Below are 68077 nucleotides of genomic sequence, written 5' to 3'. Positions count from 1 at the left end.
TCCCGTCACACACATACACACACATTTCTCCAACTTAATCTCTTTCTTAATGTTTCTTGTTTCACTTTCTCCCACTCTGACTTCCTCTAATTTTCATATTCCCTTTAGCTGCTTTAGAAAAACAATGTTGTTTCACCTTTAATATTGTTGGGTTTTTTCATCTCTGCCAGAAGAAAATATGTCACACAAAATTCAAATCAACGTGTGAAGATGGTAAAGGTGCCACAGAGACTTACGCATAGTCTAAACTCTGTATGTGTAATTAATATACAGTCAAAAAATATATTTACTAATCCCCTGTGTTTAAGCATTCATACATTTTCTTTCAAGATCCAGTTTTGTCACATGGTGTATTAGTTATTAGCCTCCTTGGTACTGTTTTTAACACAATACTAATATATCTGAAGTACAGAAATGTATAGTTTCTTAAAAATCAATAGAGGACAGGCTTTGAAGCAGACAGGTCATTCATAAGGCGTTGATAGATGATGAGACTGTTGTGACAAATTGTTAACTGTTTCTCATGCTTCAATGTTATTAAGCAACAGATGATCACATTACCATTTTGTATGAATAAATGAAATACAGACAAGGCCGGTCCATCGTATATTTCATTACCCACCAAGAGGCATGAACAAAACACATATCTAAAGAAAGAGTAACCTCAGAGCTAAAAAGAATGGAAGCTGAAAATAACAGTGGCACCTTAAACTAAAGTAGTGTCTTAAGTAATATTCCAGCAACCCCCCCCCCCCCCCCCCCCCCCCCCCCCCAATTTGCCCAATTGTTTAAGGTTTTGTCTCCATTCATTAGGCTATCATCCTTATACTCTATGTGGCTGAGTTATCCCAAATGTAAGACGTCTCAATGAGGTTTTTATGTTGTTGTAAGTTTTCATATGTCAAAATATCCTGCAGACATTGCTCTGGCTTATCCATATGGCCTCCATCTGCCCTGGAAAGTGATTCACACGCTGACCAGGCCTGTGAGCACAGCGGCACCGGTCCCTTTGTGAACATGTGTTGCAGCGGCTGAGTCTGCCAACCTGCCTGGGGGCAATTAGGGAGCAGGGCCCTGTGGTCAGAGGCCCCCTGGGAAGCCCTGATTGATTGGAGTCTCATCTTCCTAACGGGCTGGCATCCTGCCACCAAACCATGGAGCACAACAGAGGATTGGGAGGGGTAACAGAGAGAAAGAGTTAGCTTGTACATGACAGGGAGAGAGCCGGAGGGGGAGAGCGACAGAGAGAGAGAGAGAGCGGATAAACACAAGTGTTAGCAGGAAAGAAAGAATGTCTCTGCCCATGTATGTCAGATGATAACGATTATACCGTTGTAATCTAGGACTGCTCTTTTCGTCTTTGTCAGGTTAAAAAAAAAAGAAAAGGTGGACACTGTGTGGGAATAAGTGTGCAGGTCAACATGAAAGCACTGCAGTGAGTAACTGACAAGGAAGTTTCTACCAAACTATATTTATTTTCAGTAGCTTCATTCTTTCATGAACATGGACACCACTTATCAGAACAGAATCAAAAAGAAATAAGATGATATGACTAAGACAGACAAAACTATGACATGCAAGACAATATCCTGTACATTTTCACATGAAAACAAACTAAACCTGTCCTAGTGCAACTTTGTCCATTTGTTTTAACCTTTGGCTTATTATTGGCCCAAAATCACATTTGCTTTGAAACCTAAAGAAGCTTTCAATGTGCAAGGTAACCTTTGTTTCTTATGTGGTGTGAGGTGCAGGTATGGTTTAATACAGTCTAAACATCTTTAACCAACACAGTTAAAACACTATGTGATGAACAGCTGCACTGTTTTCCCTTACTGAGCAGTAGACCAACACATTTTAATATGACTTAAGGTTGTTGCTGCTGTTTGATGTCAAAATTAAATGAAATATCACAACTAGACCATTTACATTTACACAGATGAATCCACTAAATCCCATTCACTTTAAATGAAAGAAGATTTTTCTCACCGTCTTGTTGCTGAACCACATTATAAACATTTGATAGAATATATCATTTTAAATTCTTTAATGAGATGGGACCAGCAACTCCTGAAATAGTTCAATGGTCTTGCTTTTTGCGTTAGCTCTACTGCCCATATACATGTAGCATTATACTATGTTTAGGTTGAACCTTTTCGATATTTAAGACAAACAGAACTTTGCTGTTTGACAGATGGTAAAGTATCGGTACTGTGTTTCTAATGATTAAAGCAGCTATGATGCAGGGTTCCTCCTATTTCATTGATGAAAAACAAAAAAAAACACCACAGCAAAATGGTTACAAGGGCCTATTTAGTGCAGCCTGAGACCGTTTCCCTTCAGTTTCAGACAAAGAGGATGCACTTGGATCAATTGTGCTGAACAAAGACTACACTATGTGGGGTGACGCATCACACAGGGCTCTTTCTGCTGCGCTGCACGTACACGCAGCCACCCAGCACCGAGCTGCCAACAGGTTTTCGCCTCCAACAGCCACTCAAGCAAAAAGAGGGTTACTCCACTGACCAGTCGGTCTTTCAGTCTTTCATACTTGCTCAATTCATCTCTTTTCCTCCCTTCTCTCCATCTTTAAAGCATCGTAGCACAAACAAATATTGTATTTGTGCAGGATTATTTTTGGTATATTCTCGCCACTGGTCCACAAAGGTGCCACCACACATCTGACTCTAACATCATTTCCCCAAAAATATTTATTTTAAAGTTTGTGACCACCACAATAGAGATTCACATCTTGTCTCGGTGGTCCTCTATTGTCACTTTTATCAAGTTAAACCACAGTACCTAAACTATGCTCAAATATCTAAATATTAAGCTGGAGATGAATGCAAAACCTGCTACAGAGCTATGTTTAGTCCGAGACATTGACTTGTGTCTTCATGCCTAAATTTCATGTTTGACCAAGACCCGACCTTCATTCACAAAATTAGGACTCTGATCCACTCACCCATGAACATTGACAATTAGATTAATTAGTACAAATACAAAATCAGTGAAAAAATATGAAACGTAAAGAATGGACAATTAATATGACAAAAGAAAAATGGTTTTAAGGTCCCAAAATAGGGAGCTTTTTTTTTTAAGATAGGAGGATGTTGTCATTGAGACAGATTTTACGCATTAAAATATTATTTTGTCCTAACTTGTGTGTATTCAGACCTTGTTTATAAATAATACCCTCTGCGTATCAGTGGATACTTTAAAAAAAACTGTGCATTTTGCATGTAAATGGCATCTATTCAGTTGAATAGAAAGACCGTGAGGACCTTGTTTGTGAATTCATTATAGACAGAGGAGGTTTATGGGGATAGAACTGCGTTTACAATAGTTCCCAGGGCAGCTGATAACTCATACTTGGCAGTTCAAAATTACCATATTGACCGTCCTACAGTTTTCACTTGCCAATTTAATGTCTTTGAGGTTAGGGAAAAAAAAAAAAAAATGTCCACAAATGTCTTCTTTCACAATTCAAAATCCACGTCTCTTGATGTGTAGGTAACAGCTGTTTTTTGTTTTTTAAGCTCAGTGTCAGTTCACGCAGCTCTAATAAATCCAGTTCAATGTCTCCTTTTCCCAATGCCACTTAAAATGAACCGCCAAGTTTCATAGTCACATGGGTTGCCAGGTCTTGTCCATGGACTGGATGTGTTCCTTGGCCTTCATTCTCAGTGCAGCAATACTCGAGCTTCGCTGGTCTACGTCCTCCAGAGGATATTTATCAGGGTATGAACACTGGTATGGAGGGGGAGCCATGCTTTGCATTCCCTGAGCCATAGATGGGTGAGGGTGAGAGTGAGGATGAGAAGCATGAGGAGCAGAGTTGAGGAAACTGTGGCTTGGGTAGCTGGGCTGAAGGCCTTGAGCTGGACCCATGAAGCCTGGGATACTGTGCACAGGTGTAGCACTGGACAGTGGAGAGGTCAGCCAGGGGTCCAAGGGGAGAGAACTGGTCATCTGAGCCATGCTGTTGTGTACCGGTGGTGGACGGTTGAAGGAGAGCATGGGTGAGTCGTGGAGCTTCATGGTGCTGCCATCCATTTTTTCCTGCCGACGCCACTTGGCTCTACGGTTCTGAAACCAGACCTGCAGAAAAACAACAACACGTTAATAATTAGGAAAAGAGCTGTAATCTCTTTACACCTATCCAGGGTATAAGTCTTCTTCACTCAGCTGGGACTGACTGCAGCACCAAGGTGGGGTCCTGAAAACCACGAGGCTGTGTTGAAGATGGTGGAATGGGCTGAGATGTAAAGGGAATGAACATCTACCATTCTGGATCAAAACACCTCTTTGAGCCTGCTACTTCACTACTATTACCAATATACGTGCTGAAGTGAAAGAATATAACCTTAGGCTTCAAATAATGTGTTAATTCTTTATATGGTCCAGTCAAATAAAGCCGTTTTGGAAGTGGGAATAAGTCACAGGCTCCAACTGAGCCAGGGTTTTGTTTGGCTGCACTAAAATTGAATCTCCCCGTTTCAAACGTTGCTGCTTCTCAGCAGTTTAAAAAATGCAACACAGTCATAAGTTTGGCCTTTCTGTTTCTCTGAAGGTGAGAACCTGTTTGAGATGATATGCCGCTGTCCTTGCAGCACCCCCTGCATCGAGAACCGTCGTCACACTTTGAACAACGCAGATGCTTTCCTAACTCTCCGGTACAATCTCCTTACCTGAATACTGTCTTGGTCTGTTTCCAAATCAAGTCAGTGGCCAAAGGCTTTGGCTTGATTTGGAACACTTAACTCTTAAGGCTATCTGCAGTGTGAAGGCAAAGTGAACAGTTGTAGTTTCAATACTGAGGAAACAAGTACTGAAAAAAAAAAGCACAAATCTAAACGGCATTTGAATCCAATACGCTAATTGTGTAATCGACCTTAGGTGCAATAGTTTATTATAATACAAGACAATTGTAATATCAGTAATGCAGAACACAATGAAATTACTGTTTGACATCAGTCAAATTCAGATTCAAAACCACACATCAAACCAACGAACTGCAAACTAATCTATGAGTAAATGTGTCACAAAAGTGTCAAAGCAATAATTTACTTGAGCACACGTGAATGAGACAAGCCAAAAAATTCAGCAAGAGGTGGATTGTTTGATGTTTTACATGAACAAAGTTGAAATTGCTTCATTATGTCCCGTTTTTTCCTTTAAAGCATTGTGTTTAAGCCTACAAACTCCAGTGGAGCTGTACAAAGCCAGTTCACAAGTTAGGCTTATTAAAGGGAAGTGTTGCTGTCTTGTATTGAGCCGTTGTTCGGATTACATGCAGTTACATGCATATCTTACAGTTTAACACATTGAAAAATGTAACAAAAACGACTAAACATGTTGAGGCGTCTCCTGGTTCGCCGTCAAAAGTGTAAATATCATTAAGTTGACTTGTGTTGTTTTGCCGTACCTGAACCCGGACCTCAGGGAGGTTCACCTTCATCGCCAGCTCCTCCCGGCTGTACACGTCTGGGTAGTGGGACTTCTCAAAGGCACGCTCCAGCTCATGCAGCTGGTAAGTGGTGAAGGTGGTGCGGTTGCGTCTGTGCTTCTTTTTGGGCTGATCGTCCTTGCACGGCTCCGGAGACTTGCCCTCGTCACTATCAACACTCTTTCTCAGCTCACTCAGCTCCTCATCACACTTGTTTGTGAATAATACAGAATCTGTGCGGGACAAAGCAAACATTGCTTGTTTCACACATTTCATATTCTATTTTGAAAAAATTTGTTAAAAACAACTTTTTTGACCAACAGTTGTTGAAATAAGTCATTTGGTTTTCTCTTCCGGCGGAACAGACATTAGTTTGACACCTGCAACAATAGACTACTGTAGGTCAGTGAAGCAAGCAATCCCCTGAACCTCAATGAAGCTAAGAAACATTCCTAATAGGATTTAGAACAGTTGATTCCAATGTTTATCTTCTCCAATGGTCTACTGTCTTTAGAAAGATGTCTGGTAGCAAAAGTGTTTTTTGGGTTTTTTTTGGACACTGAGTTTTATAATCCCATTGTTATTTCCACAGAATAATGAACACTACGTGAGTGTTGAGTAGGCCACAAAAAGGTTAGAATGAGAGTCAAAGCAAGAGGCTCAAAAATACAAATGTCTGTTATTCTGTCACATTTGGTTCCACCGGTTACTGATTGTGTTCATCAACAGGGTGAGCCTTACATTGTGAGTGTTTGTCCTCATAGTCCATCATGGAAAAATCTATATTTATTCTCCATCCAAATGATCTCGTCGTCACTTTTATTGATATATTTCATTATGTTCCCATCAAAATGGAGATAAAGACATTACTGATGGTGAACAATGAAGTCTTTTAACACTGTGAGGACCAGATTGCCGGCTAAATTAGAATTAGCAGGCCAGTAAGTAATTTGATTAAATAAAGTACAAAGATGACGATCCGGCAATCAGATCAGTTGCTCGCGTGAAGCAGCGACTCCCGAAGAGCCAACGCTGGACTGGAGTCAAAGCTTTGCACAATCAGGTTGTGTTGGGTAAGTTGTCAATCCCAGAATGTAGGTTAACTTGACTTGAAATACTTTGTTCTGACTTCTTACACAAGATTGTATCGACACAATAGAAATGTTCGTTTGGCCTGCTCACCACAACTACTACAAAAAATGTTCAGGGTGTGATGTGTATGATATCACATGGCCTTGACATCACTGGAAGCTGAGGATGTCCCCTTCAAAGTTCAACAGACACATGGAGTAGCTTAACAGAGTATGAAGATGGCTATAGACAACACATCCTCTATAGAGGACACGTCGATGAACTTCAAGAGGTTTAAAGATGTCTATAATGGACAAACACATTTGGATTCATTTGTGGAGTAGTGGTTAGCACTCTTGGTGAGATTGCAGAATGCTCAAGCATGACATGGACTTTGGGGGTTTTCTGATTGGTGTTTTTCAACAAATTCTGGGAAAAAAAACAAAAATAACTCCAGGCTCTATGATATGCATTTGTGCCTTGTCCTATTTTGTTGACAGTTTAGTGTTGAGCTGCATAGAACATACATTTTAAAGCTTTCACAGGTATATGTTGAAGATAAAAGTGCAAAGACCGCAGTAAGATCACACATAATCAACGTTTTAGGAAAGGAGGCTTAACAAGGAATTAAAACTTGCTCTAAATTTCTGAAAAGCTGAGCATTCAAGCAACAGTAAGAGGACATAAGATAAATGTATCCTGGAGTTTTGACTTTGAGTCATCAGTGCATTGTAGTTTTTAATTCCAGTTGCTTTAAGGTTCAAACTGATTTAGATGTTATATTGTTGATTTTAAATGTCAAGAATGAATATTTCCTCCTGATGACAGTGGATGTGAAAGTTGAGCCACATTGAAGGGATCTACAAGTAACTCAGACATTCATTGAAGCCACTTATTGTATATATCTAAACAATGATTCATTACTGTTAAAGAGATGGCTTTATGTGAATAAAAATGGGGTTACTGTTGTTTCTCTCTCTCTCTCTCTCTGACAAACGGGGGCAGATTCAAAGCAGGATCTGGGGGGTTCATTTATCCACCTCTCATTAAGCAGCTATGACAAAGGCCAGGCTCTGACAAAGGCAGAGGTCAGGTCTGGTTCAGTGACCAGCTCCTTCCCTGTCAGCCCATCGCTGCCACTGGTCTGAAGCCTCCCTACTGTTTATCAGCCAGTAGAACATCTCAGCACAGAGAAGAGGGGGCCGGCCGACACCGAACACAGAGGGGCTGCTCATTCAGGAGGAACTGGGATAACTTCACAGGATAGATAAATATAAAAGAATGATGTCACTGGATTTGGTGCCTGTTAACCAAACAAAACTGAACTGCACTTGAATTATTTGGAATAATTGATTTTGAGGTGATTAAATCCCTCTTCATTTTGTGGCAATAGCGTTTCTTTTTTTTTTTTTATTCTCCAGAAAATCACAAAATCACCTGCCTGATCCTGCATGTGAAAATAGCTTCAGATTACACACAATACATTTGTTTCTGGCACCAAAAAATAAAAATAACACTCGAATGAACCACTGTACAATCTAACTGTACAATCTAATCTGCACAGAATAGAAGATTAGGGGAATTCCATAAGGAGATGGGATTGGTCTTGGGGATATAAACCCCCTGCACCATCTTGTCCAGTGATTTATCTCTCAATTCAGTCCACACAGTTTAGTTAAGGCAACAGGCCCTGCATCGGGCCAACGGTATAAAACACACCCATTCTCCCTCTGCAAATTATGTTTTCTTTTTTCAATGCACACAATTAACAACATATAACTAATAACGTAATACCAATACAATAAAGTCTAATGAAATACTTTTGTTTGAATATGACTACCTGGCGTTATCAATATTATTTAATGAATCGATGAATGAATCAATCAATAAATCAACCAATCAATCAGTCAAATTCTAGGGGCATGCTGTTCCAACATGTACCAAATTCAACATGTTTTGTTGAATGTTCGTACTTATTTAGTTTCAATTTTAAAACTCCTGTGGGAAAATAACAATAGCAGAACCTACAAAATGGGGTGTATTTTCATTGTCTTCATCTTTGGGCAGTCCAGTGCTTTATCGTGTTCATTTAGTATTTTTTCTGCAAAGCTGAATGTGTGAAAACACTTTACATGTGCACTGTATTTTCCTGCTATTTGATATCCTTTCTGAGGTCATGAAATTTCTTGAAAAACAGCAAAGCGGCACGGTGTAACATTTACGTCATGCCTCTTTTGTCTTATTCCACGTCCACGTTGATTCACTTTAGCAGTATTCTATCTGCCTGAGGTTTCCCCTGTCATTTTGGTTGCTCGCTGCAGACGTCCAGAGTGAGTCTAATGGGCAAATGGTATAAACCTGTTTAATCACATAGAAAATGCCTCTATGTACCACAAAAGACCTCCAGGTATGTTGCGTTAACTATTACTCTATTGCACAACTAAACAGGACTGGGAAATCTGGAAAAGTTGTTGGCACATTGGTAGTGATTAATGTAATACCACGTCACATAATTTCTTTTGACATAAGTTTAAGGACTTTAGTTTTGACTCACTTATGCGGATTATTCCTGGTTGTAATACTTAAAAATAAAAACAATTATTATTGCACACCTGATTTTCTTAGTTTTTTTGTGTGGGATGAGATACTCAGTGCCTGTTGGTGGCTATATAACTTTATGGTCAACAGTAAAATATTTTGAAGATTTATTATGTTTGCACAGATGCATCAATATTTTAATTTTAGTGGACCCACGTCAATTTTATTTCACTCCAAATCTCCGAAAAACTGAAAGCAAGGTTCACTTCAGTCCTGGGGAATCAATATCCTGAAATATCTCATAAGTTTTGAGGCAAAAAAAATAAATTCATATGACTCACAAACTTCATCTTCAATTACAAACTCTGAAGTAATTGATCCTAAAAGCCTTCACCCAGCTATTGGCAAATACCCTGTGGAGCTAAATGAAACACTTGTGAAGGTGATGATATACATTCTTGTCTTTTCCTGCTGTGATGGAGAGCGGGACCACAGGCTTCACTCACCATGATACTGCTGCTGCTGCTGCTGCTCTGCGCTGCCGTTTCTCAGAGTTGAAAGGTGTCCGCTGTAGGATGGGTGTGACAGGGGCTCCTGCTGCTTCACGGATTCTGCCAGGCCATCTATGTTCGCCTTATGGAGTCCCGTGGGGCCAGCTGGACTCAGCAATGGGTCCTGGTCTTTACTAAAGCCTAGGATCACGTCGATGCTGTGGACACGGCCCCCTGCTGCAACGCCCCCACCTTTTCCCATTTCGTGGAAGTTGCTGGGTGAAAGGCAGCTGTCGTCCACCATGCTCATGGTATCCAGTGATAAATGCATTCGAGCTCCTGGGTAATAAGTTGAGCCTGAGGGCAGAGGGAAGACATTCATAAGAAGAACTAAAAGTACAGTGCAGGAGGAGATCAACTGGCAACCTTATATGACTCTGGCCATCTAACCAACTAAACCTGATTATCCTCTTCACAGGTCCAGGGGGTCGAGACTGAAAGCTTCAGTACTTAAAAAGAAAAAAGTCTGCTGAACTGCACTAATGACAGGCAAACGACTTCTTTATTAGTACTTTTCACTTTTTGTTGAAATGTCAGTACTTAAAGCTCCGGGGCGTAGCTTATAGATATGTAGTCATTAAATAATTTTATATAATTATTGGAAAACAAAGACATAATCTCATAACAAGAACAAAACCCAGATTTAACTCTTACATTTTTTTTTTTGGTTTATTTCAACTTTTAGTCTCTTTGAGATAACCTTGTCTTTTACAACGTAAACCTGACCGCAGCGACAGTCATGACAAAATAAAGTGAAACCAACATAAAATATTTAAAGTACCACAACAAAAACTGTGAAATAGTAACAAACAGTTGGATACATAATGCATCATCTTGCAAACAAAATTATTGGTGCAGATGGCATGACAATATAAAAGTCTGAGATTTAAAAATGAGTTTCTGGGGAAAAAAAGAATCGCTCAGGCACCGTGATTGATAAATACATATGTTGGTAAAGTAAATTCACTGAACTGATAGCAGAAGGATAATCTTCACACATTATGTTTTTACCCCAATGACAGTTTCAAAAAGTTAGTCTTCGGTTCAGTTGAATGTAAATATACATATGAATACCAATGCCTACCTCTTGGAAGTCAGTGTTGAAGTGTTGAAGTTACCGATGCCACGGCTCCACCTGTTCCTCTCAGCAGCTTCACTCTGTGCGTCGCCTGCAGCCACTCAGCCAGCTTTGTTTACCTTGCATCTCTCTCAAAATATCTTTTCTGTGTGTGTGTGTGTGTTTGTGCGTGTGTGTGTGTGTGCGTGTGTGTGTGTGCGTGTGTGTGTGTGGGAGAAACTGTCCTGCCAGAAACAGTCCAACAGAGTATAACCGGAATCAACTCACACCGGGTCAAAGAGCGTTCAGCAACTGAGTTCAGACGCCATGTACTCCAGCTCAGCGAGGAGAGTGGGAGAGGAGTGAGGCGGGTAGAGGGAGAGGTGGACAAAGCTGAGGCGGCGTAGGAGGTGAAACGAGGGGATTAGGAGAGGGTTGTTAATTGCAATCCGTCCCCTTTTCGAGAGATTGGCAGCTCTTTTTTTTTTGCTCAAGTAACTGTTTTAAATATCATTTCCATTCACCTACAATGGAGTAGGCCAGGCTAATGAAGCCAGTGCCAGACATTCTTTCATGAATGTATTGTTTTAAAGACAAAGGAATCCCTCGGAGTTTTCACTAAGCACACCACCCAAGCCCCTGCTATGTTGAGCTCCGGGGGGGGGGGGGGGGGGGGACCCAATACAACAACTTAAAATTATGACACACTATTCTTAAAATTCACAAAAATAAATATGTTCAATTAAATGAAAACATTTAGAGACCCAATGAGCCCTTAGCCTTAAATCATTCCCAAATATATGCCAAGTGTATCTTATTGTTCTCAGTGAGAACTTTTCCTGCTACTATGAGGGAGAATCAATAAAGGTTTTCATGTACAGAAAGTCATTTTCTGCACATTTACTTGCGTGCGTGCGTATGTATGTATGAAACCAACTTTTCACAAAGACTATTGACCTGAAATGCATGAACATTTCAAGGATGATTTGTCTTTATCTAAGGATGGTTCCGTAAAAATTTGAGAGCAATTGGTTCAAAGGTCAAGGTCACAAAAATGTCAAACAACATATTTTCATCATAAAGCAGTTAGTGTTTATCCGATTGATGTCAAACAATGTTCAGTTTTCAATTCTCTATCCTCTGATATGCCACATGATGCAGTGACGTCATTACCCTGGTTCGCTGTTGGAGGTCGGGGGGGGGGGGGGGGGGGGGTAATAGTGAGAATACATTTTACCTAAAAGTTTTTTCAAATAAAAGTTCTGACCCGATGTCATTGATTCACACAGTTAGTTGCGTCATGTTATGTGCCTTTATTGTTTCACATATTGTAGCTTTAAACTGTAAAGAGCCTCTTGGTTCATGAAAATTGTGCTACAAATAAAATTTAACATTACTGATCATCACTAGGAATACAGTAGAGTATCTTCATATATGCTAGAATATCAGCTGTGACTTCATTGATCGATAGTGAGTTAATGACACGAGGAATGTCCAGCGACCTTCTTCCAACAGGTTTTCAGAGGCAATGAGCGAGTCGTTCTGTGGATTTCTTTATTCTTCATTCAAAGTACCATCGGTGTGTAATTTGGTCTTTCAATGTGAGTCAGGTGTAGCAGAGCAGCGACAAATTCGTGAAATCTGTGTTACGAGATGTTAACAGTCGTCACCGCTGTTATTAAAGGGCTTGTTTGTTGATTTGTTTGTTTAATGAATTAATACTCTTTGCTGAGGCACTCCAGTGTCCATTGGTTCCCGTAAATTAATGATGACAACAGACTTTGTAGCTGACTATGGCTTTGTGTCACTGAAATCAGCCACGGCTCTAAAGACACTAAAGAGATTTTGCCTGACCTCAAACCTAACAAACAAATAAAAAAGATTAAATTGAAAACAGCGCTCATTAAGACGCATCAATGAAGTATAATAAAGAAAGTGTGCTAGGTGCAAAGGGAGAATGGTGGGAAAGCATAGACAATGATCATATGAAACTTCTATCAGCAATTCTGTGGTCATAGTTACCGTCGTTTTCACCCAGTACAAGGAGGCCACAGACTATGTAAATAAATAAGTAATATACGTGTCTCTAGCCACCATGACTACAAATATTTACAACCTTCAGTCATCCATGTCATCCCCACTAGAAGATGAATATTGTCGTTATGATTATCAGAATATCTAAAGCTGAATTTTTAATAGCCTCGACATAGGAATTACGTGACAAAATAAACTTTTCTTGGCAGGTTACTTGCAGAACTCCATGGATATCACACATGTGACGAATACAAATATTTAATGTGTTTGAGGAAAGCTTTATGAAGACTTGTGGAAGTAATGGGCTGAAGACAGTATGATAGAACAGCTGACAATACTGAGTAAGACTGGTCAAAACCTTAAATACAAGGGTTTTACACTGAATTCACCACTGCGAAGATTTCTTAGCTTGTTTGCATCGACCGCATGTATAATTTTTTTCAGACATTGTTTGAGTGGCCTTGCTGTTACAAAGTTCTCGACAAAAACATCTGTGGTTAAGAAGAAAATAGTTTAATACTCTTCTGTAGTCAAATCTGAAAGTCTGAACAGTCACATTCATAGAAATGTGGGCTTCAGAGAAAAAAAAAGTATTATTTCATTCCTTTAGTGAATGTTTTATAAATTACTTTATTAAAATTAAATTAAAAAAAGAAATACTGTCCATTAGATGTCATGGTAATGGATAAACAAAACAAGATAACTTGGCCACCGTGATGTACTGTGGGGATCAGATAATGTATGAATGTGTATGAAGTAATTCATTTCACTGAGGTACTGCAGCAGTTATTTGTTCTGTCTATTACTATAAAGCAAGAAACAGAGTGTAAGAAAAGAGTCAGACTCCCAAATAGTTAAATTTTAATCATAAATAATACAACAGTAAGATTTGATCGGACAGGACTGACATTCTCTGTAATCACTATATACATACCAAATCAGAGCTGAGTCCTTTATGTAAAACATTATCAGCAGGGTAAAAATGGCATGTTTAATCTCTCGATGGCAAACAGTGCGCTGACAAATTGACTTTCACTACTTACCAGCTTAAGGTGTTAATTTATCTCCTCATGGTTTTGTTAATACATTTTTGTCCTTCTGCAGTTTCTGTTATGCTAATTGAGCATAAATTGGTTAAGAAGGAGCAGTGTATTTATCAAGCTGCTTAGTTTTATCAGATGACAATGTAAGTCCCTTGATCCTATTAGAGGTAAAAGCAGCTAACGTGTAAATGCGTAGTGTCAGCTTAGGGGGCAGGGAGGGAGGGAGATGGGGCAAGAGAGGATGAGAGGGGGAGGGGGGGGGGGGGGGGTGAGGAGGTAAAAGAAGTGAGGGGGTGGTGCGACATGGCGACTGAATTCTTGTGACTGTATAACTGTGCATGCACGCACCTGTGCTCTACAGTATTGAAGATGATCACATGTGAAAAATGCTAATGCCGTTTTCGAAGCAAAATGCTTAAACATATTTATGAAACACGATGTGAACATGTACACATGAAGGAAAAACAAAGTTTAACTACACATTAACCTTTAATCTGTCATGTTGATATTTGGTAAATTCTAGATGTATTAGTATAACTTGATGAAAGCAAATGAAAGTGGTGCTGGATGCTGGGACAGGTGAAGCTTAGGCATTGCTGATATTAGAATTGCTGGTGATTATGAGAATGGCCGACAGTCACATGTCCCATTATAACACAAACGCATATTATGTTGCCAATATAAATATAAATGTGGCACACAGTGTACTTCTTAATAAGCATGTACTTTTTCCTCTTTTAACAAGTCATAGGTCAAACACCTCCTAATGAAAATACTGTCCTTCCGATTCTAACCATTAGACAGAGAGGCATTCTTAACCTTATTTTCATAATTGAATTACAGCTGCCCCCCCCAGCAGTGTAAGCTTTTTACACCGTAGACAGAGTGACGGCATGTTTAGACTTATCCTGATTTGTCTCATTACAGGAGATAATGTTTGTCAAGGAGCTAAATGGTGTATGACAACAAATTTAATTTTGAGTTGAAATAATTCAACCTTGACCGACGATTTTTTTTTTCTCCATCTGGCAAACAAAGTAGTTATTGTGGGTTGTACAGGCGTTTGGGCACCGTTGTCACGTGTCAGAAAGTCGTGAACTGATTAGTCCTTAATTGATTTCATGAGAACTTGTAAGGCAGGCCATGATTTAAAGAGATGGTCAGCTGATTACATTTCAGAGCTCACCAGTTCTCCTTAAATCTTCATCAACTGACTCTCTAAACATTTATCTTGCATTAGACAACAGGGCTGCCTCGATTAGGAAAATGAAAAAGGATCAATTTAAAGTGTCTATTCGAACCCATCCACTAACAGACTGCATCAACTGCTCAGCTTACACCAAACTAGACTGTCAGAACTATGTTAAGTTGCAACTTGTGTGTCTGCCATAGTCTCAATGCTCTTCAGGAAAACACGAGAACAACAGCTGACACCTCATTGTCTGTCAACGTATGTTACAGCAGATTAGCTGTTTACGAAGCATTAGTAGCCTTGGAATGCATTAGACCTTCTCAGAAAAACATCTCTTCTCTCCCCCCCCGACATATGTGCACTGGGATGAGGGTCCTGACTTTGCAGCCGCTGATATTTCCATAAAAAAAACCCCAAAAAACTCAACTGTGGAATATTGAATTTGTTCTCAGTGACCAAAAATCTATCTTTTAAAAAATAAATTTTTCTTTCATTTTTGTGTTTTAAGACCAGACATTTGGTTGCTTTCATAAGCCCATGTACAAAAAATTGCTGTTGATCCCATTAGAGAGGCTGAAAAAAACACTGAGCAGATTGAGGAAATCACAGAGGACCCTCGCTCTCACTGTATGAAAACAAGAGCCAGCAGATCAAGACTCAATTGAGGTCTGTCCTTTGGGATGCTGGCAAAGACCAAGCTTACCTAGACTTAAATCAAATGACATTTTTGATTTGGTCCTGTGACATGACAATAACCAAAGAACAGGCTCCATGCTGTGGGGAGGTTTGACATAAAAAATGCTCCAACATAAAAAAAAAATAAAAAAAACCAACCCCTATACAGTCGAATCAATGATACTGCAAAATTATTTTTGTCCAAAGATTAGAAAATGTAAACTATTATGCACCTGCAAATGCCCAAAGGCTCCCCAGAGGATGGTGGATGAGATAAAAAAAAAAGAGAACTTAATAACAAATATTATGCTTATCACAGATTTAGTCATACAAAAGAAAATACATTTAAATGAATTGAATCAAGGTCTTCATCAGGTCTTCCCTTCTGTGAGCGAGAGAAAGAAATCCCTGAACTTTATTTTGACATCTGGTCCTGATTCAAGGGTAACTGACCCACAGACAGAAACATCAGCAATGTCGAACCCTGCAAATATTTAACAGCACAAAAAAATACAGTTTTGATTTACAGATATATCCCACTCATTCCCATCTTTATCTCAATTAATATGTGGAACATAATCTGTAGTACATGAGTAACAAATATTACATATTGACAGACTCCATTCCCCATTTCAATCATAAGTTATTAAGATTTACATTCTATGCACACTATTTCTAAAATACTCTCCTACTGCACACAATCACTTTTTATCTTTCTATTTAATGAAAGTACTTAAGATGTTATATGTGTTATTATAGTGAACAAATCCCAGGAGAAAAAAAAACAACAATGCCGCAGCCGGTCTCATGCATGCAACTCTCAGCCCAGCTTATCTGTGCTTAACATAAGTCTTCGTGAAAAGTTACCAGCTCACATCCTTAAAGGTATACCGGGCTCTGGCAATGCAGAAATTACAGCCAACTCTTTATGGCAGGGATGTGAAACTAACTTTAGTTCAGGGGCCACATACAGCCCAGCTGTATTTAACTAGAGCCAGTCCAATTAAATTACGATCATAATTTCTAAATACTGACAACTTCAAATGTTTTCCATTGTTTTTGTATGAAGATCAAATCATAAAAAAAGACTTTCCAATACAAATTGGAACAATATTAACCTTTTCTTCCCCTCTGCCAATGACATTTACTCCACATTTGGCATTTAACTTCTCATTTAATTTCTACAGATTTCAGTTTGCATGATTTTCACAAATTCCCCAAGTTGCTTTAATGCGAACATGAAATCACTTGAAATGAGGTGCCAGCATGTGTCTCTACACTTAAAATGGGATGATGGTGTACATCACAGAAACAGAAGCAAAGGATTTATAAGTTAGGTAGTTCGGTAAGTCAGATGAAAGCTAACGCCAGGGTGCTTCAATTGTCCAAAGTGACAGAAAACTGCCAATGTGATGCTGTAATAAGGTTTTGTGGTCGTTTACAGCATTAACATAATTTGACAATTGCGTTAACGTATACAAGTTCAATGCAAACGCAATAGTCCACAAAAAATATAACTCGACGACCAAAAGTTGGTGGAATTGATATATCATCTCATTTTACTTAAATCCTGCCGTGGCATGAAGGAGCAATCAATAGATCACTTAAATAATCGAGATCCCTTTTCTTGGAAACAATCATGTCTGTGAACTAATCCATGCTCAGAGATATATTTTTGTTGGATGTGAAAGTTTGTAGTTTGTGTGTTTTTTTTTTTTTTTTTTTTTTAAATAATTCAGTTCAGCTCAACACAGAGGTTTGAACATCCACAGAAACACAAATCCAATGTGGGAAGCCAAAGTGTGTAAGACTGACTGACACATTTTTGCTCAGCTGAGATCCAAAGAGCAACCTCCACTCAGGACTCCAGTGATTTTGCATCTTGTCCTCTTCTGTATCACATAATGATGGAGTCCGAGGTGGCCACCAACACCTGATACTGCTCTTCCAACGCTGGAACCTAAAAACTTGAGATTAGAAAGCAGATCTTGAAGTGATGTCTTCCCGACCCTCCGGTGGAAAGCCTGGTCGAAGCTCGTTCATCTCTCGCTCAAGTTTGTCCCTCAGTTTGGGGAAGCCAGGTCTCCTACGAGGCTCCTGCTCCCAGCAAAGCCTCATCAAGGAGTAAACGCCGGGCAGACAGTCCTCTGGAGCCTCCATACGATAACCCCCCTCGACTCGTTCCTTCACCTCCACCAGAGACTACGGCCCAGCAGAGACGAACATAGTGACCGACGTGTCACAGTTTTCACAGGGTTACATTTTCAAGCACATAGATTGGTACATGTTTCTCACATCAAAGTATTAGCAAATACCAAGACTAACCACGACTAGCATAAATATTTCATTCATTTATCTGATTCACTTTTATGGAGTAACAAATCATTTTATTCTTGAAACTCAAAGACACTTTACATTGCATTCTCTCCATACTGGATTGGGGTAAACCGCATATGTAGCTATATATATATATATTAGGTTAGGGTTTTGTGTCATACATTCTTATTCCACAAAGATACCCGTGTGTACAGTATATGTTAAACAGGCAGTAATTGGTAGGTCCTTGTTTAAAACGTTTAAAAACATCACCTGGAGTAAGGTGCAAAACAGACACTTGGACTACATGGTACTAACTGACCCTGTACTTAAGCCTGCCTGATCCTGATGATCCTTTTGTCTTTGTTGAACTGTTGGCCAAAACACAAATTACCTCTGGGGTCAGAGACCACAGATTACTCAAGAAAGCACCCTTTGCAAAGGAAACCGTGTTGGAGTACAGCAGGTTCTTCCACGTCAGAGTCAATCTACTACTGTCAGCAAGATCGTATCATAACGACTCCTGCATCTACTCACATGCCACCACTTCCTCTGATGTCTGCAGCACAGATTAGGAATCACTTCCTCTTCCGACATTACAAAGTCCTTTGAATACATGAGTTGCTATCTAGCTGAATTAGGTAGTGACATTATTTCAGCATGTTGTTGGGTCAAATTACACAGTGACCTGATTATTGTGAGACCAGTTCTGTTAAACCTCCTTCCCCATTGACGCAAAACCGTGTCCTGACGTTACTTCCTGCTCAGACTCCTTAAGTCAATCCACTGATGACGGTCAAGTGACAAATCTGACCACTACCCCTGGCAGCTTTTCCACTGACACACAAACACACACACCCACACACTACATAACAGCGTAATGGAGAAGCTGATCCTGTTTTGACACGGTAGCAGAGTTGCACAACAAACTCAGCACGTCTTCCATTCATCCATCTTCTACACTGCTTATCGTGTTCAGTGTCACAGGGTGCTGGAGCAAATCCCAGCTCACTGTGGGCGAGGGCAGGATGCTACCTGGACAGGTCACCCCCATCACAGGGCAAACACACAGAGGCTAACAATCACACACACGCACACACACCAAGGGGCAGTTTAGGGTCACCACACATGCATGTTTTGCTCATAACTCCAACTGCGAGGCGAGAACGACTGCTCCACGGAACAGTCTTCATGTTTGAGGAAAAGAAGACTACATTGCAAACAATTCGATCAGAAGATGGTGTCTGGTTGGTTATCTACTGGCTATAACTGCAAAGAGAGAAAAACAATCCCACATACATAAGACGTGTTTTGTTTTTTGTTTTTGTTTCTGCTTTCTTCTCTTTGATAATCCAACCGTGAACTGGAAAAAAGGCTATTAATTGGCTTAATGACAACGATGAAGTATATCTGCCAAGCTCCTCTGTGCCCTGCTACACAACCACATTCGAACACAGATACACTAACAAGTCACATTTTCTGCCGTTACATACCATCTTGGGGTAAGGCTGTCGGCCATACGAGAAGATCTCCCACAGAAGAACGCCATAACTCCAAACATCTGACTTTGTTGAGAACTTCTGCATCACGCAAACAAATGTACAGACAAATGTGTAAACTGAGCCGCGTTCAAAATGGACATACTCTGTAAGGATGTTAAACAATCATGTGCTCATTTGAGAAAAAGTGGTTGAACAGGTTGAATTGAATGCCTGCTGTTCACAAGACAAAACAAACATCTCACAATCAATAAATGATATTTTTGTAAAGTGTACTTTTACTTTTTATTGTGATATCAATTGGTACTGAGGACTTTGCAAGTGCAATAATAGTAGTTGCATTTGAGTACAGCTTTTCAGTGTCCTTTCCACCTCTGCTGCTTTCTGATTGTTAAAATATTTTTTTTGTGCACTGAATAACTGAATTAAAAAAGTTAGAATGTGTCAGTAAATGTACATATCCATAACAACAACTCTTCTGAACAACACATTGCTTATGTCTGTCTTCATGTTCTCCGTTTCCTATTTTAAACACATCGCTTCACAAATATACACATTAAACCAACCTCTTTCTTCAGAGCTTCAGGCGCGGTCCATTTGACGGGCAGTTTGGCTTTGTCGGACACTTTGGAGTCGACTTTGGTCAGTCCAAAGTCGCTGACTTTTGCAACGCTGTCGTCAGAGACCAGGACATTACGCGCTGCCAAGTCTCTGTGAACCAGCTTCTTGGACTCCAGGTACTCCATTCCTTCACACACATCACTGGCAGCACGCACGCACACACACACATAGAAGCACAACATACAATGAACTGCTTTGCACAAAAGTAACTTAGACATTGTCATCCATCACATCAAATTATTTAAAAGCAAACGTTTAAACTCACAGAGCAAATCGAACCAGCTGAGTTTTATTTACAACTGTCCGCCCCCGAGTCCTGAGAAAGTTCACAAGATTTCCCTGCAGAACAGAAGCAAATGATAAAGTAAGCACAGGCCAATGGGATCTAATGCATCTTCTGTACCAGCGTTATCCACTGCAAAGTGGCAGCAGTGTTCATCCAATCTCAGTTTACAAGGGATGCCGCAGGAAAGACTCCACAATCAAACGGGAACTCATACATTGAAAACTGTCACTTATTTTCAGTTTCATCACATCATGTTGCATTAATGTTGTGATAGTGGCACAGTGTGTAGTAGTCAGCACTGCTGCTTCACAAGAAAACTTATGTCATGTTGGACTTGGTCAAGATGTTTTTCTTTGAGCATGCATGGATTTATTTTTATTTTTCTCTCTCTCCAGGAAAGCTCCGCCAGCTTCCAGTTGAGTCGATTGGTGAAGTTGTTCAAAGATGTTTAATATGTTTGTAGGCGACTGTGAGTCTGTCTGTGTTAGTCGTGCCCAAGGCTGATGGATGGGTGGATGGATGGATGAATGGATGGATGGATGGATGGATGGATGGATGGATGGATGGATGGATGGATGGATAAACAGATGAAAGTCATTAAAGTTCACCTTAGTCATGAGCTCTGTTACAATATGAAGGCCTTGGTTGAGGATGACCCCCAACAACCGCACCAGGTTTTTATGTTGTAACTTCCTGTTAAAGGTGAATTCACATATAAAAACAGGAGTGTGAATTAACAGCGGATGGAGAGACAGTGCTGAGAACTGAGAAAAACAATTGAAAATAAAACTTACTTTGTCACTGTTTAGACACAAGGTAGAAATGAGGAAACCTTACAACAGAGTGAATCTACTTGGACTCACGTCATGACAGTCGTCTCCTGCAGGAAGGCCTGAGCTGTTACGTCACATTTAATGGTCTTCACTGCCACCCTCTGGCCCATGTACTCTCCTTCATATACAGCTGGAGGATGGAGAATCAGACATTCACATCATTATTGATGAATTATAATGTGCCATGCTCATTGGTCTGCTTTGTTGTAAGTTTGCTCTGAGAATCAAAAAAATACAGATAAAAAAAGGGGTGGGGGAGGTTGGGGGGGGGACTCACCTCCAAATTCCCCTTCGCCAATATTTGCTCCCCACTTAAGTTTCGAGATGTCCAGTAACCATCCAGCTGGAAATTACAAATCCATGATGCTTAACTTAACTGTGATCATTTGCTAATGAGTACTAAAGCACTGGGGATGACCGACTTTGAGCCATATTAAACATTAAACTTATTGTGATGCCGTACTTTATCCCACAGAAACAGTATTAGGAGACACGTCTTGATTTCACACTCACATTTAGATAGCTCCAATTCAGCAGACTTGGTTCCTTGTTTCTGTTTGGGCTTCAGCAGAGTTGTAGCAATTGACCCTTTATTCTTTGAGTAGAACTGCAAAGATGAACACACACACACACACACACACACACACACACACACACACACACACACACACACACACACACACACACACACACACACACACACACACACACACACACACACACACACACACACACACACACACACACACACACACACACACACACACTGTATAGTGACTTGTCGTATTCATTTCTGTCTTCTCCACTGCTGCGATCATACCTGGTTTCTGTTTGAGCTGTTGAGCCAGTGAGAGTGTGTGTCAAACTTCTCTCAACCATAAAGCATTTGGATCCTCATACTAATACAGAATGAAATTATTTTCTCAATGTCTTCACAGCGTCTCTCAATAAAGCAAGTCGAAGACTACCTGACATCTACAGAAAGTTTCGAAAGCAATCAGGAAGCTTTTTGAAGACTGTGGTGAGACCTGTGGTTTGATTTTAAAAGCGAAGAGAGGGAAACTGATATGCATCACACACAGTGTGGAGACCCTCCTTACAGTCACTGTGGAGCCTCTTTTTTCTCTCACATCATTACTGAAAGTACAGCTCAATTCAACTACCCAAGTGAGTGACAGGCTCAGCTACAGTTGTGAATTAGGTCAGCCGGGATTTCTGCTGCTCACTGGCTGGAAGCAGCCAAAGCACATAGGACATGATTCCGCTCAAATATTCAGCGGTCCTCCCTCTGTTTCTCTTCAAAAGTAACTCAGCCGGTGTGACTCAGGCCTGAAGCCATCTGGAGCTCGCTGATAAGATGCTTCTGAGCCGGAGCTGCCATCTCTGTGGAGTCTATCTCCAAACCGTACCGCAGCCAAGCTTTCTGTGCATCCTCACACAAACACAAAGCCAGACACAGATAAACCTTAAAAGGAACTGTCTTTCATGAATTGTCACCATTTCTGCTTCGTTTTGGCACACGCATTTATTTTTATTCGACTGTCAGTTATACCGATTGAGGCTGACAATCATTGTGGTTATAAATACAGCAGACAATTGGAAAATGTCCACGTCACAAGTTGTCACGAGTGATGGCCTTCATGTGGACATGAGAGTGACTTTCTAACTTTGGAGATCCTCACATTAGTCCTGGCCAATATGACGTGGCAATTCCTATTTTTACCTGAATGTCTCAACAACTGCGGGATTATTTTTTGTTGTTGTTGTGAGCTCTTCCGTTTTCTTTTCTTGTCTCCAGGAAGTAATAGTTTAATTTTGCTCTGTACTTTGTGGGCTAATCTAACACTGACGTAAACACAAGACACAACACATCACAAGCTCAAGACTTGAGCTTGTGAAGCAGTTTTTCCTCGATCTGGGCTTATTTCTCAAATGACACTTTTTTTCTTCTTCTTCAAAAGTCTATGCACAATTATGCACATACAGTGATTCTATGACATGTTTGCAAAAGTTAGTTTCTCACAGTGAGATGTATCAAAACCAGGTTTTTCTGTCACTTGTTTGCCTGAACCGTCAAAATAACAAGCTACTTAGTCGATGTTTGATCAGTGCAGGTCAAACTGTTCAGCTTTCCTCCTGCAAACTAATCACGATGCTAAACTAGAGGTATTAGCATTTAACAAACCAAACTTGTTTGAATTGAAAAGTCCAAGAATATCCCTTGTTAAGAGTTTGGACTTTTTTTTTCCTTTCCTGTGGAGTTGCATGTTCTCCCTGTGCATACCTTGGATTTCTCCAGGCAGTCAGGCATGTGATGTTTTAATTGGTGCCTCTTCCTCGCCTGTGGGTGTGAATTTGAGTCTTTTTCCTCTGTGTTTCCTCTTTGATGGACTGATGATCTGTCAAAGTTGCACTCTGCCATCTAATATAGCCTGGGACAAACTTCTCAACATTGAATGAAACAGTTTAGAAGATACTGGATGGACGGAAGACCTCTAACAGGCAGCATGGTGGAGTCGTGGTTAGCACTCTTGCGTCAGTGAGAATATCCAAGTTTAATCTCAGACCGCTTCCTTTCTCTGAGAAGTTTGTATTCTAGAGTAACAGTTTTTCTAGATACCATCTTTATGATTGTGATTCCACTTAATTCTGTAGGTGTGAATATATAAATAGTCTTAATGTCTCAGTCAGCTGAATGATTGTTGACCTGTCCAGGGCGTCACCTGACCTTGGACCGATACTTTCCCTCCTGTGCTACAAAACAAAACTTTATTGTGGATAAATCACAATGAGACATACACCTGATATGTTTTAGTTTCAAAGCAAACAGAGTTTTGATCTTTTCGGATCACTTATTTCCTCCGAGAACTCAAGTCAGAGTCAAGAACGTCTACAAAGACAGACCTCTTGAATAACACATGTGTGAATTGCCTGACTCTCTAACAGCACGGCGTTTTTTGAGTTTGAATGCTCCTACCTCTATCATGTCGATGAGATTGTAGAAATACTGCAGGTTATCGATGGTCAGTTTGTTGTCTTTATAAATCACACGGTAGTGGATGACCTCGCCAGCGACGCTAATACACAGGACGTAGTCTCCAGGATGGCGAACGCTTTCCCGCACCAGGAAGAGGCCATCCTCGGCCGGCTGGAGTTTACACACCGCCTCTGGACCAGAGATCTTCCCGTGAAACCAGCTGAGGACAGACAACAACAGATCGAGTCCCAGTCACAGAGGGAAAGTAGCAGGTGAACCCTGAAGGATCAAGATGTCTTTTCCCAGGGAACTTCTGCTCACTTCCAAATTTGAAGAGAAATCATGAATGAAGAGAAGAGTTGTGCTTCTTTTTGTCGTTGGATCACCACCAGCAGTTAACAATAATACCTCATATTTTGAATATCAGGAAGTGTTGCATTCCATCAAAAGCTACCACTTGTCTAATTCTACAAGCCCTGTGAGGAGGAATCCCTCACTGTCAAGCCCCTTTACAGATTGTCTCTGTGGACAACAGTCAGGATGATAACTCCTTAGTCACTCTTAAAAGATACATGGCCAACTTTTTGTTTCAAAAACATAAAAAAAAAAAAAAAAAAAAAGGAAGTTGGAGGGATTCATCTTCATAATGTGACTTTGCATGCCCAGACTTCAGACCATGCAGCTGTGGTCATGAGATCCGTTTCTGAGGTCACTCAGAGAAGCAGCTAAATTTAGAGACAAGCAAGTTTTGGTGTCACAATCACAATGCATGTGACCGACGTGAAAACATTCAGGCTTCCCTCTGACAGGATTGGTTTTGAGCTCCAGCGGAGGAAGAGTCTTACGGCATAAGGCTGAGGCTGGGGTCGACTCGAAGAGCTTCTCTTTCACGCACATTGGTGGAATTGATGAGTCCTTCCTCTCCGGCGGTGTTGTGTCGCGCCTTGTAAAACCCCTTCCTCTGTGAAAGAGCAACGTCCGCTTATATACAATAACTTCTCCAAACGAACTCCATTATTTCAATACAGCTTCTCTAAAATGTGATAATGGGTGATTGTACCGTGCTCGAGTCAACAATAGTGAGGATGTCTCCTTTGTGGTACACGAGCTCTCCAGGTTTGGCTTTCCTGTGGTCTCCTTTGGCTACACACTGCGTCCCAGCCGCCCAACTCATCTGAACCAGCAGAAGTAAAAGAGAACTTATCAGAGGCCCAATGACGTCTCTGCAGTCGTCTACATTAATAAACTTTAACATTAGGAATCTTCATAAAACATGAAGGATATTTACATAAATATAAACAAAAAACGTAATCTTTTTTTTTTAAACTAAGCTACATATTCATGATGTAATTACTACAGACTTGAGTGTACAGACTTGAATTGGTACTGTAAGAGTTTTTAATAGTACTAAGACAGTGGAAAAAGGTTAGAATTTAGTATTTTTTTTGAATTGCAAATGTTTTTTGACAGTCACCAGAGTCTATTATTAACAGTGGGAGTATATAAGAAAGAAGCAGCTCTGTAGTGATTAGCAAGAACAGACTTTGGGGTTTTTCTGTGAATGCTCTTCCTGTGTGGGTTGTTATTAATAGGCTGTAAGTGTAAATGTGTGTTGCCTGTCCGGGGTGTACTCCGAGACCGCTTGTATTGAGTCCAGACTCTGACAACCCTCATTTGAATAATATGGGTTGGAGATGGATGGGAAATAAGACAAAGTTGATTTTGGTTTGCTCTTCTTAAATGCGGATATTAGGTGGTTTATTTTTCTTTTGTTACTTTATCTCAAACTGATACTTGTTTTGTGCAGCAGACAAAAAAAATTGTTATTTCAAGACCATTTTAGGTAAATCCACTAATTTAGTATGTTGACTTATATTTCACAGTTTGTAAACAAAGTGAATCTGACTGTTTTGAAACACGGGGTGAGATTCACCTGCACTAAAATCCACAAATAAAGGTTCTCCCTTTCTCTGTGCTCCCTTTATTTTTTTAGCCCACTCTCATCAAAACTAAGATCATATGTGACTAAAGCCTATTGAGGCCAATACAGGCAGAAAAGCATGGTATACCCTAAATATAGAGACAGATATATATTCTAACCCAAAAACAGAATCACCTGCTACTGAACATTTAAAGCCACCAATTCACCAAACAAGTATATCTCTCGGTTGTAAGAGGAAGTTGAAGTGTCCAAATAAAATCAAAAACCACAGGTAAGGCGTGCAAACACCACAGAAACATGACCGCCGGTATAGTCCCAACAGTTTGGTCACAATAGGTCTCATAGCAGCACTTTGAACATATATTCAATGGTGCAAACAGATGTCCGCACCATGTTGGACCACTGCCCTTTACCGTTGACTCTTGTTTTGAGCTGTCATAACTATTACACATTGCAGATCCCATTGACACGAGTTTCTTTTAATATAGTAAATCTGATTTCGGATTTTTACACGTTCCTTTGTTTTAAATCATGATTTCCTCTCACAAAAAGAATCACCCAGGATAAGTGTCCAAATCCTGTAAAGGTCAGGATAACTACAGTACTACACACCTTTGCCATCAGCTGGTCAGGACGTGGAGAAGAAGGTCCCCCTGTCAAGGAGAGACACGTCCCTTTACAACCAGCTGTACAAATGTTTGTGCTGCAATACAAATATGGGTAGAGAGTTCTCAAAGGGGCGCAAAGTCTAAAAAAAAACGCACAAATACATACGAGTGTCGGAACCGATCTTGCGTCCTGGTGGTCGAGGTGGTGTGTCGGTTCCTCCGTGGACACCGGACGGGCTGCTGGCAGCTCCTCTCCGGGACACTTCACACCCCCAGCGCTCCTCCTCAAGTCCCGTTCGTCATCTATCTCCCGACGCTCCCACAGTGAACCGACTCCCCTGGAGCCGCTCGTCTTCTCGCAGACATCCTGACAGGCGAGCGGTGAAAACACTTCCTCAGTGTCTCTGTCAGCGTGGCGACGCACCGAGTGACGCCGAGGCGAAGGCGCACTGTTCCACCGCATGATCACCGCACCTGCTCACCCGAGTCACCTTGTTATGGTCTCCCCGCTGGAATTGAACTCTTCACCAAAAACAATAAATGAAACGTCAGAATCTAAATTGTTTTTTTGTTTGTTGTTTTGTTTTTGTCCTTTTCTTCTCCTTGAGGTGGCCGCAATACTCTCCCACTCCCACACAGAACTTTATTCAGTGGTCCCTGGAGAAGTGTTTGCTTTTTTTGTTGTTTTAAAGTAGTCCAGAAAAAGGTCCCGTCTTAGAATAAGTGTATTTAGTTTAGCCCAAAATCCATCTGTAGTGTTTGCTCGCAATTATAAAATTATCACTATAGCTATATAACTGAATTTTCACATGTGGAGGGGTCTTTATCCAAAATGAGATTATGCAGTTAATACAGTAGCTGCACATTGCACAAATAGGTACAAAAAAATGAAATAAGAATATCAGTAGATATTTATATATTTGATGGTGGAACAGTGGTCAATGCTCTCACCTCACAGTGTCACGGGTTCAAAAGTCAGGCAGGCCTTTTTGTGTGGAGTTTGTATGTTCTCCATATGTGTGGTTCATTCAGGTATTTCAATTATCTGTCATGGTCATAAAACATGCACGTGATGTTAATTGGTGACCCTAAATTGCCCCAAGGTGTGAGTGTGTGGCTTTCGGTGTTTTCCCTGTGATGCCCTGGTGACTGTCCAGGGTGTATCCTACCCAGTGGCTCCACGGCCTCCCGACCCTGCACAGCATAAAGTGGTATAGAACATAGGTGGAAAATATAAAACGTTTACAAATATTACAACACTGAACTATATAATATAATACATATTTGAATATAAATTACTAATATTGACAAGAAGATTTGAGAATCATGAGAATGTACAATTAAAAACAGTAATGAAAATAAAACAAATAAACAAAACTAATGAGCAACTGACAAACACACTGGAAACACTTTCATAAGGGGAAATAAATTAAATAGCTAATAAAGTTGAATTTGAGGTGTGTGTGGTAGTCTGTTTTTGCCCCGCCAGCAGTGGAACATTACAGACGAATCCCGTCCAGGATTTGCTGCTGGTATTGGCTCCAGTTACACTCATAGGAAAGTAGTTTTAAACTCATTTTTAGATCAGGGGCCCCTTAAAAACCCATCCATTCATCTTCTATCCCATTATCCAGTTCAGGGTCCGCACACACTCACATTCACACCTCAGGAGCAATATAGTGTCACCTATGTGGACTATGGGAGGAACCTGGAGGACCCAGAGGAAACCCACTCACACATGGTGAGAACATGCAAACTCCACACAAAACTTCACACAAACCTGGGTTTTCTCTATGTGAGGCAAAAAGTTCATATTCAACCATCTTCTCCAAATTTGAGTCATTTCAAATTCAATAGAGAACTCCATACTTGTTGAAGATGGCCACAAGCTCAGCCCAGGATCCAGCAGTTTTTATCTCCAGGCTGACCGAGGTTCATCCTCTCCCAGGACGTGGGTTGATACTGTGGGTCTGAGTACCATCTGAACCCTTGTAGCCATGGCAACTGTGCTGGTCCAAGTGGGTAATCACCTGCATGTAGACTTTTTTTTTTTTTTTTTTAAATATACATCTGTGTTTTTCCCGATTGACTAATGTGTTCACTCTTGCAGTGTGTACCCTTCGGAGAAAAAGAAAACGACAATTTGGCTAAAATGTGTTTTATTATCTCCCCTTAATTTTAGGCAACACTACAAACACATTCAAATAATAGGACAGCAACGTTCACACTTCCTGTTCAAACAATATAAAATAGACGACAGCATCCTTCAGGAACATAAAAAGCGATACTCATATGATCTTGATAAAAGAATATCAAACAAAAGATGCACAATAATTCTCTCACGTCATCTTTCAAGCTGGTTTTGTGCAATTGTCTTCCCTGTCCTGGATCTCTGAGACAACATCATTGCTGCTAATCGGACAAAAAAAAAAAAATCTGAAGTGTTCCCATAATTCAGTCATTTGTAACTCACACGATGCAGACACAGGGAAGAAAAAACTAAAACGGACTATGACCCATCAGATCATTACAGTAGATATTCAGTCTTTATTTTCCAGCCAAAGCCTCTCACTTCTGCTAACCTTATCCTGGAAGAAAAAAGATAACTGGGTATATTATTTAAATGATAAAAATATGGCTGCATACATTGTCATTTCATAAGTGCTTCATTCCCTCAGCATGCTACTGTGCAATATAGGTCTTCCCTCTTCAGACACACTGGAACCCTCCAATTCTGACCTTAACAGAAACGCTCACAAGGGCTGTTGCACAAACAGGCTTCTGCAGGTTTCATGATATTTTAAAGGTTTGTTTCGTTTTAGTTTCACCTTGTTTTGAAGGTGTGACAAAGAGCCTTTGGTTGAGATTCGCAACTTTCTAACCTCCCTTCAGTGTTAATGAGGAAAACTTTATGGGAGCTTCAGACGGAGTCACACTCGCTCATTATTTCTAGAGTGTCTTCTGTAGGCACAACGAACATCACAGTACTGTAGTATTTAGCTCCTCAACAGTCTGACCTCCCTCACAGATTCAAGAGCCTTGTGACCTCCCGAACACGTTTGAGCAGCTTATGTCATGCGTCATCGCTCGTTCAGTCTTGCGACATAATTCGGATGGTAAAATTGAACTGGCCTGAGGCGCAGCGGAGCTCAGACCTTTCCTCAAGACGAAAAGCTAATAACAATAAAGCTTAAGGTACTGATGTTTAAACCGTACCGGAGACTTTTTAATCTCAGAAAATAACACAACTGCAAGTGACAGAGTGGTGATTGAATTAAAAAAAAGGTCGAGTTGGCCAGTTGTTAGTGTGCGATTATACTGAAATTGAATGACACCATCAGTTATTTCTTATGAGATAATCTTTCAACTGAGCCTATTCAGTCTGCACACCGAAAAATGCACTACAATCTCCATAAAATCACAACAAGGAAGAAGGACTTGCAGCAGAGAGCCTCAAATATCCGTCCCTGACCTCCTCCGCGTGTGCGTTATTCCTCTCAATTCAAGGGTAGACATGTAACATGTAGAATCAGTTATATTCATATGTGTATAGCTGCGTGTTAATATTGTTTTGGGGATAAGAAAAAAAGTTGTGACATTCTACCAGTCTATCAACTAGCAAATGTTTGGCTCTGAAGGCAGAAGTCAACCACTCGCTACTTCCTCCTTCTTGTCTTTTTTGCCCTCCCCCTCGCCCTCGCCCGTCTCGCTGACATCCCGTCGGCGTTTGCGATTACGGGCGCTGGCCTTGGACACCGGCAACGACTCCATACCCAAAACCTTGTGGATCTGGCGGAAAGCGAGCAGCCGCAGAGCATGCTGGGAGCAGAGAGAACAGCAAAAGACAACATGTACAGAGTTGAGTTGTGAGCGACGTGACCTCCTCTCTCCATGCAACGTATGTGAATGAGGCGGTACCTGTGCGCTGGCCGTTATCTCCTCCCTCGCTTGAAGCGTCATCTTTTCTAAAGCGTCTGTTGGCTCTTTCTCGCAGGGGTCCATTAAGCCTGGCCCATCTGCACCAAAGAGGGTTAAACAATGAATGTGCAACTAAAACAAATATAGGGAATGAGCTCTTTCTCTTTTTAGTGACACATGCAGATCCTTGGAAGGCATGATGGAGCAAAGAATATGAACCAAACTGAGTGAGCATGCCGGCTTTGTGAGAGAAAAAGAAAAAAAAAGCATGTGATCTGAACCTAAAGTCTAAACTCTTAACATCATTTTTCTTCCTCTCAGTTGTTTTCATAAGTCCCCGTAATCTATTACTGACTTCAACTCAAGTCCGAATTTAATCACTTGGAGCTGCTTTGAGTTTACAATTGTTTTTACCATTGCTAAATGTAAACGGGACATAGGGCAGATCTATATACATACATTTCTATTGGAACAAATCGCTAAAGCCTGTGTGCCAGTCGTGTTATTATAAATATGTTAGATTAGCCATTTTCTTTTGTGAACCTTTAGGATGGATAATACAATCATTTTTTGAATCATTTATTTAGAAGTGATGGAATTTTAGGTGTTCTCACACATGTTTTATCACCACCGTCTGACCAGTTGCCATAAAGTAATGGTGTTGCCTATTTCATTGCCGTGTTGCTTATCGGTCTGACCTGGCAGCAGGATGCCTGTGGAGATGCACTCCAGCACTCTGCGCATCGCCTCTCCTGGGCTGAGCGGGCCAGTGGCGCTGCTAATCACCTTCTCCACCAGAAGCTCCATTGCCTAGAGGGACAAAAAAAAAGACGTGTTGATACAGAGAACTCGAGACTAAAAGTCTGTACCAGCAGTGGACACTATGAGGATGAGGATGTCGATCAGAGATGTTACACATCACATCCTGTTTCATGGCAAATCGTCAGATAAGTCATTTGACTGCCATGGCCACACCTTTTGAGATTATAGTGAGATTTTGATAGGTTTTCACCAGGAAGGCCTGGCGTACATACTGGCTAAATTTAAAGGGCTCTAGGATTTACCCCTTGGGAGGGTTGTGTTTGACGCGTTTCACACATGACGCAAAATGTTTGCCATTTTGCCAGACACATGCGTCATGACTATAAAATTTAAAATGGTTGGCCACTTCTGCCGCGTGTGTACATTTTCGCAAAGGTTTCAGCACATTTAGTGCTGTCAGAATTGCAGCAGTTTGCGCAGTGCCAGAAAGTAAAATAGCAGTAATTCCTTGCATTCCAATGGCCCAGCTCTACTCGGGCTGGGGCAGTACTGAAAACAGGGAACCGATTGTACTTACCCAACAAGGCAGCTTCCCCCAGGTGGGAACCCGCTGACATAAATCTCTCAGCACTCGAATGATGATCACACAAGACTGCAGTCCATTTGCACGAGCCTTCAGAGAAGAAAGATGCATTGATGCATTAAAAAAAAAAAAAAAAAAAAAAAAAAAAAATTTTAGGAGACAGTTGCAGTGAAAACAAGTTTCTTTCACGAGACCAATGTTTTTGAACAAATTAGTTTTCCACGAGGGTAAAGAGTTCAGACTACAATTCATTTTCTTTGTTTTGTAGAATTCTAAAATGGAATAGCAATGTGTAGAATTTTCACTCTAGATTTCATAGATAATCCTTTAGAAATAAGCAAACAGCAATATCTTCTGTTTTAGCAGAGTGACAAAGTTCAAAGGGTCCTGTTTTTTGTCAATAATTCCATTTGATCTTTTTATACAAGATCCATCCATCTTCTTTGGCACTGGAGCTAATCCCAGCCCACTGTGAGCAATGGCGGGACACACACTGGAGAGTATATTAGTCCATCACAGTGTAAGACACAAGGTTCTATTGCCTATTAGGAGCAGCTTTTTTGTTGCCAATATCCCGCTATAAAGTTGTTGTTTTCCCCCCCTCACAAGATCAAAACAGAAGTTAATAAAGCCCTTAATGAAAACTGCCCAGGGTTAGACGTCACCAGCATTGGAATAATGAGTAAAAAAAAATATAGATTTAATTAAACGCAAACATACAATGTCACTTGTTTAACTCGTAGCGATTAAAAGTAACATCCAGGTCCTTAAATATCTGGACATTGACACAATTATAGCACGAGGGCCCTGTACACCACCACAATGGCTTATTTCACTGAAGGCGACATCTGAGTGGACTTCATATGGACACTTAAAGGTCATGTAGTGTTTCGCACCTACGCCTGGGTTGATCATTTCTGCATAGAAATTGCGTGTTCTTCCTAATGCAGGCATGAGTGGGTTTGTCCAAGGTCCTTTCCACAGTCCAAAACATGTATTTTATATTAAATGGTGATTTTACATGTGTGGATATGGAACAAACCAGTGATGAACTGGTGAACCGTAGCCTGCTTTTGGCCATAGCCAGTGGGGATTGACTGAAACGCCTCTCGACGCTGTTAGACAAAAGTGGTACAGAGAGTAGATTGACTTTTCTAGATTCCAAGTACAAATATTATGCTTGAAATGAACCCTAAACCCTTATTTGTTCCTTACAAATTAAATACAGACAAAAAAAAATGATAGCTGAGCAGCCAATTTTCCAATTCCTTTTGGTCATTTAGAAAGGTAGAAGCCATATAAAAAGTTTTGTCTCATTTATGCCTTCAATTTTAATGTAAATACATTTAAATTAAAGTAAAAACCAACAGCTTGATACAATTTTCAACCTTTTGACTGTGTGCAACACCACAATTGATTAAAAATAAAACAATGGCGATGTGCTCCAAGTGTAAATATGAATCAACTAAAAGTGTGTGATTGTTTCCCCTTCGGATTGTTTATAACATGCTTTGGACTCTGAGGGGGAAAAAAAACACAATGGCCAACAATCTTTACGATGCATTTACCTGAAACCATTTAGCATGACGAAGAGCAGCGAGGTAATCCATACAATTCTTCTTATTCAGAAGATCAGGAACATCCTTCTCAGCCAGATCTGCTGGAGATAACATACACTGACTCGTGACTTCCAGTCACCATCATGCACAACACACATGAAGAAGGCGATGCACAGAAAGTACTGCAGACAGCGAGGCGCTGATCGGATACACGACTGCCACTGGAAGCAGTTGTGAGCCTCGGCTGGGCAGCTCATCGGTCCTCAAACACTTTGATTGGTTTCAATTTGGTTGGTGAGGAAAATGGTGTGAGAAAGATATAAAAAGTAAAACTCAAGCGTCAAATAAGGAAGAACAGAAAGTTCCTCTCGTTACACACATTTCCTGAGCGAGACAAATACAGATTTACTGGAGAGTAGTCATTTATAGACGGATTGATTTTTCCTGCTGCTGCAAAAGCACATTGAAAAAGGTTTCACTTTTTATGCAACAAATTTATCAGTGGTTCCCAAAGTGGGGCCTCGAGTCCATTGCAGCTCAATGATACGATGAACAATGTAAATTCCAATGATAAACCAGACTGGCTGTTTAAATGATCAAATCTGTATCAAACCTTTGTTAAAACGAAACATAGCAGAGTTTGAATATAAAAATGATTGTATTCATCTCTTGATTTGGTGGGGGGGGGGGGGGGGGGGGGGGGGGGTGGGAGAAAAGGTTTGGGAACCACTGATTTATATTGAAACCTCATTTTATAATGACTACATATACCGTACCAGTTTTCCACCTCAATATATTAATCACTGATCTTCAATAACGCAAGTATGAAACAGGGTCTTGTCTCTGAGCCCGTGTCCAAATAAAGCTTTTTCTGGTCAATTCAGCAGAGAAGTTGAAATGCTTCTCTTATATGAAAACACTGCACCGTGAGGAAAGTAAGAACTTCAGACAAAAGCTTAACATGGTTGACAAAACAGTTAAAACAACTATGGGACAATTGATGGCCCCGCGAGCCATATATAGCCCACACGCTGTGCATCATGATTCAATTCCCTAAGTGTTTTAAATAAATTGTTTCACAAGTAATGGTAGGATGATGTTATTTAAAACAAACATCAGTTGTAATTACAATAACATTATGTAGCAATGAGTCTAGTTTAATGTAAAACTATCAAATGCAGGAATATTCATTAAATTTAGAGACATACTATCTGTCACTTTGATTAAATTAGCACACCTCATTTATACTAAATCCTTTTAGTGGACAAACTTGGTCACAATTTAGTCCTCTGGTGGTGAGGATGAAATCTTGAGTGCTTCACAATGATAAGAGTTTCCCATCCTTGGACTGAGTGCTATGCAACACATGATAAACAAACACCACCCACGAGTGAAAACACTCAGCATGTCATGATGTGCTCCCACAAGTGTTTCCAGATCAGTGTGAAGTCAGACGTTTCTAACACGTTTTCATTGGACATAAAACTCCAGAATGAGAAACACAACATTTTCCTCTGATCGTTACGAGGAGTCCTACACATTGTAACATAAGTGGTTGTCTGATCATAATGTCGGTGATGAAGCCAGAGATTTTTGGAGAAGCAGCTGGATTCTGTCTGGAGACCACAAAAAAAAAAAACCATTCACTTCTCATTAAAACTGACACAAATGAGATGCTAGCACTCAGAAAAAAAGAAGAAGAAAAAAACCCACTATGTGGACTGAACCTCTTAATTTGATCTGACAAGAAATCATGTAGATTTGCTAGATCCAGTACAGTAGTTGTGGCATATATTCAAACCTTCTCATGTTTAGTTTGGCTTAAGATGATCAGAGAAGCTTTAATACTGTGAAAAAAAAGAATATGTAGTTCATGAAGGCATGGTGGAATAGTGTTTAGCACAGTGACAAAAAAATATCCCTGGTTCAAGTCTGATCCGAGTTTCTGGTTCTTGTTCACCGGGGCTATGTCTGTTCACATCTGTCTGTGTGTGCGTTCAAGATTTCAGTGCTTGAGACTGGAGAAAGACTTGCAGATGGAGATTAAGGAGACATTATTAAAAGCTGGCCACCAACAAATGAGAAATACAGATCTCTCAACACACTTGATGTGGTTACTACGATGACCTAATGATTCTTAAGATCAGTCGGGGGTTTTCCACACTTCCGTGCAAACTAGAATGACGCAACAACAGAGGAGATTAACTTCCTTACAGGCGAAATACATGACAGAAACAAAGTCGCTCTTTTGAAGCCTACACAATCATACCACATAGAATCAAAAGCCCACAGTTATCATACCTCTCAGAGCTCAATTTTCATAAAGCAGGTAGATTCCTCTTATGGCAGTAACCAAGAGGGCATAGACGCTCTGAAAAGCCTGATAAACATGGACAGATGGTTTAGTTTTCCTCTTAGTGGTATGTGTACCAGTGTGGTCTTCAGATAGCCTTTGACTTGCTTAGGTCTGCTGATACAGAATCATGAGCGCTGATCAACAAACCCAAACAAAAGTTTGAAAACAAAAGTCAAACGGGCACAGAAAACATTTCTACCATGTTTTCCAAATGGGAAAAAATAAAAAACACACTACAATGCCGAGAATAACTGGAGCAGGTGGAGGAGTGTTTGCCACAATGATCTTCTGAAATTATCATTGGTGAAATAGGAAAGTAATAACAATGGATCCACTCTCATATTGTGTCAATATTACTTCAGCTGCGATCAGTAGCTGCCGTTACATGGACCAGGAGTAATCAAGCCAATCCAAAATAAAGAGAGTGCCATGTAAACACTTCCATCTGATCAGATAGGTCCTATGTAATTGAATCCAAGGAGGTCGTCTAAATCTTTTTATTCATATCATTGCTTCACACTGTTGGAGCTTTGTGTGCACATTTCTTATGTAACATTGTCATATGATGCTTCACATATGGTTTTTGAGAAAAACGGCAGTGGAAAAACCCTACCGGTCAATGCAGTAGACCACATTGCACATTGCTTTTGGTGCAAAAAGCAAAAAAAACATAAAAATTGATCAGTCTGTAACTAACACATCCTTAATACTGGCAGGCTTTCAGGTGAAGCTGGATGTGGGATCATGTGTGCATGTCACAATCAGCCAACGTCACAGTGCAAAGCATCATGGTATTGATCCGAGCGACTACACTGGATAATATTCTTGCTGCTTTTTAAACCCGCAGCTCAGTCTGACCCTTTTATTCAGTGCTTAAGTGACGGGTTAGGGAAATGCTGATCTCTCAAAAAGAAAGAATTCAATCGGATTGTCTAAAGAGTGACCCTGTAAATGCAGCTACTGTGACCAGCCCCAAAAAAAACCAAAACAAAAAAATCACACTCCTACACCTTACCACTGATAATGCCACAGTATGGTGCAGGGATGACAGGGGAGGAGTCGCTGCACCTCAAAATCCCCTCCAAAGGTGTCATCAGCATAATGCGAGAAGGCGCAAAGTGTTGTCTTAGATTACGATCAAAACTTCTTCTTCTTTTTTTTTTTTTAACTCATTTGTCAACTTGTGAACCATTATCATCCCTGGGCATTATCTGAGCAGTGATCAGTAATAATATAATCAGGAAGGTTACGTAAAGCTTTAATTTGAGCGTGTGTTCATAGAATAAACACACACCCTATCTGGCACAGAAAGGTCGGAGAGCCCGGCTTTTGTTTACCAAGTTGTGAAAAAAGAAATAAAGAAATTAGGGAATTGTGCAGCTGCAAAAAATGGGGAAATGAAAAGAGTGGGACAAATGAATATGTGATTTAACTCTTACTTTCAGGGGTTAAAGAAAATATGTCTCGACTGTGGGATTAGTTTAAGTCCCACCTGACATTTTGTCAGATTTTCAGTCTAAACGGAGGCTTTTAGCAGGTGGAAGGGTGAAGCGAAGGGGTATATACTGTCCGTATATGAGTGTATTACACACATTCCTGACATTTGGTCGTCTGGTACTGAAAGCTGAGGCTTCTCTAACCTTTCTCCGCCGCTTTTCCTCCTGCCTGCTTGTCCATCTCAGCAGCAGGGTCCTCCCTCATCCGTGGCGAGGTGAGAGAAATGGTCACCTGCATTTTGGGCTCCTTGCTTGAAAATATGATGATGTTCGCCTCCTCGGGGTGAGCCTGCACCTCATACTGATCTTCAGAAAATGTCTGCCGGTTAAAAGGACACTTGGGATTACTCACTACAGAGGAGGAAAGGTGGAGGGGCAGTACTTATTTGTTTTTAACATTTTTACTTTGTGTATTTTTCCAGAGCAAATTTCAATACTCATTTAAAACGGCAAGGATATATCTTAATAATTAGTCTTTAACTCCTTTTTTCGCTTTATTGTTTATGAAAACAAATGAGGAGGGCGCTAAAAATAAACAAGTCCATCTCACTCTGTAGGATTCAGGTGTCATAACCAGGCAGTATATCTAAAGATCAGTGAAAAGGACCTTCTGTGAAACCCTCATTACAGCTGGAGCAAAAGGGGAAAAGAATCATTACAACATCACAACCTGACATTGTCACACTCTTATTGAAATCTCAGGCAAATGTAATAGTCATGTGGGTTTTCTTCTTCAGACTAAGACAGTACGGTCACTTGTGAACACGGAAAACCTCCTCCTGATACTTCACACAGAAACCCAAAGACATCACTTCCTCTTGGTCAGTTGTAATTGTCATGATCTTGTTCTAGGTGAGATCTCAATAGTTTGCTTAGAAATGTTGACAGGAAAAAAATTGAGCTGGATTGTGCAAGGTCTCATAAGTCATATACACAATTCCTTCTTTTTACATTCTTTTCTCACCTTTACGACACACATCCCTAGACATCTATCTGTATCCCTACTTCGTTTCCTCGGCAGACAGAGAGAAACATTGCGGTTTAATACAAAGCTCGCTCTTGCACACATCTGAAAAGAAACACTGCTCAGAGTTACTGGTAAACTTCTCTTACCGCCAGCTCCTTCGGCAGCTGCGTGGCGATGCTTTTCAGGAGGAAGATGGTCGGTTTCTTTGCAGTCAGGAGTATGAGCTCCACATTCCTGTCTCCACGAAGCAGCAGGCCTTTGGCCAGGATACCCACCCTCATCACACCTTTTAGCAGCCGCGCAGGGGTTTGAGCACTGGCATGGATTATAAACAAAGCCAAAGTTACAACTTTGAAGACTATTTTTACATTTTGGGCAAATGACCAGTGAATAAGATTTAGTGCCATCTAAAAGGTCAAGCGGCAGACTGCAGCCAGCTCCTGACTGGACCATACCGAGTCCTGGAGATCATAAGTGGATAGGTCTGATGCTGGAGTACCACTGTCCTCGTGGTTTCAACATATGCCCACTTTAACAGGCCTGACTGTACTGGTTATCCTGCCATGAGGCCACATTTGCTTCATTCAGATTTGTTGGAGCAGGAAAACATGCAGGTGTCAAGTCTCTCAAGACCAGTGCAGGAAGAGTTTGACTTCATTCACTTAACCTGAACGATGAACCAAACAGCTTGAATGAGGAACAGAAGCACAATGGTGCCTTTTCCTTTACATCCTCCCTCCATTCTCCATTCTTATAAAAGACACCTGGTTTCCCTTCACAACTTACAGGACATTCATAATATCAAGTCTTAGAGACTGCATACATCTTTATCAAACTATTCAGTGATTGTAACAATGGATAATGTTTATAATAAACAATAACACAACCGAGATCGAGTATAAGCTATGTGCCTTTTGGGTGATAATATACTAATAAAAATCATTCTAATTCCATTTAATTTCACTGACGCACCAAGTTTAAAGAGTGTTTGACAGCAGTTTCTTTTTACCCTTTTTCGTCTCCTTCCTCAGTAGCAACAACAGCTGGGGCCTCCGTATCGAGGAGGGTATCCGACACCAGCTTTAATGCCCTCTCAGAGTGCGAGACAATCCTCTGAACAGCCTGGAGCTCCTCCTCCACGGGGTAAATGGTGGAGTGTTTTGCCATAATGTGACGATCATCCGGGGAGTCCGGCCGACGCACGCAAGTCTTCAATGTGAAGCAAATGAAAATGTATCAGATGTAGATGCTAAGTCTAGGGCAATCTGTATTACAAAAAGATTGAATTTGCAACGCTCACCAGTAAAGGAGGCACCGGCATGCCAGGGCGGCTCATCAGAGGTGGAGGGGCCATCCTGCGCCTCTGCTCCCCCCAGTACATCTGCTCCTCCTCCATCCTCCTCCAGTACATGTCCTCCTCATATCGCCTGTAGGACACTCTGAGGTTTTTAACTTTATTCATTAAAAATCATTTCAGTAAATAAGTAAAGCATTCCAACAGGTGAATGTTTATGGGCGCCACTAAAAGTACACTGCAGAAAAGAAACGAATGTACAAAACATCTCGCAATCTGCATCAACCGTATGTCCGGTTATGTATGGTCTCATCGAACTAAAATGAAAACTTCCAGCAGCGTTGAACTGGACCTCGCATTCTTACTGGTCAACGATCGCAAGCATGTCCCGCAGGTGGCGCTGCGACTCAGTGTATGGATGTGATGAGGCCTGAGTGTGACCATACATGTAAAGTTTCAGGCTGGAGTTACAGCCTACTGATGTAGCACTTCCTTTCCATCCATCTGGTGGCGCTGTCACTGTGACTGTATATTAATAAATGGCATTCATTGATGGAGAATTAATTTTACATCAGTTGGAACTGAAAAACTATTTTGTGAGTAGCTGCAGGGTTCCCACTATTGTTCTATTATTCCATCATGCATTTTTACACATGGTCTGCAGGAAGATCATCACAGGCCATCTTTGGTCGCCATAGCAACAGCAATCCAAGACCCCTCTCACTGCACAATGTACGAAGGACATTATTGTAAGATATTGTCACAATTGCTCATCTTTCTGTTGCAACAGGTCAAAAATCCCAAAGTGTATGCCCTCCTCGAATGTTACGTCTCACCTCATCTCCATGTGCCAACGCTGCTCGTCGTCTCTCTGCTTCTTCAGCACCGCTTTCTGCTTCTGCTTCTTAAGTTTGCTCTCCTGCAGCTTCCTGGCTCGGTTACTGGGCTTAATCTCCACAGGAAGCTCCGGATTTACTTTCTTCTGCAGAGAGGATGAATGAAGATAGAACAAATGTAAAGGCACGCACAGGTAATGAAAGTATGTCAACTCCAGCAATCATTTAGCTTGTTTGCTCATTACCACTTCCGTCTGTAAAGCAGTCATTAATATTGTTGTTTTCAGGTTTCAGAGTGAATTATGTGAACAGTATGAGCAAAGGCAGCAGGGGACAGACTCGTGTTCAAAAGGTCCCGTAATACAACAAACCCAAACGGCTGAGGACATACGTCTCAGTTACACTGATTCTCTCAAGATCGAGAGATTATTGTTAAAATCAGCTCACCGATGCTACATTTCCTCACCTTGTACTGCAGTCTGTGTCTTCTTCCCTTCAGGTGCATGTCTTTAGCATTGGGGTCATTGAAGCTGCACTCGCACAATTTACAGTGGAAGCGAATCACTTTGCCGTCATCGTTACGGACCTGCAAAAGAAGCAAGGGCTCAGGTAACACATTTCGTTGAATGCAGACTGTGAACAATTCAAACTGGAGGGGGCCTCCACTTGAAGGTTAGATGGAGTAAGATGTGGCTTTTAGGGCTCCCACAAGCTGAGAAAATAGGACAGGCACATTTTCACTCGTGTTTTTTGGAGCAGTTTGTACTTTTACACTTCAGTCGACTGTTGCCGTCTATAATGCCTTCCAGACTGAAAAGTATGAATACTTCATCTGCTCCACATGTTGCATCCTCACCTCTTAGCGACTCCTTCTTGGGAGTAGAATCTAAAATCGACTTAATTTTACTTTGTCCTGTGGCACCCAACAGGGATGCCCTTTATCTCCCTTACGTTTTGATTTGGCCATAGAGTCTTCATCGTTATATCTGAGGTCTTCCTCAACATTCACTGGCATTTCACATTAGGGAACAGAATTCAAGATATCCCTTTGCGTGTATAATTTATTAGCATGTGTCTCAGATCCTAATTTGTCTGGACCATTACTTTAGTCCTTTTTAAAAAAAAATGTTACTCATTTTCAGGTTATAAAGTTAATGGGTCCAAAGGTGAATGTTATCCTGTTAATGCTTCAGCATTTACATTAAATCAGTCCAGTATCCCCTTTAAGCTGAGGCCCTCTGGCTTTGGTTATCAAGGAATCAATGTCCCAAGAACATTAACCTCTTTGTTCTCTGACAATTTCTCCTCTTTTATATCTCCAATCATGTCTGGCCTTCAACTCTGCCTCTTTCACTCATAGGAAGAATGAACACATTTAAAATCAACAAGCCTGAATTATCGTTACCATTTCAACATCTTCCTCCAATTCTACCTAAAAGTTGCTTTAAAACTATTGATCAGGATAATTCCAGTTTTGTGTGGTGTAGTAAGGCAATATGCAAAACTGTCCTCCAGACATGTGAATTTAATGCTCGACTGTTACCAAGCATGTGTTTCCAAATATTACTTCTTTACCTTCAGATCAATTATGGGAGTTTCTCTACTCTGAACAGTTATAAAACTCAATCTCAAAAAATGTATCATAAACACCAAGTTAAAACTGCCTGGGGGGGGGGGGGGGGGGGGGGGTTGGGGCTTATTTTACATGGCAATTGGTGGGATGTCGCCCTTAAGAAAATACAAGCTCAATCGGGGCTCATCTTACACTTAACTGTTTTATACAATTCAAGTCTCAAAGACACGCTTGTCACAAATCTATTACATAATTACTGATAGCTGTGATAAATGACAGGTCTCCCTGCAACCTTTTTCATCTCCTTATTTTCCAATTCTTTATTTCGAACATGCGCAAAATCAAATATCAAAATCAACAATTCATACTCATCAGCCAAAGATATTTCACCAAACAAACTAAATAAGTACAGCAGAACAATATCATTCTGTCCAAAAAGGAATGAGAAGAAGTTAACTTAACTCATATCTTCTCCTCATGTCCAATGATCTTTTCATTTTGGCAGAAATACTTCATCACTTCCAAAGTGCTTTCATTCACTGTAAATGCTTCTCTCCATGTTGTCATATTTGGTTGCCCAGAAAATTATAACAGATAGTTCCAACCAAAAATATATTATTGCTGTCCCTTCATTTTTGGCAAGACGGCACCTTCTTCTTCACTGGAAATCCACAGAGCCCTTCTAGTGCTCAGCAGCTCTGGAATACCATGTCTTTCTTAAAAATAGAAACTATTACATACAGCTTGAGTGCTGATTCCTCCAAGTTCGACAGTAAATGGCAGCCCTTCTAAATTTGTGAAATCACTACTATTCTTTTCTTATGATTGATGGTTCTTTTTATGGTTTCTGATGATTTATAAGACATCTGTGCTATGCACGTTTATCTTTTCAGAAACAGCTTCCAATTATTTATACAACATATCTGGCAACAAATGAACACAGATGTGTAATACAGCAGAAAGCAGCATGTTATACATGTTGCACTGGTGTGGATGAGAACTTGTTTGTTTAATGATTACCTCTTCAACATAGTCATGTCCAACTGGCTGGATGTCCCCCTGACCTCCAGCTCTGTCACCATCCTCATCCTCACTCTGTGGCTCCATCTTCTGGACTGAAGGCTGCACAGGCTCGTCCACCTTGGCAGCAGCCGGCGCCACAGCAGCTGCTGCTGGAGCACTGGCTGGTTTGCTGGCTGTGAAGCACACCAGATGTCACAGCTTTAAAAAGGATATTTTGGGTGAGCTTACACTGGTGTAGTTTGGTTTAGTCTAAATTTAATCTGGTGTGGTTGCTGTGTAAGTGAGGTTCAAGTGTTAACTTGACTACAGTCAGTTTATACAGATGTATTTGTGTGGCGCGGATCAGGTGATTAAATATCAAACTTTATCTTGTCATTGTGCATCTCGTTCATTGTGGGTTGGTACGGTGGAAGGAATAAATTCTTAACATTTCAGAGAAACTCTTTAAATATCAAGACAAATAGATACATGCACAAATAGTACTATCTATTAAGTACAATATTGCTATACTACTTGTGTATTAATAAATAAAGCGATTATTTGCCTCTTGTTTTAACAGGTTTGCAAACTCTCCACAATTGTTCTAATGTGCTGTTACATTTTGAGGTTGCATTTTGTTCAGCTTGGTTTAAACCAGTTTCACCAGTCTGTTCACTTTTCATGAAACTATCCAAAACATTTGAATAGAGAATTGGTGCACATTATGATTCATGTGTGAGAGATGTACTTGAAAAATTGGAATGATTTTGCGTGGATCAAAGAAAAAAAAAAAAAAAAACAGATATCAGGAAACTTACAAATGACCGTTATTTTGGAAGGAGCTGGCTTCTTCACCGGCTGTGTCGTTTTAGCCAGAGTGCTTGTCGCCACCTGCTTGGGCGTCGTTGCAGGAGTGGAGCTTGTTGAGACTGTGACAGGAGCCGAGCAAGAGGAGGAGGTGGTGGTGGAGGAGGACGAGGAGACTGGAGGTTTCCCAGCTGTTACGGTTGTGACTACTGGTGCAGAATTCACCAACACTGGCTCAGTGGAAGGGATAGGTTTCCCAAGTTTGGTGTGAAGTTTCACCACCTTTTCAGAGACAGAGATACAACAGTTTAAAGACACTGACACTCAATCCCTTCGCAAATCCCTGGGTGAAGGCTGTGTGCAGGCTTGGCAGCTCAGACAGAACGTCACAAGCTTCCCACAGTCATGACCAGTAATGAAAACTAGTGGCCTGCAGTTTCTTAAATAACAACAAATCATAAAATACAGTAAGAAGAGGAAGCAGAGTATCACGGCCATGCTAACCTTCTGGTGTTTAGCCCCACGGATATGGGCAGCATATGCATCCACTCCAGTGCAAGAGACATCACATAACTCACAGCGCAGCTGAGTTTGGACCCCTCTGGGGCCATTGCTGGTCCCAGTCTGCCCTCCAGACTTCTGAGCTGCTTCCTTTTTTTTATGCTTCTGACCTTCGAGGTGCTCCCGGTATGTCTGATGAAATGAATCCAATCGGTCAGCAAGACAATGCATCAAAACAGCTTTACTCCTAAACTGTGTTCTCGTACGCGCACTATTATTAGATGTCAATACTGTTTATATACTTGTTCACATTTGCCCATCTCACTACTTTGCAATGCACAACACAATGTATCCCCGATGCCCAAATTATATATAAAAAAAAAAAATACTTGTTGCTTCAGTGTGTCGTTATTTATAATTTCCTACCTGAGGGCCTGCGCAGCTGATCTTGCAAATGTCACAGTAATGAAGCTGGGGCTGTTTGGGAGGCCCTTTGGGCTTCTGCAGTTTGCTCTGGTGAAACATTGGCTTTTTGTAGCTGTTCCCAGTTGGAGCCGTCACCATGTTGCTACCTGAGTTACTCCAGGATGAGCTTGTCAGCTGCTTGGGTAGTGCTTGGATGGGCGGCTGGGGCTGCTGCTGCTGCTGCTGCTGCTGCGACTGCTGCGGGGGCGGTTGGGGCTGGGAGAGCGTCTGTTGGGCCGGTTGATAATAGGAGGGGGTGGATGCAGAGGTATATCCAATTGGATCATAACTGGAGTAGCTGAGGCCTGAGGGTGAGAGAGCAGGAGGAGAAAACTGAGGCCAGAGAGTAACCAAATAAAAGAAAGCGAGTCGGATATAGGTCAAACATGAAGAGTCTGCAGTTATACAAGTAATAAGGTGTACTTCCATTTCATCGGGAGCAGCATTCGAGCAGAAATATTAGACCGCTTGAAAATAAATTTGCTGCAATTAACTTGGTCCCACATGACAATCATTCTATCAAAGACATCAATTTCAATTCTTTTTCCTTATTCAAGCGTTTACCTTCTTGTATTGTACAATATTTGCAAAAAAAGAGGCATCTATCATTTCTATACGTCATGCAATATCGTGATAATGATGCATCTTTTTACATTGCTTAAACTTGTAGCATAGAAACATATGCAGAATTCTTCATGGGCTCCAGCATCATTCGCTGCTCTCAGCGTATATATTTGTAATTGGTAATTTATCACATCCATCTTTATTAATCACATATACAAGTAAAACCTGTGGATCAGGGTTACATCGGATCAGATCTAAGATTTTCTCGTGAATAAACATCAGCAGATGGGTGGTGGGTGGATGCAACATTACATCCATAATGATGGAAAACATTGCTTATCCTCATATCTCATCATTCAAATACATTTGAAGTAAATTGTTAACCAAGTAAAGACGAGAATATCTGAGGGAAAACAGCAAGGTAACTGAATAAATTTCATAAATATGCCGACATAGTTAAAGAAATGCAAAGAAATCAGGAGTGTGTTTTATAAAATCATTTGAGCTTTCTAAAATATAATATTGAACCTAATGCAAGTCCAATTGTATATCACTAATTTTGAGAAACCAGTTGATCAAGGTGAACGTAGAATGAAGACTTCAGAGCTGATCCAGACCTGATCAACGATTGGTGCATTTTTATCAACAGAGTCCAGAGATTTCCACAGAAATCAGGACAGAATCATAAAATCAATGATTAAAAAATTCTTTACCTGTAAATATGAAATTCAGCATGTTTTATGCATACTGTGCTATTTTAACGACTAAGAATATTTTTTCCACACTTTGCCTATATCTGCTGCAAGGATATTGTATACCATTGAGACAATTGCAGACACTTGATAGGAACGATCAAGTCAAATCTGACCAAATGAGTATCATCATGCTGCCTGGTAACGCGTGTCAAATGTGCACATTCAGCACATGGCGTCACCTACAAATATGCACTGGAATGAGATCTCGTCAAGCAGAATAGCCACTGGTAGACAACTGTGTTGAAAAAAGTTAAGAAACGCACAAGTAACTTCAAACCTACTAGGTCATAAAAATAGTGCAGGACATGATGCAACTGCCTGTGTCTGAATTTCCCTTGCTGGAAAAAAAAATGGCTAAAATAAAACAAAACCGATTAAAAGCCAGATCAAAATAAATCCTGAAATAAAGATTTAGAGAAAAAAAATTCTGAGGGGTTTCTGAATGAACAGCGCACATAATCGTCATTGATGGGATGATTGTTTGTTTATCTCACCTGAGTAGGACGTGGCTGAAGCAGTGGAGCTGAAAGAGGAGCCGAGGGTGTAGGAAGAAATGGGAGTGGGAGGCTGCTGGACGCTTGTGGACACCGGGTAAATGTTATAACTTGTAGACACTGAGCTGGAGGGGGCCAGAGGCTTCAGGGCGGTCACCTGCCGCTGAGGAGGATGAGGCTGGCTGTACACAGTGGAGGGGGCAGGACTGTAAGCACTCTTCACTCCAACTGAGAGGTGGAGAGGTGGGGGGGGGGGGGGCATCAGAGCAGAGAGAGGGACAGAGATATGAAACAAAGATGGCATAGAAATCTTCTTACATAGCCTGGTCCACAGAGGCTTTGCAATAACACTTCTACACAAAACAGTGAGAAGAATTATCAATTTATCATATGACTAGAAATGTAGCCATCAGGCACAAGAGGAAACCGCTTGTGTCCAAATGGATTAATTTCAATGACAACCCGAGCCACAGATTTATCTTCAATAAAACAAGCAGAACAAGTTGTGCAAAACATTGCATGGCTGTCGCAAAGCCAGCCACCTGGACCTAACATCCATAATGCTGTCTGGCACCACACAAACTTTGTGAAGGAGCATGTCTGCAGGAAGGCCAACAGTTTCCAAGATACAGAACAACCAACTTGTCCAATACCTTGGAAGCCCCCCCCCCCCCCCCCCACAAGCAATTTCACTCTGTATTTTGTATAAAGAGGTCCAAACAGGGATCGTGAAATGCCAACATGTTTTTACCGGACACTGGTTCAATAATCATGTGGTTTTTACTGGATTGGAGTAAAGTTTGCTGAAAATATTTAACTACTCCCCAAGTTATTGTTTATTTGCAAAACTATGCAGAATAAGACAGGCTTATATAGAGTTTATTAACGTCACAAACTGCTAAAGCAGATGTGAAACATAATGTGAACATAATGTGAAAAAAAAAAGAATAAAAAATTCACAATAAACACTAAATACTTCAGCAGTAACTCACAAATGACTCTGAAACCTTGTCATAATGTGAAAGAAGAACAAAGGAATGGATGCCGTTTAATAACCCCCCCCCCATTCATTCACTGTGGCATTGCACTGCCCTCTCTGGCTGCTGCCACTGAGGGGTGATGAAGGTCAAACTAACACAGTAATGACATATTCTACACTGTGTTCCCCAAAACTGACCAAAATTGTAACCCAAGGTGAAACTTGTGACTTTACATTTTTTATAATTAAAAAATAAAACGGGAAGAGTTGCTGCTTTATTAAAATATTATGCAATTATATGCAATCACATTTGGAATTACGTTTGGAAGCCTTTCATGGTTATTTTATTCTCTAGACTTTAATACCACCTACTGAGATGTGATTATATTTTAAAACATTTTTATTTTTTGTGCTGCAATTGTAGACTTCTCTATGATCGTTAGGGACGAGCACCTCATTTGGTACTTTTATACCGACCGAATTACGTCGGTACTTCCGAGTACCGGTTCGCATAAAAATCACACGGTACCATGTTTCGGTACCAAAACGCATCCTTGTGACTGTGAGGAGAGGAAAAGTAGGTGATTTTACAAGCTGGACTTGAACACACCATTGCATGCGTGCATAATGACATCAGTAGCTGCAGCAGTGAACGGGGCAAGCAAGGTAAAGAGACGGCTCATTTCAAAATGTGATGCAGATCACACTCGCTGCAATATTTGTGACGCCAAGTACAAGGCAGGAATACTTCTAATCTGACGAAGCTCCTGGTTCAGCACTAGATTTTTCTCAAGCATGAAGGGTGCACAATTTGGCAGCCTCAGATCTACAGTCACAGTGTTTCCAAAGGGAAATGGAATAAGAGTGCTTTTAATTTATGCACTATTGAGAAAAAACACTGCGTCGTTGTCGTTAAGGGGTTTTACCTTGAAGAAATTCGTGAAACAACTGCGATGTTACAATGCAAACAGTTGGATGTTGTTTTGATATTTCTTTGTTATAGTTAATATATTGACAATTAAACATGTTAAATTGAAATTTTTTTTTTTATTTCTATATTAAACAACTGGTACCGTTGATCGGTGTTGATTCCCAGGTACTGTGTGTCTGCAATGTATCAGTTCAAATGAGAAAGGTACCTATCTCTAATCCTCATTTACTCTCATTACCAATAATAAAAACCCGAAACAGACATAATTTAACATAACACAAACTTTTTTGAAAGTTCTGCATGCCTAGGGAGAATATGTAAACCAGAAATGATCAATTGAAGAACTCACCTGTTTGGTAGTAATTGTCGGTGTGTGTCCTCTGAGCCGAGGCGATACTTGTCTGGTAGTACTGCTTATTGTCATAAGTCGTCACAGCAGCGGGGCGCCCATAGTTGTAGTTATCCTGTATTCAGTCCAGGTATAGTCAATTAAATGTCTTCAGAAAGATAGTAAAACATGCAAAAAATATACTACAGAACAGTGTTAACGTTTCTGAAACATCAGTGACAACGGAAACAGGCCTGATAAAAGCTAGAAAAGAAAAATTGCTATCGTGCATCTTAGCCGCTTCACATAATAACCCAAAATAAATCTCAATCATTCGGCTCAAATGCGATAACGACACAAACTCCGACATGCGGGATGAGACACAGAAGCAAAAAATTTAAATAGAAGCAAAAAGAGACTGACCGTGTCCGAATATACCTGGTACGTCTGTGGGGTGGTGGTGGGCTGCGGGGGATCGGGCTGCCTATAGCTGTAGTCTGGGGGTGCTTGATGACTCTGATAGGCAGGATAAGGGGCCGTGGCCACAGGCCGGGCCGCCTGCACCGGAGCCGGGGAGTAGGACGCCGTCACTGCATGAGCCACGGCTGGAGCCTGCTGGACACTGTAACTGGCTGTGGAGGGGTGGGAGTAGGCTGGGGGAGGCTGGGTACTGCGGGAGAGAAGGAGGGAGGGTAAACGGTGTGAATGCGGAGGATGGTCATTTCTTCATGCACGTTTAGAAAATGTAACTAACGTTTATGCGAAAGGCAGAAACGACAAAGAGTACCAAGAACTATCAAAGCCAAACCATTGCGTCTCAGAGGATAAAAGCTTTCACAGCATTAGTTATTCACCAGTAACTAACACAGCAACTCATGTTCTTGCCAAAATATTCATGCTCCCTTGTGCACGGACGAGTGATCCTGCAATCGGGTTACATTACATTAATGCCAAACACTAAAACAAACTACAACATCACATCTCAGTTATTTGAATGGCATCCAACCCTGATGCCTAATTAAGGGTCACAGTGTACAAACACAACACGCAAGCACAGGCAGTACTGTACTAAATTTATTTCAGTGATTCAGCAAAAGCATGTGACAAAGTGGCTTCGGAGCCCTTATTCCAATTCAAAATTATTTACATGGATGTGGAAGTAAGCATAAAGATTAACATGACATTACCACAGAGTCAGACTTCCGGTTTAGCCAAGTTTTTTAATACCATTACAATGCAAAACACTCAGTTTGGTGCCTGGGAAGCTGATCCATAGAAGCCATTTCCTCACCCAACACCACTAACAACATCAAACTCCCAGCCGATCTGGAAAACCTCTGCTGTGCCTCACTTTCAGAGCTCGTCCAGGACCGTCACATCCCTGACAAACCCGTCTCAAGTCACCACTTCGCTCAGCATAATTCAATCTACAATGGGACTACATGCCCAACATACATCCAACGTGGAAACCGATTTATTTGACAATTGTGGAGCTCAAGAATACAAACGTCTCACTGAAGACGGAATACAACAGTGGGAGACTTGGATAAGGCATTCTGGAAAAGGTGGAATCCTCGGACCTGATCAGGTTTACGACTGAACTTCTCAACAGGATTTTTAGTCCCAGGTTCTTCCGAGCACCACTAATGCTGGAACATACACACAGACTGGGAAGAGTGACCGCCACCAAGAAGAAAACTGCAGACCCCGAGCTTTCATCATACTTTTTTCACAACTATCTGATGACGGCAAAACTTTTAAAATATACCAATCAATTGACACACTGAAACTCCACAATCCTCATGGGAGACCTTCAAGTGGTCCTACAAGGTAAACCAATTTGATTTACTTCATACAAACACAACAAACAGGAAAAAATTGTTACACAACTTTAACGACTCCATTTTTTAAATTGATGAGGAATATGTCATAAACCTTACCCCGTAGTTATGTGAAAAGAGGTTACAATTTAAATCTGAATTAAATGCACTGTCCACTAAAACTGCAGATGGCACCTCCCTTTACACGGCTATCACTCTTCAAATATCTATAATTCTAATTTCTGAAACAATATAAAGTCACCAATCATTGATTTTGTCCAAGAGTAAAGTTCAAATCTCAAGTGAACACTAAGAATCCACAAAGTGTTTGCAAAGTGGTAAAGCACCGGGTGTGGGTGGCTATGGGGCAGAACACTTTGTGATAAGTTGCCACCACGAACTGCTGAACATGATCAAGGATTGAGTGCGAAAGGAAATCCTGCCACAATCAAATCGAGCCACTATTTCACGATTACGGACTCAAAAAAAACCCAACAAAATGCGGTTCATAATCACCCACATTCGGGGCCCGAGCCACAGAAGGAGACGATGAAGAAAATCGTCCAAAAGAATCCCCCACGCACAGTTTGCTTTTTTTAATAGATTAATGACTTTTCAGAAAGAAAGAAAGAAAGAAAGAAAACAGAGTCTAGGCAAGGCAACAGTCACAATATTATTTGTGCAGATCAGCAGTTTGTGTGTTCATGTTGGATTATTTTTGTTCTCTTCATATTGCAGTCAGATCGACACGTTTAAGCAAATGCCTGCCTTTGGTGTGCAAGAAGGACAGACTTGAGGCAATGGACAACAAACATTTGACGCCAATATGATGGGCACGGTTACACCGCACACGCACAGATTTTATGTGCATATTAAAATTAAGTGTGTGTAAACTGGGACCTGTGTGTGCCAACAAGGACTTGTAAATGTGTCTATTTTCACCTCGACCTCAAACTTCTCTCCGAACTGGATTTTATGATTTCTGATATGAGAGACACTTGTTCTTACGCTGGACTTTCTTTGCCCCAAGTGTAGATTCACAGGCTCACTTTTGTCAAACCACATTCTATCCATTCCTATAATGTTCTTAATCACAGTGTTACTTCGTGTTCTATGTTTTTGTACAGCTACAGTAAGAAGGTGCAGTGCAACCAAAAGCCATGTGGTCTTATTACTGTGAGCCTGGAAGTCTGAAACGAAGGCAAAGACAACTCGACTTTTGGACGACTGTCACATCCGAAAAAAAAAAAAAGCACTTGTCAGAAGAGAGCAGACTGATGCCCTTTTTCCACCAAGCTGGTCCCTGTGCGAGTTCGAAGACAGAACCCGACAGAGGCAGGCGGCGGGGTTATCGTCCAATAAGACCGGTTGACAACTATCTGGTGAGGCAATCAAATGGTAGGAACCCAATGGGTCGGAGCAGGTAGACAACGTCAAGTTCAAACCCAATAACCAGAACAGAGACAAACGATGATTTATGCAACTTTGAAAATGTTTGCCGGTACCAGACGGGATGAATAAAGTATGACAGGAACTGCTCATCTTATTTAGAAGCAATGGCTTTATTCACATAAATAAAATAAGAGGACTTTCAAGTACAGATATGGTGACTTTGCAAATAAAGGCTATCACAATCTTACTTCTACTAGCTGGAGACGTGGACATGTCTAATGCTGAAGTAGGATTTTATTATTATTATTAATATTATTGTGAAAGCTGTTGGTTAGTTCATCACCTAATCAAATAGTTGTTTTGTTCATTAAAATAGAGGAAGATAAAATGACCTATTTATCTCATTTTATGTTATAATTAATCAACATGATCTCATCTGATTTGTTTTCTTTCCATGGGTCATTTTACTACTTTTTTTTAGGCCGAAACAACATTGAAATATTTAGTTCATCTTACTCATTCAAATGCCATTTCATTGCTCTTGTTATTGAACATTATCCATTGATGATTCTAGGTCATGCCTTGCTTTCGCAGGATGTTTGATTTCGGCTGATAAATTATTATTGCTGTCATTGTTTAATATTCGTAGCCAAGCAATATTCAGGCTATTATCACGGGGGGGCGAGGTAAGCCTGAAAATAATCACATTAAAAGGAGAGTTTGAGGTTTTAGATCGCAGATGAATAGTGGCCAATGGACTGGTGGATTAATAATCTCAGAGCAGCTCCAGTTACAGTTTGTAGAGGTCATCGTTTGGATTGATAACGTGGGGGAGCACAGAGACTGCTGAGACAAACGTGTGCGTGTAGATAAGAGGGGGAACGATCCCTGTGGTGCGGAGACAGCAGTCCTCTGCCGTCTGTCGTGTCTGCTGGCTCCACTAATAGCCAGGACAATAAATCATGCAGAAATGTAAAACAGCCGCACATTGAGAATCACATCAATAGATGAGCTGTCAACTTGATTTAATGGTTTCTTATTTGACGATTCAATCCAAGTGGTTGCACTGCATTTTCCCCCCCACCGCCTACAAACTTTCCATAATGTGATGTTTTTCCTTCTTTACATTGCTGTATTAAAGCGCGGGGCTCCTCCAGGTCAGGCTACACCGGAATGGGTCCAGTTAATCCCAAACACCGGCCACAACCTGACCGGTCACAGCTGCAGCCGGCCCCGCGAGCAGCCTGCCCGACGCCCCGTGAATGACACCTTTTTCGGCCGACTCACAGCCCGACACGCCTCCGACAGAAAGCAGACATCCAGGACCTCCTCTCGGGTCGCGGCTGAGCCGCTCCGGGGATCCGCTCACGTCAGGCGGCGTGTCGGCGAGCGGTGGCCTGCGAGCCCGGCTAGCTCCTGTTAGCTCCGCGCACCCGGCCCCTGGGTCGAGCCGGCGGAGGCGCTCACCGATGTACCCCCCCAACCACCACCACCACCCACCCCCACAGGCCCGGACCCTCCACACGCACACGGTGACACCACACCACACCGCCTCGGTTACCTGTACTGCGGACCGGCACCATGTGTGAAGCCGAAATAGTTGCTTGCAGCCATCTTTGCATCTCCGGTACAGTAGAGTGGCAGCAAGAAGCAAGGAAGGCAGAGCCCCCGAGAGTCAAGATGGTTCACCCCCTCCTCCACCGCTCACTGCGGTAACTCCCGTCCGCCTCCAACGACTCCCAACAACCTGCTTCCTACAGCGCCACCTACTGCCAGGACCCGTGTCTTAAACTGCGCTGGTGGTTCTTCTCTCAAAGTACGACACCGGAGGTCTGCAACCGGTGGCTCTTTGGCCCTTCTGGGGTGGCTCCCTGAGCCTTTCACTAAGTTATACCTTAATAAACATTTTTATCTTGTTTTCATTCTATTAATGCACAGCAAGTCATTTTCAAAAGGACTTTTAACTCTTGGCATAAAATAAGCTTTTATAACTGTTGGTACACTAACCCTACATATAGAAAAGGATTCAGGATACGAAATGGATGCAAATCAGAAATAATGTGGGTACTGTGCTGACGCCCATGGTGTTTACGATGTATCTGTTTATTGTGATGCGTCTCAATGGAGGCTGTTAAATGTACAGTTTTAACAAGACATGGATATATATGCACTTGATATATTAAGCCAGTGCTTCTCAAATGGTGGGGCGAGCCCCCCTGGGGGGACGTGGTGGGGTGTCAGGGGGGGCGTGGGGCAGGTGCAACTTTCAGTATTAGTGTCTTTATTCATGCTTGAACGATAAAAAAAAAAAGGGCCTCCAGCTCATTTTATTAATTTATTTTGATAATCAGGCGATTGTAGAGTACAGTGTACAGTGGTTTATACAGATAAATAAATAAATATTATCAGGTTCTCAATGGTAGTACAATTTTGGGGGGGGGCCTGAAAATTTTTTTGTCCTCTAGGGGGGGCCTGACAGAAAATAATTGAGAACCACTGTATAAAGCTAAGGTTAGAATCATTATTGTCAAACAAAACACTAAAAAAAATATAACAATACAATGCAATACAAACAACAGATTTGTCATATAACATATTTCTTTTTGAAGAGATACATGATTTTAGAACATATCAGAGTTAAACAGGTGCCTCAGTCCATGACAGTAGTCCTGTTTTTTTGTTTTTAATTGGCCATTAATCCATTTTGTGGGGTGGCAGGACAGGTACATTCACAGGCCAAACAGAGAACAGTCCCACACTCGTGTAGTCACCGTTTAAACCTTCACGTATCCCGTCTTTTCACGCTGCAATACTCAGACATGCCTCTAGGGGCATTTTGAGTATCTCTGGCTCCACAAGCGATGCTGAACGCAGGCGGAAGCGGCACGAGGTGCTCCTCTCGCCGTGTTTGGGTGGTCTTCTGCGGTACCCTCTGAATGGCTGGATGTGTCTGTGAGTCACTCCTGCACCGACGACTGAGCCTCAATCAAATTTCAACCAAAGCACCAGCTAGTGAGTCATTTTCCCCCAAGATATTTCAATTGGTGGTGCAGGTGCAGGCGCTGTGTCAGTGCATTATAAACTGACAAGAAATGTCACTCTTAAAAAAGCTGTTGCCTAAAAATGACTTTATTATAAATGCTTCTCAGGAGTGAAACAGTTTGAGGAAAACGATGCTTAAAAATACATCTCGGGTGTTATTCTTATTGGATCAATGCATTAAAAAAAATTGAATTGGCGGCTACGGAGGAAAATTGAGGAGCTACTATGATTGGTTGAGTTGAAATGAAGGAAAGGGTTGAATAATTAATGATGAGGAGAGTTGTGGTGTAGTAATAATGAAAGAGGCTGGGGCAACGAGACAGACAGGGAGGGGAGAGGCTATGGATGGAGAGTGATGCTGTTGCCAGGGAACAGCAGCCACATAGAGGACCATTGAAAACAACAGCAGGATTATCTGATGGAGTAAAGGGACAGGTTGGTGCTCAACCCCCCCCCCCCCCCCCCCCCCCCCCCCCAAGTTGCTGTATGGGGATAAATGGGCTCCTTCCAGGGAGGGATTTGGACACAGAGAAATGCTCCACAAAGCTTTTGAATTTATATTATAGTGAGGAGAAAAAGATACTCCAGAGGTATTGGGATCTGCATGAGGAGAGAACCAGGGAGACAGAAAGAGAGAGAGAGATCATGATGCCAGAGCAGATGCATTCCTGTTAAAAGGATTTTGTGTCTCAGCCGTGTGGATGTTGGAGCTCTGAGAGGCAGGCTGTCAGCTCTCTCTTCACGGCCAGTCTTTCCTCAACAAAGGTGGCCAGAGGCGGAGGATTGAGGGGGAGGGTGGGGAAAGAACAGAGGTGCCCCCTGTCTTCAGACACCTGCTGCTGGCGAGCAGTTGACATCGAGGACACTGTACGACTGTGTCTGTGCGTGTGTGTGCGTGTGTGCATGTGAATTAATGCGACAGAAAGAGGAGGAATCAGCGCCTCACTCACGCAATTTGGTTGATGTGGAGGATCACAACATTTTCCCTGGAAATCGTTGCATCTGTGACTGGGGAAGAGGAGGAGAAAGGCGCTTGTGCACCAGAGCAGAGAGCGGCTGTGAGGAGAAAGCACATCGCTCATGTGAGTATCACCACTGGCATAATGTCCTTACGTTTATAATCAGCAGGCTGCACAGGTGCATTAGGCTGTTCATTGCCATTATGTTTCAGCTGGATGTTCCATTGAGGTGACCTAGAAAGGCTGTGGGGCCATTTCCTCCGTGATGTGGAGCCATTTCTGGCTGATGGATTTTGTAAAAAAAAAAAAAAAAGATAATTCATTTCAAGCTACGAGTGGATTAACACAACGAATGAATTAGGTTTCAGTGGCACATGTAATTGGTTGCATATTCCAGGCACCTCAGTAACTTATACTATTTTATATTACCACTTGATCTGTTTGACCTATAGCAATTTATTTATAACCTATAAAAGAACACGCCTTGTAATTATATCCAAAGAACCTATGTTGCATTATTTCCCACTGTCATCAGTGTTTTACACAGCTGTCATAACCATCATGGACTGACTGTGCTACCAGTTTAGTCCACTATTTGGTGGTTGTGCAGTCTTTCCCTCACAGTCTGAGCTTCTAACCACAAATCAGATCCGTAAACACAGAAAATCCTGCTCAGGCATCCTTGATATCATACATGACTGGAAAGAGTTCAGCCTAAATATACACCCCCAGGTGGACACAATGTTAAAAGTGAGGTATGGATGACGTGTTGATGCGGTGAGTCCGCCAGTAGACATTGAGTTGTTTGAAGCACTCATCAGCACATCATATCTCAACAACCACTCAAGTCCAAATGAAAGAAAGTCGTCTGAAGTTCTTTCCTGAATGCCGTTGTTAATGCTCCACTGTGAAAGGAGATCAAAAGGTAGCAGTGCAGCAGGATTAATGAGCAGAGAAGCAGGGATTAGCCCTGAAAGTTGTCCTCTACTTTGGCCTCCAGAATTCCATGCAGGAGGAAATTTTGTGATATTTGACTTTAGGGGGGGTCTGAGCTCAGATATGGGCCCTGTACGAGTCAGTCACATGCCTCTCACATGTGCTTCTGTGGGTTGGAGGACAAGGACCACGTGACCCTCTGTGGTTTCCACCCCTAAACTGTAATGAAAGAGAGTCAATTATTTGGATAAAATCACCAGTGCTGACTGAACACGAGCTCCTGCAGTGCAGCCACTAAGCTGACTGTCGAGTTAGTATAATTGCAATTTGTGACACCTTCCTTCTGTTCATGCTTGATAACGACTTGTCCTCACACCTGCAGGCCCCTGCTCTCTTCTCTGAGGGATGGGCACCACAGAGGCGACACTACGAATGGAGAACATGGAAGTGAAAGACGAGTGGCAGGATGAGGACTTCCCCAGGTGAGATCCCTTGAGCTATTGCTTCATCGCAACATGTATTAACCACTTAATGCCAGGAGGCTCGCTTGTGTGACCTGCATATTGGTGTCAATTGCAACTTTGTTTAGAATGGCCTTCCAGAGTAGAAGCAGCCTTCTGTTGTAATTAATTCATTCTGAATTGTAAAGCAGGGACCACCCCCGTTGATTTCCCTTTCTGTTGCCAGTACCTGTTTGTCGCTCTTTTGTTTTTTTTGTACCTGTTTTGGTCTTACAATTACTCAAATCACTTCACACCAGTCACCCATTTTCCATTTGACCACTTTTACACACACCCTTCTTAGTGGAGCCGAGTTGTAACACAACACGATTGTTTGCAACTTGTGTGAATCTTTCCTCTTAGAGCTTGATGCAAAATGATTTAATCTTTTCTCACATCAGGCATCCTTTGCATCACACCACTGAGCATTTAATCACTGATCACTGAAATACGACCACAGCATGAAAGCATTTGTGTTATATTCAGCTCTGAAAGAACAATACCATGCATGGTGCCTCAGGTCTATAAGCAGGGTGTTGATTTGGTCAAAATAAAAACAAAATTAGAACATAGTCGGGGAATGGGAGAAGGGCTGTCCCATCATGCCATCTTTCCTCTGTAAATTTCAACAGGAATTCCCTTCACATAAGGAATAAAGAATCCACACATGTATTGCACATATTTAAGAACTGATTAGTGTAATATAGGTGCAATAAGCATAGGTGTACCAGATGTAGCAACTCCAAAAACTAATTACCCCCACCTGTGCCGATGTTTCAATCATCAATGGATTGTAAGAGTCATAAACAGCTTTTTCATCTGTTTATGTGAAATTTATGACAGCATCAACTGAAGATGACAGAAAAAGATAGTACATCAGGAAAGTATAAGTTCAGAGTTAATGGTGTGGTTTTTACTCTATTATTGAGAGTGACTGACTCGACTTTACTTAAAGTTTATATCTATTTAATGGGCATTGCTTGGTTTGCTGGTGAAAAAAATCACTGTGAGGTGGAATAAAGTCTGTCTCAGCTATTTGGCGCATCACACTTTAGCTTATTTGCAAACATTTAATGATTTGAAATTCATTAACGCTTCATTTAGTTAATAGATCCTTGCAACTGGTTCATATGAGCAGCAGCTAATATTCTCAAGGGATGACTTCCTCTGTGCCTTTTAGATATTAGTAGAGCAATCAATGTCATAGCTGTATATTCTCTCTATATATTATTGTTTCATTATAAAATCATTTGTACAGAAAGATTGCACATTAGTGGAGTGGTTGAGCACTTTCATGTCAAAGAGAGAATGTCCCTTTAAATCATCCTGTGTGCTGGATTTGCTGCCTGCGCAGTGAATACACTGTCTTCACCCAGAGTCGGCTGGGATTAGCTCAATCACCTTGTAGATACCGAAGTGGATGGCTGCATTTATCCGGAAAGGTTTATGGTTGTCAGTAAAGAACTGTGTGCGATAGCTCACCAATAATAGTTGCCAGCCAAAATACATTTCAAGTGCAAATATAGGATTTTGATAAAGAGGTTGTGAAGCAGAACTTAATGAGCAGATAAAATAGCATCTGGAAAGTGTGATGAAAATCAGCACTGTGCACTCTCCTCTTCCTCCTCCTCCTCCTCCTCCTCCCCCTCCTCCTCCTCCTCCATCATATGGGGAGGCAGGAAGCCAGGGAGCAGGTGCAGCCCTGCCAGTAAACGGTCTCAGGCAACGTCATGTGACGCAACAGCATTCACTGATCAACAACACCACTCCAGGAAAATGGTAGCAGGTTCTGGTTAAAGACAGAAAGGAGACGAAGTAGCAGCCAGCAGCAAATCCATCACCACAGTAGAATCAACATCGGTATTTTTATGAGCAGCTGAGTCAACTGGGAATTAGCAGGCAGGGCCATAACAGAGGTGTACGAGGTTAAAAATAAAGCTCATTCGCATCGGCTTTGACAAACACAGCCCCGTGCTCGCTCCAGAAGGTAAGCAGCATTGCCTCATTGTCATATTGATGTTTGTAGCTGAAGGACAAAGCGACCATAAACATGGATAAAAGACATGAGCTTGTTTTTGTGAAGAAGAGAAACACCCCTCGGTCATAGTGATATTTTATGCAGGATTATATTCCCGACAAAGGAAGCGGACTAGTAATCACTGCAGGGCTCCTCTGGGAATAGAGCCTGGTTCTCTGTGCTGAAGCCAGTGCTGGCGGCTGAGGAAGAACAGATGCTGTCTCACACTGTCCTCTCCGTAATGGGAGGAGGATGTTTTTGGCTGTCACGGGAATGCAGCTCCAACTCTCTGCTGATCAACACCACTCTGTAGTTTCCCGCATCCATAACTTTCTAATTAGAGGGCTATGTTTACTGCTCCTTGGTCAGACTGGATATTATTGCTGATGGCACAAAACCACATAGGTACATGTCAGCACATGTGACCTGATTTGCATAATTTGCTTGTTCACCTACGTATATGGACACACACATTTGCACATGCTCTAAAAGCGCACACATATGAAACATATGTTAACTTCCTTTCTGATGTGAAAGATGTTAGCAGTAACTAACAAGTAGCATAAAGGGAAACAAAGATGCACCACTTTGTTTGTATGCAGATGCGCACTTTTCTCTGCGTTTTATTCCTCCTCTGTGTCTCCTCCTCTCCTCCCTCCCTGATGTGACTCACATCCTGCCTGGCAGATTTGTAGTCTTCATCTCTCTCAAGGTAGAAGTTAATAGCCATGCCTTCCTTTTCCGCTTGTTCCTCTTTTTAGTTCTTAGTCAGAGTAGTGACAACAGCCCCACCTTGACGGTTCATTTAATTCCTTCCTAAAGCTACTTTTTATTGCAGAAGACTGGTACTCCATCTTAATTCATTTGCCTTCGATTACTACTTATTAGGGTCGTTTTTCATTTACAAGTGAAACTTAACTATTGCTTTGTTTTTTTACATTCATCAAACATGAACATATTTACCTGGAAACTAGTGTAACAAAAGTCCAAATACTTCATAGCAGCTCTGCCTTTTATGTAAGCTTTTTCTTTTTCTTTATTACATTTTTAAAACAGGCTTATTAATTTAGTCTTCAATTTATTTTCTCTTCATTTTAATTATCAGGCACATTTGCTGCTTTTGTTACATCAATATAGATTTCTGGCTAAACTGACCCGACAATGACACAGAGAAGACATTTTGTCTTTATTTTATGTAATTTCTGTAACAGGGTGAGCAAATACCCTTCAAAAGCAGGGCTGAGCAACTTAACTTTTATTGTGAGTGCCACTAAAGTTGCATCCTCTCTGTACGATGTCAAAATGTAACAAGGGACTTCTATTACAAAGGTCTCATAAACAATGGGAACAGGGGCGTAAAACTCATTATACTTCAGGGGCCACATGCAGCTCATTCCATCAGTAGGAGGTCACAAATATGTGGTAATACAATTAGAATGTTAATAAATACTAACCTGAAAACCTTTAATTTTGTTAACCATTTTGTCTTGCTATGAGACCTCCCAGTAAAAGGTATTGTGCCATGTCTCCCCCCAAAGTCATATGAGTGTCTCCTCACTCATATGTTTGGAAAATATGGTCACTGTTCAGGCTCCACTATCTTTTGATGCTGTTTCTTTTCTTTTTACTTTCTACTACTGTATGATTAAGCTACGGTGAAACCTAAAGCCTATTATCTTTTACTTGTACTTGGGTGAAGGAGATAAATGAGTAATTATATATTTTTTTAATTACTTTGTAGTGTGCCTTTACTTGAATGAAGTGGTAATGTGTCTTCAATGTTCCCCCAATACTAACATGCTTATGTTTCCTCCCAGACCACTACCTGAATACGGAGACATGGATCCATCCTGTGGTCTCACCGATGACAGAGCCTGTAAGCACTGAGTGATCCTTAACAGAAAAACCATCCCTGCCATGTGTCATGAATTGCAATTCCATATGAGACCTCCCGCCAATCTTTTCTGCAGCTCCTCCTAACTCTCTGACCGTGAGCCCTCCTGGAGGTGGTGGAGGTGTGACCACATCCCACCGGAAACGTCGCACGTTGATTGCCCCAGAAATGAACCTGTCCTTGGATCACAGTGAAGGGTCCTTGCTGTCAGATGACTTCCTGGACACTCCAGACGACCTGGACATCAATGTCGATGACATTGATACACCGGATGAAACCGATTCGCTGGAATTTATCACTAATGGCAACGAACTGGAGTGGGAAGGTAGGAGGTCAAAATAGGCCAAAAATATATTTCATTACTGATAATAATGTTTGACTCTCCAGTGCTTTAATGGTTAGGACTTTTGCATCACAGAGAAGAGTTTTCCCAGTTCGACTCTCTACTGTGGAGTCTGCCTGTCCAGAGTTTGAATGTTCTCCCCATGCACTTACATTTTTTCTCCAGTACTCTGGTTTCCCCCCACAGTCAGAAAACATGTTTGAGATTAATCTCCCTGTAACTCTAAGTTGTATAAAGCAGCACAGATAATGAATGGACATTTCATCATCTGTCCATTCATTATAATGAACGTTTACAGGATTTCTCCACAAAAATTAAAAAAACAAAAATCAGAAAGAAAAATTAAGCTGGCTAAAGACATCCTCCTGACCCCTATGTTTTTTTTTTACATTGCTGCCAAAGCCCTGAAGCTCTCCGGTGCCTCAAAGAAGGACATTCTCTACAGTTTGAGAAGCTTTGGTATAAGAGATACAGATTAGAAAGACTTGTTTGATTGACAATAAATTCTAAAATAATGACAAAAAAATCATCATCAAGCTTCAGTAAGAATTGATACCATCAGTTTATATGTTAGGCAATGAATGTTTTCTTCCAAAAAAATACTATTTTCAATTATTTTGGGCCCACTGTCCTAAACTATTATCACCTAGTCTACAGTAACAGTGCAGTAACCAATCACAGCAAAGAAGTCTTGCTCAAATTCACAGCCTGTAATGAGAGTTAAATGGCAAAATGAAGTCATTTCAAAAAGGTTGTTGGCTAAAACTAACATTTGGCTTTTATTGTGTATATCAATTTCCTCAGCCGCCTCCATCTTAGTGACATTAGATTCAGTGTACCATGCACCTTCACACTTCATCACAAATACAACATATCTGACACTCCACTGATTTCTCTATGTTCTAGTGGGTTGGATTTTATTGCACAATCACAACAAATGCAGCATGAAAAATCAGCTGTTCGCTGAACTGAAAGCTAAATGTGTCTGTGTGCATGTGTAGACGACACGCCGGTGGCCTCAGCCAAAGCTGGTCCTTGCGACGATTCGGGAGTGGGTGATGATGGAAATGCAAACAACGGACGGCTCTGGAGAACAGTGATCATCGGAGAGCAGGAGCATCGTATTGACATGCAGGTCATTAGACCGTACCTCCGAGTCATCACACACGGAGGTCAGTGTGGCGATACGGCCTTCATCTTCCAAAGTCTGACGTAATTTCCTTAAGGTATAAAACTCAAATGATGGGATGACTGACGTGCTTGTAAATAATTTAAATGACCTTGTTAAGACTGTGTATCAGTTATTTTTGTCACCAGGTTCTTACAAACATCAGATGTTTTGACTTGTTGATATTAACTGAAAATTTCTCTCATCAGGTTATTATGGAGAAGGTCTGAACGCCATCATTGTTTTCTCAGCCTGTTACCTGCCTGACAGCAGCTATCCAAACTACCACTACATCATGGAAAACCTCTTCCTGTACGTTTCTCGGTCGCAGTCCTTTTCCCAACGCACACTGACTACAGTAGTTGAGGTCAACTAAAACACACTGCCTACTTTGTCCTCCAGGTATGTGGTGAGCAGCCTGGAGATGCTTGTGGCTGAAGACTACCTGATCATCTACATGAATGGAGCCACACCTCGGGGTAGGATGCCTGGGATCAGCTGGCTGAAGAAATGCTACCAAATGATTGACAGAAGGTGAAGCAACAGACCACAGCCCCACAAAACTGTGATGATGTGTCTTTTTTATTTTATTTTTTTTAATCTGTGCAATGAAAATAACTTTTTTTCAGAAAAGAAGTATATTCAGTCTTGGCCTGCTCATAAGTGGCATTGGTTTCAATCAGTGTGCAGATACACGTGACTTTGGCCATATCAGATATGAGAGGGAGCTTAATCAAGCTGTCACATGCTGTCAGTCGGTTGACAAATGAAGTGGCTCACTGTCCCATTTATAGCTGGACTCGCTTCAAATCGATTTAACGTCATGTAATGCTCCACGTCTTTGTTTTCACATTGTATTAATGGTAAATGAGACCATAGCCTGACGTAGCAGCCCATACTGAGTGTTTTTTTATTTGTGCTTGTGATAGATTGAGGAAGAACCTGAAGTCCCTGGTCATCGCTCATCCCACGTGGTTCATACGCACAGTCCTGGCTATATCTCGGCCTTTTATCAGGTAATACAAACCTGCCAGCACATTTTGACTGTGGTTATCCATTCCGTTTTTGGTTTAATATTTTCATTTTCAGTGGTATCAATCCCACTTAATAGCTATTAAGGTGGCTGGTGTCGATTCCAGCAAGCAATGTGTCAAGGCAGCAATGATACAAATAAGGATGGACGATAAAACTAATAATTGCCTTATAAAAATATGTATTTCAACATGAATTTACTGTAACTGTAATCAAGACAGATCAGAATAGTGAAAAAAAATATTGCAAAACCATAAAGTTTCAGACTGTACATAAACACCAAAGCCTATTTGTCCTTTAATAAAGCTATAAACTATAATTATTTCAAGAAATTTCAGTGAATGTACCAAATAGTTTCCTTCACCACAGCTGTGGTCTGAACAGTGGCTGATGAAGTGTTTTCTCGTGTAGATAATAAAAAACTGTCCTCTGATGCACAGGCAGGGGCCTGAATATAGAACTGACTTATTTATCCATTTCATAAATTTAAAACCTCATCATGCACTGAGGATCAAATAGAGCAAAGTGAGAAATGAAAGAAAGCATATTTTAATAAACTCCTTACTGAAATGACTTCTCTGAATTGAACCCACCTTATTCAGAGTTAACCTGAACTACACTGGGAGCTGTGGTCAGAGTCAAGGGACTTGCTCAAGGACCATCAATAATGACATGAAGGTCAATGGAAACCGAACCTGCAAAAATCCAATTCCAAGTCTACTTCTCTAACCTCTGGGCTTCATCAACCTCTGGGACACTTCAAATAAATAGTTTCTAACGATCAGGAGAAGTGCTTTGTATTGCCTTTGGAGCCCAAAAGCCATCAACAATAGACAGATAATTCGGGGTTGTTGAGTTGGATGGATGGATAGATGGATGGATGGATGGAGGACATCCAGACTATTCATTATCACAAAGAACAGAGGAAACCATATAGTGTCGTAGTATAGGTAATCATGATTTCCCTGTTTGTCTTTTTCAAATGAATGTACAATTCACTGCACTAGAACCACAGATAAACCAGTTACCCTCTTGTCTTGCTCTTCTCTCGCTATCATCTGCAGTGTTAAGTTCATGAATAAGATCCAGTACGTCCACAGCCTGAAGGAGCTGGCAGAGATCGTCCCCATGGAGCACGTCCATGTACCCGAGTCGGTGGTGCAGTAAGTATCTGCAACCACTGGGAGGAGAACCTGAGACACAGGAGAGAATATCTACTGGCAAAGATGAAATTGAACTATTTTCATTTGCTCCCAAATATTACAATAGGATTTCTGTTCTACTGCTTGAAACATACTTTTATGACATCATAAATGGTTTGTGTTTGTAACAATGTGACATAACACTGTCTTTTGTGTTTCCAGATTTGATGAAGAGAGAATTAAAGCCCGAAAAGAAAGGTAACATAAAACTGATTGGTCTCAAAATGAACTGGTTTTAAAACCTTCATAGGAATTGATTCGCTGCACATGAGAGCCTCTGGTTTCCACTCTGTTTTTAATAAGTCTGCGTGCTTGTGTTTGTGTGCAGGATGGAGCAGGAGAAGAGACAGCAGGAGCAGCAGTCTGTCCCACAGGGTCCAAATAAAAAGTCAGAGAGGTGCTTTATGCTCACCAGATTTTCAGAAACCGGTCATATTGTTACCCTAATAATGCAGTTCTTTCTTTTTTCATCCATTGCCAAATCTTTTGCAACGGTTAACGTCTCTGCTCTGTGCATCTTTCCCCTCATGTCTGCAGACCCAAATCAATAGTTGTAGATAAAGGCTTTTGAGGAGGACAACGCTTCAAACATGAAGGTAGTAATAAAATCTCTATCTATCTATCTATCTATCTATCTATCTATCTATCATCTATCTATCTATCTATCTATCTATCTATCTATCTATCTATCTATCTATCTATCTATCTATCTATCTATCTATCTATCCATCCATCCATCCATCCATCCATCCATCCATCCATCCATCCATCCATCCATCCATCCATCCATCCATCCATCCATCCATCCATCCATCCATCCATCCATCCATCCATCCATCCATCCATCCATCCATCCATCCATCCATCCATCCATCCATCTATCTATCTATCTATCTATCTATCTATCTATCTATCTATCTATCTATCTATCTATCTATCTATCTATCTATCTATCTATCTATCTATCTATCTATCTATCTATCTATCTATCTATCTATCTATCTCAGATGTATCAATGTGTGGCTCAGTGTTGCAATTGTATAAGTCTATAAATGTTTCTATCTGTTTCATAATAAAGGCGCTTGCACGATAATCCAAAGAAAAAGTAGCTATTCATACCGTTTGATTTTCAAGCTCAGGTGATGTAATGTTAGAAAAGAGAGCGAGTGGATGGGAACTCAAAAGATTTCAATGTGATACGGTGTCACTTTACAGTTTTTTTTAATTGTGAACTACTAATAATAGTTAATTACACCAAATAAAACTCAAACATTCCATAGCCGAAGTGTAAGGGAGACTGAATCAACTGGTTGAAACCAGCTGGATGCTTTATACCTGCATAGCTACGGCTGTTGTCATACTGAAAGGGTAATAGGCTAAAAAAAATCCGACAATCTCATTAATCAGTTCGTTAAAGCAACTGAACTCAGGATAGAAATATCGATATTTACAAACGTTCTGTGTTTTATTTCAGGATAAAGCAGAAGAGTGGAACCTGAAATGTTGGACTTGCATATATCTGTGAGAAGATGATGCTCAGCGATATCATCCATGCTTCCTTGACTAAACAACATCTAGCTGACAAATGGTGTATTTTAGGATCAAAAAAGGTGATCTGTTCCCTACAATACTCCACATTTTGGGATCGCCGTCCTCCTTTCTCCCAGAGACATTAATATTGTGACTTGAAAATGTACACAGGAAGTTGCTGCTCTGTTTCAAGGACTGTCTTTGTTACCTTCTGCTGTGTTGCAGGACCTTACATGTAACGTATAAAGAAATGCTGGATTATCACAAGGTTCATAGTAGCTTTTGGAGGTATCACATGCTTCAATTCATAAAAGAAATAATATCAGTGACAATAGATTACTGCACGTCGCACTGGTTTAACTAGAAAAGTCTTATTTGCTGGCCCCCAAAATGATGCAATGTCTTGATCACAAAGATTTATTGTGGTAGGATCAGAAATAAAACTGGACCGTCAGTATGGCCTGGGTCAGTACGAGATAACCACAACAGGATGATCCTGCACAAACATATTCATGCTTATTTGTGTGGATTTGTTTGTGTAAAGTGTAGATATAGTTTCTAGTGTGTCACATGCCTTTATTTTTTATTTTTTAACTCATACCTGCTGTATCATAAGGCCTCCTCAAGTGCTTCCTCGTGTTTTCAGACATTTTAAGTGTCTAAATGTACTAACACTGGCTCATGGGGATGTTGTTTGTTTGTTTTGGTGTTTTTTTTTTAATATAAACTGTGAACTCAGCTTTGTGTCCCTCCCTCTGTAATATGTCTCAAGTCATAATGTGCCTCAATCACGCTCTAATTCCAGAGCACGACCACTGTTTGCATTTCCTGACGTGGATATATAAGAAAATTAACAAGGATCCTTGACGCTGCAAAATCTTTGTGCTTGATTTCAAGCATCCATGTATTTTCTGTATTGCCCTTTCAGCCTAAACGGTAGCGGGGTCTGGGCACTACCCCATATTGTAGCTCGCCTCAGATTCAGAAAACTGACATTTAGATAAGTGAGGTTGTTTCCCACTTGAGAATTACAGATATTTGTTCTTGGATTATTGAGTTTTATGAAACTCAGTAGGAAATTTTGTTTTTATAATTCCGTAAAATTTTGCAGAGATAAGCATGGTCATTTAGAGCCAAGCATTCAGCTCTTTGTCACATTTAAAAGAGATAAAAACATTTATCAGACATTCTGATACATGTCATCTTTGGGGGGGCGGCATTAATTTTTCTCTCGTGTCTTCCATTTGGTCTATATATTGTAGCAGGGAGAGCAAAGGAGTCGGATTGTTTTATTTTTGTAAAGAACCTCATAATTGTATCGTCTGTACCCATTTTTGCACTATTGGTTTTGGTTCTAACATGACCTTTGAATAGTTTCTG

At 41.0% G+C, this 68077-nt stretch overlaps 4 protein-coding genes across 6 annotated transcripts; 1 reads left to right on the top strand and 3 right to left on the bottom strand.

Annotated features, from left to right (window-relative positions):
- Positions 1-3627: 3627 nt before the first annotated feature.
- rx1 (retinal homeobox gene 1) lies at positions 3628-9880 on the bottom strand (the record flags this gene model as incomplete). The annotated part of the gene is made up of 3 exons (XM_080506680.1): positions 3628-4101; positions 5429-5682; positions 9565-9880. The coding sequence occupies 3 exons, from the start codon at positions 9878-9880 to the stop codon at positions 3628-3630; spliced, it is 1044 nt and encodes a 347-aa protein (XP_080362806.1).
- A 6089-nt stretch (positions 9881-15969) lies between these two features.
- On the bottom strand, positions 15970-26943 carry matk (megakaryocyte-associated tyrosine kinase). The gene is made up of 13 exons (XM_080506054.1): positions 26859-26943; positions 26697-26737; positions 25203-25316; positions 24988-25103; positions 24143-24362; positions 21679-21772; positions 21443-21508; positions 21196-21295; positions 20941-21025; positions 20312-20385; positions 19992-20187; positions 19420-19506; positions 15970-17812 (listed from the first exon to the last, which is right to left on the bottom strand). Exons 2-13 carry the CDS (start codon positions 26703-26705, stop codon positions 17585-17587), a joined length of 1389 nt encoding a protein of 462 aa, XP_080362180.1. The 5' UTR covers positions 26706-26737; positions 26859-26943; the 3' UTR covers positions 15970-17584.
- Positions 26944-28834: 1891 nt separating this feature from the next.
- On the bottom strand, positions 28835-53769 carry zfr2 (zinc finger RNA binding protein 2). 3 transcript variants are annotated; one of them, XM_080506559.1, is made up of 19 exons: positions 53636-53769; positions 49286-49532; positions 48884-48998; positions 46625-46852; positions 44773-45116; positions 44350-44538; positions 43857-44127; positions 43057-43232; positions 40930-41049; positions 40464-40609; positions 39634-39760; positions 39343-39542; positions 38480-38648; positions 37511-37685; positions 33524-33615; positions 31950-32045; positions 31309-31420; positions 30611-30708; positions 28835-30511 (listed from the first exon to the last, which is right to left on the bottom strand). In XM_080506559.1, the coding sequence occupies exons 1-19, from the start codon at positions 53686-53688 to the stop codon at positions 30338-30340; spliced, it is 3132 nt and encodes a 1043-aa protein (XP_080362685.1). In that variant the 5' UTR covers positions 53689-53769; the 3' UTR covers positions 28835-30337. The 3 variants fall into 3 exon arrangements, with proteins under 3 accessions (XP_080362685.1, XP_080362686.1, XP_080362687.1); XM_080506560.1 differs by having other exon boundaries at positions 33524-33612; XM_080506561.1 differs by having other exon boundaries at positions 49301-49532.
- A 3647-nt stretch (positions 53770-57416) lies between these two features.
- Positions 57417-65738, top strand: atcaya (ATCAY kinesin light chain interacting caytaxin a; the record flags this gene model as incomplete). Its single annotated transcript, XM_080505730.1, has 11 exons — positions 57417-57493; positions 61346-61404; positions 61499-61747; positions 62767-62937; positions 63143-63245; positions 63336-63467; positions 63863-63949; positions 65030-65128; positions 65330-65365; positions 65496-65564; positions 65705-65738. The coding sequence occupies 11 exons, from the start codon at positions 57417-57419 to the stop codon at positions 65736-65738; spliced, it is 1116 nt and encodes a 371-aa protein (XP_080361856.1).
- Positions 65739-68077: the final 2339 nt, after the last annotated feature.

The sequence above is a fragment of the Blennius ocellaris genome (assembly GCF_963422515.1).
Source record: "Blennius ocellaris genome assembly, chromosome: 12".
Lineage (NCBI taxonomy): Eukaryota > Metazoa > Chordata > Actinopteri > Blenniiformes > Blenniidae > Blennius > Blennius ocellaris.
The sequence above is the reverse complement of the archived record's forward strand: the minus strand, read 5'-3'. Positions and strand labels throughout refer to the sequence as shown.

Excerpts from the sequence above, each read along its gene's own strand:
- matk (XM_080506054.1), bottom strand. Across the intron at positions 24,363-24,987 it reads CCCAGCCTCAGCCTTATGCC|CTGGTTTCACGGGAAGATCT; the intron begins GTAAGACTCTTC and ends GTCTGTCCTCAG. Across the intron at positions 21,026-21,195 it reads CAGGAGACGACTGTCATGAC|GAAGTTACAACATAAAAACC; the intron begins GTGAGTCCAAGT and ends CACCTTTAACAG.
- zfr2 (XM_080506559.1), bottom strand. The coding sequence starts at position 53,688 with ATGGCTGCAAGCAACTATTTCGGCTTCACACATGGTGCCGGTCCGCAG. Across the intron at positions 39,761-40,463 it reads CGTTGGCACATGGAGATGAG|GCGATATGAGGAGGACATGT; the intron begins GTGAGACGTAAC and ends AGTGTCCTACAG. Across the intron at positions 30,512-30,610 it reads AGATAACGGCCAGCGCACAG|CATGCTCTGCGGCTGCTCGC; the intron begins GTACCGCCTCAT and ends CTCTGCTCCCAG.